The sequence below is a fragment of the Oryctolagus cuniculus genome, chromosome 2 (assembly GCF_051225735.1).
Source record: "Oryctolagus cuniculus isolate XC-2025 breed Fujian yellow rabbit chromosome 2, ASM5122573v1, whole genome shotgun sequence".
In the NCBI taxonomy this organism is placed as follows: domain Eukaryota; kingdom Metazoa; phylum Chordata; class Mammalia; order Lagomorpha; family Leporidae; genus Oryctolagus; species Oryctolagus cuniculus.
The window spans coordinates 181,087,367-181,148,314 of NC_142868.1; the positions used below are offsets into that span (position 1 = coordinate 181,087,367).

Here is a 60,948-nt window from a genome sequence, read left to right on the forward strand (position 1 = left end):
GTGTCACATGCCACGCTCTCCTCTCCGGGCCTCACTATCCTCATCTAAAACCGGGGGCACCGGACTCAGGGCCCCAAAGGGTCCTTGTGGCTCTGCCAGCTGGCCAGTGGCACATTTCTTCATTACGACAGCATCCTGCGCCCCACTCCCGCCCCTGGGACTCGGGGAACAGAGCGCGACCATGGCGGAGGTTGGCCTGATGGTCAGCACCTGGGTGCTGTGGGCACTGAGGGCTGAGTCTCTCATTCACCAGCTTGGTGGGCTTGGGCTAAGGAGTTTGGAGGTAAAAAAGGCCACCTGTGTGACTCCAGGCCGGAATCGCCTGCACTGCCAGGACAAGCCTCTAGGGGCAGCAGAGAGCTGACCCTTCAATCCCACCCACTGGCAGGTGGGGCAGGGTGGGATGACGCTGGGTCTGGCCTACCCTCTGCTGTCTCCACCCTCCTGGCCTGGCTGCCTGGCCTCGCTCCCCCCCTCCCAGCCACTGCAGCAGTGCCCTACTTAGACCCCACAGAGGGGTCTGCCCATCTGTTCACCATGATGGGGCTGGAGGGGGCAGGGTGGCGGTGGATCCCTATTGCATCTGTGGTGCCAGATCTGGAAGGTTAATCCCCAATCATTCAGGTCTCAGGGACACCGAAATGGTTTTCTGAAGCCTGATGTCACCCCCTCAACCCGCTGCTCGCTCCCAGGGAGTGGGAGTCCAAAGAGGTTGGGCTCAACTCACCTGGTCTTGCAATACTCTGGAGCAGTTCCCAGGGTCCCCGGTTGCCCAGCGGGGGGAACCTGGGAAGGTAAGAAAACAACGTGGCCCCAAGCACCAGAGGGTGCGGGGCTGGTTTGGAAGAAGGAGCCAGTGGGTTCGAAGCCAGTTCTGTCGATTACTGATTGGGGTGACCTCTCTGAGCCCCAGGTTCCTCATTTCTGGATGGAGATAACTGTGCCTATTTCCATGGGGCTGCTAGGAGGAGCCAGTAACACAGCTCCTGGCATGTGCTTCATCAATCATTCTTCACACCATCCCTCCCAGCCCCGACTAACCTAGGGGGGCCTTGACCATGCGGCAGGGCTCAGCCCTTGGATGCATTCTGACTGTTTCAGGAACAGCCCTCCCTCAAGGACACAGCAGTCACCTGAGAGAGAGAGGAACCACGTCTGAGCCAGGAAGTGGATGAGCAGGGCTGTGCCCAGCTCAGGGGTGGGGGCTGGGGTGTGGGCTAGACAGAGCAGGGCTGAATGAAGAAGCCCACATAAGGTGAGGGGGGGCAGCGCTGTGGCACAGTGGTTTAAAGCCCTGACCTGAAGCAGCAGCATCCCATATGGGCACTGGTTCAAGACCCGGCTACTCCACTTCCAATCCAGCTCTCTGCTGTGGCCTGGGAAAGCAGTAGAAGATGGCCCAAGTGCTTGGGCCTCTGCACCCATGTGGGAGACCAAGAAGCTCCTGGCTCCTGGCTTCAGATTGATGCAACTCCAATTGGGGAGTGAACCAGCAGATGGAAGACCTCTCTCTGTCTCTACCTCTCTCTGTAATTCTGTCTTTCAAATAAATAAAAATAAATCTTTTTTTTTTTTTTTAAGAAAAGGTGGTGGTGGTGGTTGGTAGGGAAGGTGAGGAAGCACCTGCTGTTCCAGCCCCCAGCCCAGGTCACTGGCATCGTGGGGACCAGGGAGCTGAGCAAACGTGACTGGAGCCCAGCCACCTGCCGGCTCTGATTAAACAATTTTAGAGCTCAGATAAAAGGCAGTAGTGAGGAGTTGCAGCCAGCAGCAGTTCACCAGGAGCACGTGGGGATAAATGTCACTCTGAATTAAGGGGCCTCTATCTGGCCATGTCCTCTTGATATTTTCATCAAAGGCTCGAGCAACGGTGCAGACAGCTCCATTATCAAAGCGGAGGGCGAGGTGGAGGCAGGAGAGGGTGGGGGGAGACCCCATATGGAACCTGTCTTCCACACCTGGAACATCATCAAAAGCGTGGAACCGACCGACCTGCGGCTCTGCCCTGATATTACAACGGGTGGTGGCTCAGCCTTGCTGCAGGAGAGGCCTGGCTCCAAAGATGCAAAGCCAGGCGCTGCCTTCCTCTCTGGCTGTGGAATTTGCCACCAAATGCACAGCCAAGGACAAAGAGCTGTCCTCAGTTCTCCCCAGCCGGAGAACGGAGAGGCAGGAGAGGATCGCTGCACTTGTGGTTGTCAGCTGGGGGGGGAGCCGCCAAGTGGGGGCAGCAGCTCCAGAAGCACTTCACAAAATGGCAAGAGGGGACAGGGCATCCTCTTCCCTGGCTGGACGTCTACTTTTTTTTTTTTTTTAATTCAAAAGTCAGAGAGACAGACATACAGACACAGAGAGATCTTCCATCCATCCACTGGTTCACTCCCCAAATGCCTGCAAACAACCAGAGTTGGGCTGGGCCAAAGCCAGGAGCCGGGGACGCAATCCAGTTCTCCCAGACAGGTGAGAGGATGCGTCACTATTGCCTCTCGGCTCCACATGAGCAGGAAGCTGGAGTCAGGAGCTGGAGTAGGGAGTGGAACTCAGGCTTTCCAGTGTGGGATGTGGGCATCCACCACGCCAAATACACTCCTTGCATGTCTACTTTGTGCCCCCCCCCCATTTAAAAATTATTTATTTGGAAGGCAAAGTGACAGAGAAGGGGAGAAAAAGGAGAGGGCTGGAGGGAGGGAGAGAGAGAGAGAGAGAGAGAGAGAGAGAATCTTCCATGCACCGGTCCACTCCCCAAATGCCTCCAACAGCCAGGTCTGGGCCAGACCAAAGCCAGGAGCCAAGAACTCCATCTGAGTTTCACTTGTAGGCAGCAGGGACCTAAATGCCTGGGCCATCACCTGCTGCCTCCCAGGCACATTAGCAGAAAGCTGGATCAGAAGTGGTGGAGCTGCGACTTGAAGCAGCCCTCCCATGTGGGATCCAGGTGTCCCAGGCGGGGACCCCCATGGGCTGAGCCGTGCAGGAACAGGGTTGCCTCTCTGTGGGACAGGGCTGAGACAGACTGTGAGCTCTGAATCCCAGTGGGTGCCCTGCAGAGCCACACGTGTGCACAGAGGGTTCCGATCCTTTTCTTCCCTTTTCCTCAGACAACTGGGAACAGCCAGAGATGGGTGGGGAGGGCATGCTCCTCCCCTCTGTATGTTGCACACGCCCACTGGGGGCTGGGCCATCACAAGACCGGGCCTCCTCACACCTGGGAGTGACCACAGGGCTTTGGGATTGGCCTTAGTCTCCCCTAAGGTTCAGGAATGAGAGAGTTAACCTAATGTTTGGAAAGGGAGAAAAAATCCATTTCTCTCGGTGGTTTGCAGGTGCAGACTGTGTCATGAGCCTGTCATGGGAGCTTCAGACTGCAGGTCACAGAAAACCCATCCAAGGCTGTCACTGCCTGTCTCCCATGACAGGCGGTCCTGAGGCCAGGGGTTCCGGGGTTTGTTCAGTGCCACGGTGACAATTCAGCTCTCTGTCTCCTCCCTCTGTCATCTTCATTGTGTCTACAACATATCCTCTCATGTTTACAGAAGGAATGCTTGTGGTTCCACGCATCACACAGAGACCTGGAAAAGTTTAATCAAAATTGTGGGGGTGGGGCCAGCTCTGTGGTGTGGATTAAACCACCACCAGCAACGCTGGCATCTCAAATGGGCACTAGTTCGAATCCCAGCTGCTCTACTTTTGATCCAGCTCCCTGCTAATGTGCCTGGGAAAGCAGCAGAAGATGGCCCAAGTGCTTGGGTACCAGAAGAAGCTCCTGACTTCAGTGTGACCCAGGTGGGGGGTGAACTCCAGATGGAAGATCTCTCTCTTTTTCAAATAAAATAAATAACTTTTTTTTAATGCATTCAGCCAGGGGAGGGCTGGCAGGGTTGCTTGCAGTGGTGCTCCACCCCCCACCGCAGCACCCTCTGTGGGGGCAGGTCCAGACCGGAAGGGGTCCTTGTCTCAGTAGAAGAAAGGCTTCGTGGCTGTTGGAGCCACTGCTCAATGCAGGAGGATGCCTCCGAGGGCGGGAGCCCCAGAGGCCAAGGTGCCCCCCCAGCCGGGTTAGGGGAGGTGTTGAGGTGGTCCTAGCTGTGGGAGGGAGCAGGGGAAGAGCCCGGGCATTAGAGCCGCAGGGCCCCTGATGAAGACGCCGTTGGGGAGAAGCTGGCAAGGACCCGGTGTCCTCGGAGCTCTTGCAGCCCCGGAATTAGGGCAGAATGGGAATTTCTTCTGCAGAGGAGAGGAGAGGCCCGGGCCAGCTTCCCTGCCGCAGTGGTGCCCCAGGTCTCCCCAGCTGGCCCCTTGCCATCTGGAGGAGCGATGTCCCTGTCGCCAGATCTGGAGCAAGTGGGGGGAGGGGGCCTTCTTCCTGCCTCTCCATCTCTGCTCAGACCAGGCTGTTCTGCAGTCGGGGAGTGGGGGGAGTGTCGATGTGGGGAGCCAGCCGGGGTCAAAGGTGAGACCTTTCCCCCCAGGAACCTTCACCCCTCCAGCTGGAGGTCGGGGGGTGTTGGCTGCACATTCTGCTGCTCTTGATCCAAAGTCTAGGGCTCTGGGCAGAGTCTGCCCGGGCCCAGGGCAAAGTGGGTGAAGTATTCCCGAGTTCTGTCTTCTCCTGGAATGGCTTCTGCGAACCATAGCCCCCTGGGGCTCCCCGACCCATGGCACCGGCCCAGCGGGCTGTGAGACTGGTGAGCTGTGGGCGCTCACTGGCTCAGAGCTGTCGGGCTCGGGCTGCAGCGCTGGCCCAGGACACCGGCCCCCGAGGAGACGCGTGGTGCTCTCCTCGGATACAGAGGGGCTGTGGGGCACTCCCTGCTCCCAGGGCCTTGGCCTTCTGAGCTGTGGTTTCAACATCTGTAAAACGGGGACTGTCGGTGCTCATGCAAGCCCGAGTGGTCTTGGTGGTCAGGTGGGAGAAGGATGTGAGAGCCCCGTCAAGGTCAAATGCCCTTCTAGTGCGTTCTTGGCCTGAGGGGTTGGGGAGGTCAGTTCCAATCCAGTCTCTGCCCGGGGGGGGGGTGCCTCCTACACTCACCCCCCACCCCCCGGAGTGTCTCCCTGGCTGGGGCGGATGTGGATGTGGTAAATTTCCAGCATCAGAGTGACTCAACCCAAGATTAGCGGCTTTCGTCTGAAATTAGAGGCGGAGAAGTCGGGGAAGGCTGGGCCCCTGCTTGCACGTGTGCATGTGCCTGTGTGTGCGTGTATGTGTGTGTGTGTGTGTGTCGGGAAGCTGGGAGATGCGGGTACTAATCCTGGCTACCCATTATCTGGCTTCATGACCTTGAACAGGTTACTTCCTCTCTAAGAATCTGAATGTTTTCCTCTGCCAAAGAAGAGCTGGGCAAGTGACCTAAAGTGTATGTAAGTGTGTATGCACATGTGTGTGCACACGTGACACTCGACAAAGGTAAAGGCAGTGCTGGGGGCTGTGATTCCAGCACGAGGGTCAGCAGGAAGAGGGAATGGAGTCCACCATCAACAGGGGCTTTGTAGGGGCCACTTGGGAAAGCCTTTGACCTTGAACCCACCTTGAACCCAGCTTTGGGATGGGGAGGAACTCCTGCTTCCAGCTGCTCAGTGGAGGTGGTAGGGGGAGCCCCAGAGTGGGGGACCTTGACACAGCCACTGTGGGTTGCCGCTCTCTCCCTGGCAACACGTCTATCCTGAGGGCACAGGCGATGAGTTGTGGGGAGGCTGTTGGGCTTTGGGGGATGGGTGGGTGCACACTGATCCCCAAGAAGGAGCTAAATGGCCGTGACTGTGGGAACAGAAGGGCCCGCGGGGGACACGTTTCCCAGCTCCATCAGAAGCTGTCATTTTTGCCCCACAGTGGCCAAGGTTCTGCGGGAGAAATGACCACACCCTACCTGCCCAGCCTTTGCTGAAGACACGGTGGCCCCGGGATGGCACACAGCGGGTTGGGGAAGGGCAGGGGCTTCGCAGCTGGAGTCACACCCAGCTTTGCCACTGACTCACTGCCTGCTGGTAGGCTTGGGGCTCCGCGGAGCCTTGGTTTAATCTGGCACGTGACGGAGACCAGCACGCGTGCTTTGTATCATTCCAACCTTCTGGAAACGCCTGTGAGACTTTAGCACAGGGTGAGGGGCTGGAGCAGCCTTCTCCCTTCACCGGATTTCCACAGCGGGCAGTTCCCAAAGCCTGCATTGGGCAACTCAAGGACGCCAGGCAGACGGGTGGGGCGGTGCTGAGAACCAGCCTGCGCAGTGCCGTGTGGAGCACAGGTAAATGGTGTCTTTGTGGTCAGACTTGCCAGAACTTTTGCTCAGCCCAGCCGCCTGTGGAAGCTCCAGGCGTGGGTGACCTGGGCCCTGTCTCCCCACGGGCAGAGCACAGGACTTGTTTTTGGGGGTAGTTGCTTTTGCCCCCCTCTTTTTCCCTTGGCTGCTCGGAAGCTCTGTCTTCCGCCCACGCCGAGTAACCCAGTCAGTGGTTTGGGTGCTGAGGGAAGCGGACAGGTTGGGATGGCATCTCCTGGAGGTCAAAAGCCCCCGCCAGAACCAAGGGCGGTGCCCAGCTCCTGGGGGCTGTGGGCAGGTGCCGGGTGTGGCTCACTGCTGCCTTTCCTGGCGGCCACCAGCCACTCACCCCTAGGGGACAACACTAAACCCAGCTCCTGGGGGATCCCTTCGAAGTCTGCTTGTGACTGTTTTACCCCGGGCAATGGATGAAGCAAGAAGGGTGGGTGTCAGCATGTCATGAGAAAGTAGAAGTAACCTTGAACTGGTCACTGCTGACCTTGCACGTGAACGAGTGTCCGCTGTGGTGGCATCCAGGTGTTGGAAGAAAGACAGAGGCAGTGGGGCCAAGGTCACTAGGGCCTGGATTTTGTTTTGTTGGCCTTCGGCGTGGGTGAGCCCATGGGAGCTAAGGCCCAGCTGTGCTGTGGCCATGCCGAGGGCCGCAGGCCAGCTGTGGCCACGACCTAGAGAGGCAGGGAGTGGCCAGGGCCACTGTCACCGGGAGGGGGGCTGTGTCCTGCCTCTGGAGTGGGGGTGCCAGTGCTACCACTTCTTTCTTTGACCCCTGACCCTCCCATGCATAGCTCCGCCCTTCCATCTGTCCTTCAATTGCCCCACGTGGGTAGGAGGGAGGAGAAATCGCCTGCATCTCCATTCCCTTCATTATAGTCTCTAGGTAGCAAATCATCGGGCTGCAGGGAACTGAATTTGCTCCTGAGCAACCTTTCACAGCAGGAAATAGAGAGGCAGATACCGAGCCCGGGTCCGTGAATGGTAGGTGGGTAGCCACGTGAGGTGCAGGCTCAGATGGAGACAGAGTCGGGTGGAAACTGGGTTACTGTGGGTTGAACGCTATGAAGTGTGGGAGCCTTTGGCTCTCTGATGGGGGGCCGCTAATGCCAACAGACGGCGAGGATGCCCTCCCTGGTTCTGTCTCGGTCCCACAGAGACATCTCTCTGTTAATCAGGCCACTGAGCTAAGCACCCCCTCTCCTGGCTGAAGTGGGGGCCGGGAGGCACTGGATCAAGAATCCCCAGTTCTGGCTCTGGTCCTAGTTCTGCCATTCACAGCATAGCTGTGTGACTCAGGGCAGGTGGCTTGCCCTCTCTGGGCCTCTACACTCACCGGCAGGGGGTAGCAGAGACTCTGAGGGTGTCTGAGGTCTTGCTATCCTGCTCTGCTGCAGGTGGACTTTAAGTCAGTGTTGGCCATCAGGCTTGTCCCGAAGGCCCCAGCTGAAAGATGCGAGTGCTTGGGGTGCCCGTAGACCCCAGGGGCACGGGAGAGTCTGGGTGCTCGCGGGTGGCGCCCAGGGCACGCGATGACAGAAGCAGCTGAAGCCCAAGCCTGGTCTCCAAGGACAGCATTTATTAGGCGCCATTCTCAGTGTGAAGACAGATAGGCAGGGGAGCTGAGGGCAGGCCGTGGCAGCCATAGCCTTGGGGGTCCCGGGGCTGCCCGGGTGTGGGTGTGGGGCGGGTCACCCACACATATTGCATATTCTGTGGCAGTGTGCCCAGGCATAAGGCATCGGGAAAGCAGAAAGGCTGCCTGCAATGGGACAGGGTGAGAAGGGGAGCAAGGTCGGCCTTCCAGGGCCCCGGGGAAGACCCAGCCGCAGACGGGCTGCCAGCCACACCCAGCCTGGGCCGTGCGTCCGCCTTCTCCCCACTCCCTCTCTCTCTCTGCAACTTTGGTCGTGGCTCCCTCGGGACTGACGGGACAGGACCCCTCGAGGGCAGGGTCACACACAGGACAGAGGCAGTCACACTGCCCACACCCCAACATAAACACAGAGGGGACCCCCAGAAGCTCCTGGGCACGTGGACATTCAGCTACTCCACAGTGAGACAAGACTCACACGCAGGCCGGACTGCTTCCCTCCATGGGGTCCCCCGGATGTGGCGGGGGCCGGGTTTGGGGCTGATCACCTGCGCGCCCCTCCCCCATCCTCCCTGACCGACAGGGAACAGCACTCGAAGCCATTCTTGTGGGAGGAGACGCCGTGTATCCCCCCAGGATGTTGTCCTGGTCACTACACCTGTTCCAGCTGCAGGTCCTGGACAGTGAGCACCCATCTGTGGGCTCCCTGGGGCTTCTGGGCTGCAGGGGCTGGGCAGAGGGCACCCAGGTTCAGCGTCAGCTTACCTCTACTCCCTTGGGATGTGGGTACCAGTGACAGCTGCGGGCCAGGGTGCTGTCTCTGTAGGCTGTGGCTGCCAGTGCTCTTGGCTGACCTGCCCAAGTCCCAGACTCAGTGGGCCCCAGCTCCTGGCCTCTGTGAGACCCAGCCCTGCTAACCTTGGTCCCAAGGCCCTCCCCCGCCTCCTCTAAGGGCAGCACAGGCTTGGCCTCAGCAGTGGCCCAGGTCTGGGAGAAACCCCAGCTGTTCTCACGATGCCAGGTACACAGGGTGGGAATTCTGCTTCCCGGAACAGGCCGAGCTGGAGGGAAAAACCGTTCTGGCTGGGAACAGGCAGGCTGGACCCCTGTTCCCCGTTGTCTTTTACTCTGCCCGCATTGCCTTGGGCAGGTCATTTTGCCTTCCTGGGCCTCAGTGTCCTTATCTGCAAAATGGGGTAATAACTCCCCCTCCCCGGAGACTCAGTTGGGTGGCTGTGAGCTCAAATGAGCAGGCAGTATGGGGGTTTCGGAGGCTCAAAGCCACTCCACAGATGTGGTGGTCATTATCAATAGATCGCAAGTTTTCCATTCCAGATTCCAAGGGCAGTGTCTGGAAGGCTGGGGTTCCCCTGCCCCCCAGGAGCGTGTGGCTTGGGGCACCTGCCAATGCCTTCCCCCACTCCCCTCGTGCCCGTGCCCGGCTGCGGTCTGCCTGTCGCGCCTGCCTTCTGGTTGCCCTCTGGGGACCGCCTTCAGGGGCCACTGGGTTCCCACTGTCTCCATCACTGCAAAGCCATGCAAGCCCCACAGAAGGGAGCGGGAGGCTGGGGGCCACAGCTGGGGGCACGGGGGAGTGGGGCTCTGTTGGGGGGGACCTGGACAAAGACACCCTGGCTTTTGGAGCCAAGGAGAGGTGGGAGACCTGGCAGGACAGAGGTATAAATAGAGATGCAAACAAACAGGGGGGCGAGGCCCCTGGGGAGCGGGGGAGGGGGATGTCTGGGTCCCAGGGGGGCCTCTGAGGACCCAGGAGCTTCTTAGATTTCCAAAGGGAGGGGCGGCTCCCAGCTTCTGCTTTTCCTCCCCGACCCCCCACCCCCCTAACCACGTTTCACATTTCTCGGAATTTGCAGGGCTCCGATGGGGGCTCCTGGAGCCCTGAGCGCCCCGGCTTTCTGCTGGCTGGTGCGAGCAGGCACAGTCGGAGCTGAGGGCAGGGGGACAGTGGTGAGGGGGTCCTGGGGGCGCCCCACGGGGCCGAAGGCGGTTTGAGTGTGTGTGTGTGTGTGTCCCGCGGCGCCTGGCCCCCTCCTCCCGCCTGCGCTCCCCGGGGCGCTGCGGGCGCGCCCCCGGCCCCCGCGCGCGCGTTCACACCGAGCTCCTGCGCTTCATGAGGCCGCGGAAGGTGGACAGGCTGTGCAGGCCGGTGGACACGGAGCTGATGGCCGAGCGCTGCGTGCCGCTGCACAGGCAGCGGTGCGAGGGCGTGTCGCTGCAGCGGCCGCCAGCTCCCGGCGACGAGTGGCTCTGCTCCACGCACGTGTCGGACGTGGAGAGGTCCCGCGGGATGATCATGGGGATGGAGTACTGCAGCTTCTCGCGGCTCTTGTACCACAGGCAGGAGCACATGGACTGGAAGTGCAGCACCTCGGCGTACACGTTGCGGAAGCCGCCGCCGCCCGCCGCCGCCGCCGCCGCCACGGGGGATGAGGCGGTGTCAGTGGTGTGCGCGCTGCCGCTGCCGCCCCCGCTGCCCCCGCGGCCGCCCCCGCTGCCCCCACGGCCGCCGCCGCCGCCCAGACAGCCAGCGAGCCCGCCCACCTGCCCGTTGCGCGTGAGCAGCGCGCGGTGCTCGGCGTCGCGCTTCTCGTCCTCGGCGTTCATGGTCATGAAACGCAGCACCACGAGGTTGAGGAAGGCGCCGATGACCGTGAGGCCCGTGAGGATGTAGACGAAGCTGAAGGCCACGTACTGCGGCTGCGTCTGCAGCGCCTGGTCCTTCTGCAGCGCCACGTAGTCGCCGAAGCCGATGGTGGTGAGCGTGATGAAGCAGTAGTAGTAGGCCTGGAAGAAGGTCCAGCGCTCGTAGTAGGAGAAGGCGGCGGCGCCGATGCACAGCGTGCTCATGCACGAGAAGAAGCCGATGAGTACCATGTTGGCCATGGACACGTCGGCGCGCCGCATGCCCAGCCCCTTCTTGGCGCGGTGCAGCAGGTGCCGCACGAAGGTGTTGATGCGCTCGCCCAGGCTCTGGAACATGACGAGCGTGAGCGGGATGCCCAGCAGCGCGTAGAACATGCAGAACACCTTGCCGCCGTCCGTGCTGGGGGCCGCGTGGCCGTAACCTGCGGGGAGCGGGCGCGAGAGAGAAGGGCTCGCGGCGGGGCTGCGACTGCAACACCCGCCCCACCTCCCGCACTGCGCAGGAGCCGCGCTGCTCCGACCAGTGCTGACCCGTGCTTCTGGCACCCTGGGGACGAACTCCTGAAGGTAGGAAGGAGGGTGTAGGGAGGGCTGAGGGCCGGGTTCGGGGCCACACTGTTTACACTTGGCGGGAACCCTGCGTTTGAACTTGACACTGAGGCTTCCTGCTGCGGGGAACTTGGTCCAAGGCAGCAGGGAGCGGGGCAAGAGCCCCGGTCAGCCTGCAGACCCGGTTCCGTGTAGCCTCTGGGCCTCGGTTCCCTTGACTGTAAGGAGAGATGTTTGGACTGAAGGGATTCTGATCTCCTGTGACTCGGGGTGCAGGGAGGGAAACTGAGGCCCGGATACCATCCAGGACTTCTGGGGGTGACTGGAACTGGGGCTTTGCAGACTGCTTGGACTGCTCCTCAGCGGAATGAATGGATGTCCCCAGTCTGGGGTCCCCAGCTCCTGCTGTGGGTTTGGCCCCCAAGCAGGGTCTGTCCTCACGGAGGCGTGGGGTGACGCCTGGCGCAGCAGGAGCCCCTCCGGGTGCATTGCTGTCCCCAGATGTCTCTGCACCCTGCCCTCGTTGAGCCAGGAGCCAGCACAGGCCAACCTCCAGTGACCTTACATCAGGAGTTCTGCCGGCCACCTGGAGGGCAGAGGACCCGAGATGGGAACTGGGAAGCCCCTCGTGGGAGTGCTGCCCCCATCCCTGGTGGCCATGTGACCTCGGGCAAAGTAGTCCCTCGCTCTGGGCATGTTTCTTCATGTGTAAATGACTCTACCAGCCCTGGCTCTGCTTTCTTCACCGATCTGTTGAGATATTTATTACTTTTATTAACAGAATTAAGATAATAAAATAATGCTGGCAGCCTTTCCAATTTTTTCCTCCTTTCTAAGCCTTATCAAATCTTAACCAAATGCTGCTTCTTCCACGCAGTCTCCCTGGATTCCTTATTTGAGTGGCACTAAGGATGTTCAGCTTTGAGCACCGGGGCCAGTTTATCTCCACCCCCAACACTAGCTTGGGGGGGTTGTGTCACATTCCATTCCAGCTTCCCCTCCATGTTGCCAGCCTCTCCCAGGGGGACCCAAAGTATGCTTGATAACTAAATCGCAAGGCAGGCTACTGTGTGCTTTGGTGTCTGATCCGAGTTCAGACCCTGGCTTGCCACGATGGAAGCGTGCACGTGCGTGCACGTGTGTGTGTGTGTGTGTGTGTGACCTGTGTGGTGCCTGCATGGGTGTGTAGACCCTCTCTGAGCCAGTTTCCACAGCTGTCAGATGAGGCTGCTAGAAGGCACCTGCTTCACGGCATTCGTGGGGAGGAATGAGTGAGGTAATGTGCGTGAAGCACTTAGCGTAGGGCCTGCTACATATCAAGTGCTCAATAATGGCTCGCTGTGATTAATAATGGATGGAGTGCCAGGCTACTGTCACGTTTCCAAGAGAGCACCCGGGCTTGGGGGCAGCTCGGTTCCAGTAAAGTTGGCATCTCTGCCGGCCCCGGGGCCATTTGGATCTTGGAGCTTGGGGGACTCTGGGGACAGCTGTTCAGGGCCTGGGAGGCCGTGGGCTGCCCCGAGCCTGGGCTCCCTTGCCCGTTGCCAAGGCATCAAGCCAATGGCCACACCACCCTTTACCAGGGGCCTAACAGCTGAGCTGTTGAGCCCCCGTGCCCGAGCTGTCCGTGCCCCAGCAGGGTGAGAACAGATTGTGCCCGCCAGCTTGGCCCCACCAGCCAGGCCACAACTCACCTCGACAGCTGGGCAGGCCCTGAGCCAGAGCCACTTCTCACCCCGTCCTTCCCTGTCCCCCAGGCTGGCACCATAACGCATGGGTTGGGGGAGGTGTCGCACTGTGGATGGGGCTTGGCAGGGCTTGGTGGGGCAGGTCCCGGCCCCAGCGGTGCCGCGTGCTGACTGTGTGACCTTGGGCAGATCCCTTCCCCTCTCTGGGTCTTTGCCTTGTCTACACTCTGGGGACTGAGCTGTGTTAATCTCCACCCTGGCTGCCCGCCACGGCTGCCCTCCGGGGGAAGAAGACAGACTGGATGGAGAGCACGAGGAACCTGTGGCGTGGGCTGTCCTTGGGGAAGCCAGCCTGGGGGTCCAGGCTGTGGGGTGGGGGGTGCCTGACCTCCGTGGGGTCAGGCAATCAAGTCCACCATCAGGGGATGGGACCGCTCTCTACCACCATCACTACCTTGCCCGGGGTTCCTCACAGGCTGAGACTTCTCCGAGCCCCACCACCTGGTTGGAAAGCCCAGGGCCTGTCTGCCTGGCAGCCCCATGCCCGCCGTGTGCTGCCCACAAAGATCCCAGCTTCTGGGAGCCATGCACAGTGTCTGTGGCACCCCCACCCCTTGACCTGATGGCAGCTCACCTTCCTGACTCTGCCCCGCTGGAACACCCTCAGTAGCCACCCTGCGTCCCACCGCATGCCCAGACGCACCCACCACTTTCTCCGCACTGTGCGTTCCTTGCTGCCCTCGTCCTGCCTCTCCTGCCCCGGTCTAGGCACCCTCAGGTCCCAGCCTCAGCCGCAGTGACAGCTCCCTCCCCTGCCCGCCTCCTGCTGAATTTTCCAAGCAAGTGACATGTCCAGGCCTTACCAGAGGCCCTTAGCAGGGCCACCGGCCTCTTCGCGGCAGCTCCAGGGGAGACACCCCTCCCGAGGTCAGCTGTCCCCCACGACTTGTCCGCTCTTCCCCCACGGGCAGAGGCTTAAGGATGATAAGCCCTTGGCCTTCAGAGACGCGTTGACGTCATCCCAAGGCCATTGTTATGACTATCTCCACTTCATAGTTGGTGCCACGCAGCCTGGGGCGGGGGGAGGGGTGTGTGAGGTGGCCAGGGCCATCAGGCCTGAGTCAGAGCCCATGTGTCCGCTCAGAAGGGGCCAGCCCAGGCCTGGGGCCCTAGCCTCGGGCACTGTGGCAGAAGCAGAAACAGGAAGGCTGTGCCCGGGGAAGCACCTGCTCCTCGGAGAAGCACCCCCGCTCCCTCCCCCCACCCCCTTAGCCTGTATTGTCACTGGGCAAAAAACGGCACAGAGCTGGGAGGACCTGCTGACGTGGGCACCCAGCTTGGAGGGGTGCCCGTCCGGGTGGAGCTGGTCCCAGGAGGCCCAGCAGCTTCTGGGAAGTGATTGGCAATCTGGCAAGAGCTGCCTGCCCGGCCCATGCCTCACCGTGCTGGCGTTTGGAGCAAGAGGACCAGAAGACGGCCGTCTAACCTGTGCCCAGCCCAGGCTGTGCTGGGGGCGGGTTCTCTGGGGAGCCCCTCCCACCGCATCTGCGGATGAATCCGCCAGGGTGCCGGCTCCTAGTGCGATGCTGGCCCCGCCCCTCGGAGCACCCAGCCACCAGGCTACCCTGCCCTCCTCTTCCCCACCTCTGCTCTCTGAATCCGCCACACACTTCCTGGTTCGTGGCCCCAGAAAGGTCCTCAGTGGTCACGTGGTCCCGACAGATGAGGGAACCAGAGGAGGAAGCAACCTGCTGGAGGCCCCAGAGCCGGCGAGTGGCAGAACCAGGGCGGTCGTCCCGGATCCTTGTTTCCAGACCCAGCGTGCTGTCCGGGGCCCAGTGGCTCAGGTGCACCCGGAGCTGCACCTGTTCATTCAGCCAGGGCTGGCGGCTGCTCCTCAGGAGCTACCCAGCCAAGAGACGAACCTGGCTGGAGACACAGAATTCACCTGAGCCGGCCAGGTGGAGGGACATCAATATTAATCATTTCGAATACTTAATTCATAATTATTATGAATATTTCAGGGCAGCAAGAAAATGGAGAGATGGGATGGGGGCCCCTGGACCTTGGTTCTTTTTTCCTCCTGGCCTCGCCAAGGAGCCCTGACACTGCCTGCCAGGGAGACGCAAGGCAGGGAGGCGGAGTGGGCTCCAACCTTTCTGCTTACCTGCTCAAGGCACAACTTAACCATTCTGAGGCTTTGGTAATGGCCTTGGCTGGCCTGGGCTGGACGGTCTTTTCCCCACTGGCCTCCTGTGCCCACTAGCCTTCCTGCCTTGCCCTCCTACCCCTGGCCTAGCTGGCCACAAGGCCAGGCTGCTGGCCACAGGCCTGGGCAGAGGAAAGAGCCTTGTGGGAGGCAGGCGCAGGTGCCCTGGGGAGCTGACCTGATCCTGGCCGTGAGTGGCTGTGCATCTTAGCCAGTCCCTTCCCCTTCCAGGGCTCAGTGGTTTGCCAGACAGGAGGGTCCTACCTCTTCTCACTGCTACCCAGGCCTCCCCCGCCCCCGCACCAGCAGAGTCAGCATGTTCAAAGGTTTTCATTATGAAACACGATGGGTGGATGGGTACAGTGTGGACACTACATCCAGCAGGTACTGAACTGATCGTTGCTGAAACCAGATTCATTGATATCCTTATCAGAATTAAGACCACATCTGCTGATCGGAACTCCTGATTAGCGCAGGACAGCTGATTCGACCAGGGAATGAAGTTACTGTTGTATGTCTGCTACACTGGAAACAGGAAGGGGAACTCTGCAGGTTAGGGGCGTAGGTAAAGACGGCAAGCTCTTAAACGGCTTTTACCCTTGGCAGAGTTCCTTGATCCTCTGTGCCTCAGCTTCCCCATCTGTTGAATGGGAACAATGATACACTCCCCTCATCAAGTCGATGTGGGATTTGAGGAGTTGGTAGACTTAAAAGGCTTTGAGGGGCTGGCGCTGGAGTGCAGTGGGTTAAGCAGCCGACGCAACGCCAGCACTCCACTTCTGATCCAGCTCCCTGCTCCTGGCCTGGGAAAAGTAGCAGAAGATGGCCCAGGTGCTTGGGCCCCTGCACCCACGTGGGACTCGGGATGAAGCTCCTGGCTCCTCGCTTCTGCCTGGTCTAGCTTGCAGTCATTGTAGCCATTTGGGGAATGAACCAGCAGATGGAAGATCTTTCTCTCTCTCCCTCTCCCTCTCTTTATAACTCTGCCTTTCAAAGAAATAAAGTAAATCTTTTTTTTAAAGGATAAGCTTCTGTGTTTAAAAAAAGGCTTCGGGCATTGGGATCAATAAATATTCATTATTAACGTGACTGTTTTGGGGAGCATCCAGTTGAGATATTCTTTGAAGTCCTTTCAGCAGCAACTGTGCCATCAGTGTCTCCCAAACCCAGTGGCCGGGAGTTCCCGCGAGCGAGCTGCGTGGGCCGCGGGTTGCTGGGTTAAACTCCGTGGGAGAACTGCTCCCTTCAGCAGGACCGGCCGTTGGCTCGGGGTGTAGGGTTTCTCCGAGCCGGCCGCGTGCAAGGCCGCTCAAGGCTGGGAGACTGCTGCTTCCCCTGGTTTGTCCATCAGTCCCTTTTCTCAAGAGTGCATGGCCGGGCAGGTGCCCAGGGAGCGCAGCACCCTCCAGGCCCCTCGGGTCTCTCTCTCAGGTGTCAGGTTTGATTCCCCCCTCACCTCCTGCAAACCAAAACCCCCAGCTGCTGGCCCTGCCGCCTGCCTGCCCCGTCTCCCCAGCAGACCAGTTATCTAGTGTAAATACGGCCTGGCCCGGCTGATGTTTCTCCTGGGGGAAGATGGATGAGGCGACCATAGCCTCGGGGTGCTGCCTGGATCTGGGGTACAGCTAGCGAGCCAGCCAGAGCCAGCCAGAGCCAGCCAGAGCCAGAGTGCGGGCTCCAGGGAGAAGGTGCAAGACACAGGCCTGAGGCGCACACAGGAGCCGTGGCCTCAAGAAGTGAGGCCCAAGACTCCAGGGAGCCCACGGGAGTGGAGAAGGCCGAGAGGCAGAGGGCCCCCAGAGTGGGGTGCTGCCAGCCTGGTGGAGGTGGGACAGCACAGGTCCTCCCCTTCTGTCCTGGGAGGGCCACTCAGACCCCACCTGCTCCAAGAACCTTCTGGAACCATCTCTCCCTTAAGCTTGCTCTCTCACACATCTCTCCAGGCCTCCTGCTGGGCCCTGAGCTCCTGCAGGGCCGGGACGACCCCTCCGTGTCCTGCACTGGGCCTGGGGGGAGGTGACTGTGATGGAGATGAGGGAAACGTCCCCTTAGACGTCACCACGGGCAGGGGGGCCTTTGGTGACCGACGGCTCCTGCCCTCCTGGGGGCCCCATGGCTGCTTCAAAATGAGGTCAGCTCCAAGGCCCCAGAAGGAATCCCCCTGCCCCGGGCCTGGCCAAGCCCAGAGCTGGGCCTGGGAAACCATGGGCTGGTGGAGCCGGGTGGGGGTGGGGCTGGTGTGCAGAACCGAGTCTGGAGTTTGTCCCTTGCAGGCCAGAGCTCTGGGAAGGACAGCTCTGAAGCAGGGGGCCCATCCCCCTCCACCGTGCCCCTTTCCAAGCGTCTCTTCCTGCCTCTCCCTCCCCCTATCCCACCAGCCGGCCCTCACCCTAGCCTCCCTGCCCTCTGGGCTGCCCACTCACACCCTCCCCCACCCCTCCGGAGCAGCCTCCCACCCACAGGTGCCCCTGGTGTAGGACAGCCCCCGACACCCCCATCCCCCACCCTCCCCAGGCCCACGTGGGATGGGAGCTGGAGGGAGGGTGCTGGTGTCATGGAAAATCCCTGCGGCAGCCAAGGTCAGTGTTTGCAGACGGGGCCTGGCCTGGAGCCAGGCCTGCCTCCCTGGCCAGCTCCCTCCAGCCCGTCTCAGAGGCCAGCTTTGTGCAGGGGCCCTTGGGGTACCCTGGGGCTGCTCTGGGTGCCTGGGAGCTGGGGCCTTCTGGAATCTGGGGGACTGTAGCATTCACATTCCCATCACTCACTGTACGCATGGGTAGACCAAGGCCCAGAGAGGGGCAGGGACGAGGCCCGGGTCAGGGTACGTCAGTGACGGAGCCAGGGCTGGAATCCGGGGCCTCCTGTCCTCTCATTGCCCCGGCTGTGGATGGGAGCAGCCTGAACTCTGGTCAGATAGGCCAAGGGATAGTGGCGGCTGGGTTAGCGGCTTCCATTCAGTCAAGGGCTAGCCTGAGGCTGGGCTGGGCTTGAACTTGAAGTAGACCCCAGTGATCCACCCAAGGGCCCTGACCTCAAAATCTTTTCTTCTTGGAAGTAAACCAGATGGACCTTATGAGCAGAAGCTTCCTGAGGTTCGGAAACTTCAATGGCCCACCCAAAGAAGAGGTTGTTTTCACCCAGATTATTGAAACGCACGGCAAAGGTGGTAAGTGCGTTAGGGCGAGGGTTGAGAAAGAGGGCTGCGGTATCAGGGAAGACTTCATGGAGGAGGTGACATCTGCCCTGGGCGCCGAAGAATGCACAGGAGTTCAGGGAGCTGCTGCAGCAGGGCCACTACGCGAGGAAGATGCTGGGAGGCCAGGGGCGTCGGAACCAGGCCCGAGTGGGGCTGGCGGGCGTTCTCACACACGGGGCCCGGCAGACGGGCCGGGAGCACCTCAGAACCTCTGAGACGCGTCTACCCCCTGACCCTGCAGTGCCACTTCTAGGAATCTCTGCTGGGAAAATAACCAGGGATCGGAATAAAGATTTATGGACAAGGATGTTTATAGCAGCATTTTCATTGTGAAAAATTGTAAGCGGTCCAAATGGTCGCCAGCAGGGCTCGGCTAAACATATTAAGGTATATTTATGTGGTGGAGTGCCGGGCGGCCATTAGAGCCCTGTTCTAAGGAGCCCCTCAATTGCATGGAAAGCCAACCACGCGGTGTTAAATAAAGGAGCCGGCGCTGCACTCTGTGTTCCGTGGGGTCCCACGCCAGATAGGTGCCTATTACAGACGTGTACACACACACACACACACACATGGACGGAGAAGCCAGAGGGAACGGGCTGCAAAGCGTCCCGAGTTAATTCCTGAACAGCGGGCTCACGAGGGCGTTTAGTTTTCTCTTCATGCAATCCACGCGCTCAACAAAAGAACCTACTGCTAAGAACCTTTCTACTAAGTAGAAAATGATGACTATTACAGACCTCAGAGCCACAAAAACCCCTCGGTGTTCTTGGAGCAGGGAGCTGGCTGAACTGACGCAGGGAGGCTGTTGCAATGGACAAGGGCTGCAGTTTGAGGAGCTTTGAAGGGTGAGTTTAGGAAGTTGGAAGGCAGTGGGGAGCCATCGGCAGCTCAGAGCAGGGCGGGGAGGCAAGCTCAGAGAGGCGCCAAGGTGTGCTGGCGGCCCTGGGCGGCGGGGTGGCGCTGGGCGGTGGAAGGCAGGTTGGGGCGCGGGGGGGGTCCGGGTGTCAACTGCTCAGGCCTGAACCAGGAGGAAGCCGAGCATACAAGAGCTCCAGAGGGAGGGTGGGTGGGTGCGCGATGTATGAAATGCACTCGCCTTTGTGGGTGACGCTGTAGGCTACCTGGGGGGGAGGGCTTTTGTCTCTTCTCTAATACGTCCCCCGGGGCTAGAAGCGCGCTGGGCACACAACAGGTGCTCAGGAAACCTCTGCTGAATGAGTGAATTAAGACGAGGGAGGCATGAACGGAGCCTGAGGTTTGCATGGAGTGGAGGCAGGGAGGTGGCCACCAGCAGGATGGAAGGTGAGACCTGAGTGGGGCAGTGTCTCGCCCAGGGCAGAACCCCGCCCCGGGGAGGGCGCCGACGTGAATCGGGTGCTGTGCCCCAAGCCTGCGGCTCTCAGCATCCTTAGGGCATCTGTGGGGGGGGGGGGTGAGGGCCAGCAGATTGACTTTGGTGGAGTTTTAATTAAGTGAATCCCCCAGGGACAGCCTGGCCTTGAGAAGGAATTCTACCACTCGACTGGAGGTGCACTTGGCCCTTCCGGCAGGCACCTGGGGTGCCAGTCCTCCCCACACACGTCTTAGAGGGCTGTGACAGTAACTCCGGCCTCGGGCTGGTCCCGCTCGCACATGCACACCCCCTGGCTCCTCCCGTGCTGGCCGTGGAGGAAAAGCAGGGCCGTGCTGGCGTCTCCCTGCCAGACTCCCCAGAATGGGACCGACCGCTCTCTGCTGGGCGCTCGGTTGGGTCTCTGTGGCCGGCCCAGGTGTGGCCCGCAGCCTGGCTGCTCAGAATCCCACCTTGCAGGCAATGTTACCGGGACGGGGTGGGGCCCAGGGGGCTGCAGGTGCATAGGAGTGCCCGACCTGGAGTCCAGAGGCCTGGCTCCCGTTCTAGCCACAGAACCAGGGTCAACAAAAATGTATGAAGGGCCAGGGAGTGAATATTTCAGACTTCCCAGGTCCTACAGCTCTGCCACCGAACCAAGAAAGCAGCCACAGACTCCTCGCAAATGAACAAACATGGCTGTGTTCCAATAAAGCTTTATTGACAGAAACAGCTGGGGGGCCGGATGGAGCCCATGGGCTGGCTTGGGGAGCCTGCTCCAGGGCCTTTCTTAAGCCATGTCTGTTTCTTGAGACTCGGCTTTCTTGTCCATCAGGTGGGACATTAGAAGTTCCCTAGATCTGTCCTCTCTGAAAAGTTGTTTTCCTAATAACTCGCCAGCTCCCCCTCCTGTTGCCTGCTCCATGCCCAGGCCTGGGTGAGTTGGGAGCAGGGCCATGTCCTCACCTCCCTGTGGAATTGGAATCCACAGCTCCTGGGAGGGCCCATTTCCATGTTTCTGGACACCGCTCATGCTCTTTCTTTCTTTTTTTTTTTTTCCCCACCCAACAAGCTTCTGCTTCTCCATCAAAGCCCATCTCCAAAGTCACCTCTTCTCTGAAGCCTTCCTGGATTTCACCACCTAGACAAAGCCAGTGTTCCTGGGGCCCTTCGTTCATTTCTCATCAACTTTTAGACCCTCATCTATGCAAGCAGCAGTGGTGTGAGTCCTTCCTGTGTACTTTGCCCTGAGTTCTAGAATAATAATAATAATCCTGGGTATTTTACAGGCTCAGGTCTTCATCATTTAGACAAGGACTCCCATGCGTTCTATTGTTGGAACGTGCACAGCAATCCTATAGAGGAAGGGTCGCTATCATCCCGATTGTACAGATGTGGAAACTGAGGCTCATAAAGTGTTTTATCTCAGGCCGCAGATGCTAGAATCAAACCTGAAACCCAAAGGCAGTTCTCTTTCCACCGTACCCGGCTGCCCCAGGACGCTCACACAGGGGTGGCCGTCAGGGGACCACTGTGTGACCACAGGCGAGAGCGCCCCCTCTGGGAAAGAAGGCAGCAGGAGGAGGTTGTTGGGGGCCATGCATCAGCACCCTAGGTGCCGGGCCTTCAGGGACTAGAGCAGGATTCTCGGTGGGGAGCCCGGAGACGGGGCCACAGGGACTGCTGGCTGCCCAAGACAACGCACTGGGCCTCCCGCTGCTCACGAGGCCTCAGTCCCGGCCCGCACCGAGCAGATTCGGCGCACAGGGTGAGGACCCCCGGGCTGGCCTGGTCAGCCCAGCCCTGAGTAGTAATAAGCTCCCAGCTGAAGCACTGGGGCGCTCAGAGCCGATGCCAGACAGGCAGAATCCCGGCTCTGCCCTCTCTCCCTGGAGGCGGCCCTCCCTGCACCCAGGGCTACGTGGAGTCGGGGAGGAGGAAGCCACCTGTCCCCGGCTGAGTCTCCCATAGCCTCCGGGAGCCTTGTTCGTCCTTGGGATCTCCCTACTGACTGCTGAGTGCCGAGGAGCCCCCAACACCCCTCCTCCACGCAGTCCTGGGGGCCCGGCTTCCTTTTGCGGCCTTGGCTGCTGCTTTTTCATTTCGGCCCCGTTTGTCCACTCCATCTCCCTGTGCACACCGAGGCTCCTGAGGACACGGGTGGCGGCTCAGGGCCTGGCGTGAGGTGGCTAACCGCGAGGCTGTCGCCGCCGCCGCTGGCAGCGAGGGCACAGAGTGTTTGCATGCCAGATGCCATCCTAAAGCCTCTGCACCTGCGATTTTATTTAACCGCCACAAACATTCAGGAGATGAGTCTCATCTCCATTTTAGAGATGGAAAAACTGAGGCATAGCAAGTTCCCGTGACTCATCCAGGCCACACAGTTGGTAATGGCTGAGTCAGGGTTCAAGTTCAGGCCTATCACCTCATAAAGCCCAGTCAATGTGAGAGGAGTGGATGCTGAATTCCGGCGGGCAGGTGCACGGGGAGGCTGAGCCGAGAGGTTGGGGGACTTGGCCCGGGCCACCCCGGCCTGCAGCAGAGCCAGGCCTTCTGAACTCATTTCCTGTTCTCTTTCTTCCTCAACTCAGTGGCTGCCAGGTTCTCTGGACTGGGGACAGGGACTCAGGTCCCTGACCCTTCTGCGTGGGACCTTCGCGAGTTGTTCCTCTGCAGGTTGTTGTGGGCAGTGGGTAGGCAGGTGCTCACCCCCGCCAGAGGTCCCCCTTCTCCCAGCTGGGCCTAACTGCACTGGATCTCCGTGGGGACCCTCCACTTGCCGGAGCCAGAGGCAGGAGATGGCAGCCTGAGTCTGGCCGCAGGTCCCGGTGGAGCTCCTGGAGAGACACCTGCCCCAGCGGAGGGGACCCGCTGCCTGGGGAGGCTGAGTCAGAGACGGGGGCCCCTGGAGACTGTCGCACTTGGCAGTTCTCAAGAATATCAGCTGGAAAATCAGGAGGCGAAGAGGGCTTCGTTCCCTCTTAGCTTGTCTTCATTAATTAATTAACTGAGTCAACATTGCTTAAGCATCTACTCCTCCATGCCAGCTCCGGGGCCAAGCGCTGGGAGCGGATGCAGAGCTGCGGTGGCTGGGCCTTGTCTGCTGGGGACAGAGAGCCACCGGCAGGCAGGTGGACAAGAGCCTCGGTCATGCCAGGGGCCGTCCACTGGAGGGGGGACTGCGGGACCCCCCGAAGCAGGACAGGGAGTTGGAAAGCAGCAAGCACGCCAACCTCCCTGCTGTGAACTGGACATTTGCTGCCCCTGGCAGCCTCCAAAGGGGCCCCTGGACATGGGGACGTGGAGTTCAGGGTTGGTGTGAGCACCCGGCTGGTGTGCAGAGCCACTGGACCCTGCGGCTCACTACGGATGGGATCAAGATCCATGCCCAAGGCCACGCTCTCTTTTCCCCTCCCTCCTTCCTTGCTTTGGCACGTGTTTATTTTGCCCTTTGCTAGTTTAAAAAATCTGCTTCATTTTAGAACGCTTTCATACGTCCAGAATTATTGCAGGGAGCTCCCTTGTTTGAACTCAGTACCTCTTCCACAAGGATGCCGTGCCAGCCACGGTGCTGTCTCCCTGTCCCCCCAACTGCCTTCTCCCACAGAGCCTGCCTCCTGCTCTGGGCCCATGAGCGTGCCCAGCTGCAGCCACTACCTGAGACTACCACAGGCCCCGCAGGGCAGGATCTGACCTTGAGTGGCCATGCCCTGCATGCTGTTGGGACTCAAACTACATGAGGATGGAGGGTTGTCCCAGCCAAAGACCCTCTCTCTCGAGCCGACCATTGCTTCCAGCCAGGGGTTGGCAGGTGGCCCTGCAGGTTCTCAGCTGGGACTCCTGAGCCAGGGAGCATCGGGGGGCTGGGACACAGGGCACAGGGCCCGGGAGGCCATCAGGCTGGAGTGCCCACCCCCTCTCTACCTCTTTGAAACCATCCCCCCTCAAGGCTGGGCCTGGGCCGAGACACTGTGGTTTTCTCTGCTAGGAATTGGGCCGATGAGCTGAGGGTGGGATCAGCTCTGGGGAGCTGAGTAACAAGGTTGCAAAGACTTGGGTCCTGGCTGGGACCCAGGGGAGTCAAAGCCACGTTCACGTCCATGTTCCAAGGAAGAGATGCAGAGGGTGACGGGAGCAACGCAGACATAAGACTAACGGGGAGGGGAGGCCCGGGCTTCTGACCGCTGGCTGCGTGGGGCTGTTCCCTTTCTGAGGTCCAGTCCGAAGGGGCACCATGCCTTGGATAAGCCCCGTGCCTTGCACCCCAGGGGAAGCTGGCCCCTGCTTGGTTGCACAGCACTCTGCAGAGTTAAGGAGATTCCTGCTGCATCCTCGCGGCAGCCCCATGCAGTGCCCGGGACGGGCGGGGGCCTTGGGAGCTGGGGTTGATGACACCTGCCAAGGCCGGGCTACACCTGGGTCCCAGGCCTGCTGCTTCTCCCACCTCCATACTGCCCCTCTGGTCCCCTCTCTTATGAGGTAGCGGGGTGACCGTGTGGTCAGAATAGTGGCAAAGTATCTCCTATAGGCCTGGTACATGGAGGCCCTCAGGAAGCAGGAGCTGTTATATTGTAATATCGTCTCTCTCTCTCTCTCTCTCTCTCTTTCTCTCTCTCTGTCTCTCTCCCCCCCACACCCCTCAACACACACACACACAATGCAAAAGCAGCTTTGAAATCCATGCATAGTATTTTTTCATAATACACATTTTCCATAAACGTTTTGAAGACCTCTTGTAGGCGTGGATTTCAACATTTTTTTTGTTTTTGGTAACAAAATAAACTCAGTTTTAAATTCCATTTTCCATGAACTTTTTGCCGCACTCTCCTATTTTAAGCACGGCTCTGAGCTGCTGCTCACCACCCAGGACCCTCCTTATTTCCCTGAGCCCAGCTGTAGTCTGCGGACTTCCTGGCCCAGCACTCGGACTGCTCATCCACAATCCGACACCCGCTCCCTGGCCTGCTGTCTCCTCGCTCCCCCACTCCGGGCCCCCCGTGTGCCGAGGCTCCTCTGCACCTGCACTGTGCACCCCTGTGAGCACCTCCTCTGGGGCGGTGGCTGTCTGCAGTTCCCTCCCTCGTCTTTGCTTCCCCGGGAAAGTTTCCCCAGCCCTGGCTGGGAGGCTGTCCCTTCTTCTGGGCCTGGCATCTCCCCTTCCCATTGGCCACTCTGCCCACTGCCCGCCCAGCAGACACCGAAGCCGGCCTCGAGGGGTGGCGCGGCCCGGTGGCGCTGGCTCATCACCTGCTCCCTGCACTCCTTCCCGGTCACAGCTAGTGGCCCAGCCAGCTCCGGGCTGCAGGGAATTCGGAGGCAGCTGCCAGGAGGTGTGACAGGAAGCTTTTCTTAGGCACAGCAGCCTCCCCAGGGCACGGGGGCTCAGATGGTGGTGCTTGGCCCAGTGCCCAGGAGAAAAAGGACTCGAGGGAACAGGGACCTCATCCTGGGGACAGCTGTCGGGACCTCCCCTCCCTCTGAACCAGCCTGGGGACGTGGTGTCCTTCCCCCCAACACCCACACAGGTGCGCAGGCTCATGCACGCACACACACTCGGACCAGCACCTGGCCTGTCCCCCACAGCGGCCTTTTGGCAGGACCCCATCACACAAGACTGACAATACCAGGTCAGACGGGCTGCAGGTGGACAGACCAGGGAAGCTGGGGGGTCGGTGCCTCAGTGAAGGAGGTGGTCCCCCGTTGTTCCCACACGTCCTGGCCCTTAGGGATTTAAAGAAGCCACAGCCCCTGCATCCTCTCTCCCTCCGGCAGGATGGACACAGACTCCTGCTAGAAGCTGAGATTCCAGTGCTCTCCATGGAAACCCACTTCGCTGGACCCACACTCTGCTGGAAACAACCTTGTGCAGGGGGAAGCGACTCACACCTCTGCCTTCTCCCAGCCTGTCCTCGGGGAGGGCAGCACACAGCTGCTCCCACCCTCAGGGACACTGCCCTTCCCATGAGCAGGGAGGCTGGCGCCTCGCCCCAGCCTGACCTCTGACCTCTGCCAGCCGCCCGCCATCCCAGCCTTCCATCCGCATTGCTGTGACACTGGCCAGGCCGGGGTCTAGTCGGAGTGACTTGTTGGCTCCCGTGGCCTACACAGGGCGCCTCGTTATGCATTGGTGTCCAGAACTTGCTTTTTATGGTGCCAAGAGCTGCAGGCTGGGCGGCGTCCCCAGGACCCAGGCGGTCTCCCGGGGCCCAGCTCTCTCCAGCTGCTGCCTGGAGTGCTGTTGTACCCCCTCTCCCCATCCCCACGCGGCTCTGGGCAAGCTGGCTTTCTCTGCACTTGACTTTATTCAAGTGATTGAATGCCCCTGTCACCCTCCTCCTCCCCAGTTCCAAACAATACTGGCTAACATTTATACAGCGCTTACTACGTGCCAGGCACTGCTCCGAGCAAGCTAATATATATACCACGTTTAATCCTCAAACAGCCCTATTCAGGGCTGACTATTATTATCCCCATTTGAAGATGCAGGAACCAAGCCACAGAGAGGTCAAGTACTTGCTCAAGGTCACACAGCCAAGTACGTGCAGGGCTGGGCTCTTCCCTGCTCCGTCCCCAGCTGTCTCTGGGCAAGCAGGGAGCAGCGCGGGAGCTGACCACACAGCTCTCCATATGTGTGTGTGCTGCTTTCCTTTCTTGGTCACCCTGAGTGCCCTGACAGCAGGAGGGGCAGGTCACCATGGCTCACCCCAGTGAGAAATGAGGGGGCCCAGCTCGGAGCAGGTGAGGTGACACAGGGAAGGTCACGTGGTCATGCATGCGAGGCCAGGCAGAGAAGTGGGGATTTCCTGGAGGTCTTCCTGGCCCACCTGCTAGCTCCAGGCTGGACCCCGGCTTCCAGTGCAGCAGGGTCCCCCACCTTCAGCCGTCCAGTGAGGGGGCTGGTGAACTTGGGCTCTCAATGGGGGACCCTGGGGCAGGGGCCTCGCTTGCTCCACTCCGTTCCCGGTCCACGTTGGCACGGGCACCTGGACAGGGCAGCCAGCCAGCCACGTGCCAGTGTTACTTTAAAAATAAACCAGGGAAGAAGGAGGCATAAAAACATCCCCGGGGATGTGTGAGGAGCTAATTACTACCGGCCCCTATCAGGGGCCTCGGAGGTGTCTGGGTGTTGGGTCTCCTTTGCTCCATGCTGCCTGTTGGGAGCTGAGTACCAGATCTTGCCTCTGGGGGCAGAGAGGCCTTCGGAACCCCAGGGGCCAGGGATGGAGGTAGCTGTGGGCGCGCTGGGCCCCAGGATGGGCAGGCCGGACAGGAAGGGAGCACCCAGGCTGGGCAACCCAGGGGTCAGCCCCGGCAGTGAGCTCAGGTCTCTGGGCTCCTGCTGTGGCCGCTCTCTTGACCCTGCCTCGTCTCTGCACCCTGCTTGTGACTTCCCACTGGGATCATCCTGGCTCCCGAAGGGTCTTTGAGATCCTGAGCCCCTCCCTTTCCTCCCAAGTGTGCGAGGTGGCGGCGGCAGCCAGGTGGCTGCTTTTGCCACTTACAACTCCCTGTCCATCACGTCTTCTCCACGTCCCTCTCTTGAGAAGAAAGAACTTGGAGGCGCTTCTCAACCCATCAGGGGTCCTCCTGGCCACCACTCCCGGCTGCCTCCGGGGCCTCCCTGGTGCTGAGCTGGGCAGCTGGGGGGGCGGGGCCACACCCTCGCCAGCACGTGCCCCAGGGCTCTTGGCAACTCTTGTACCCCCCACCTCAGGCAGGAGGTGTGGGAATATCCTGGGGTGACCGGGAGGGAGGGACATGGGCCCAGCCAAGGACAGAGCTGAGGACGGAGGAGCAGGGATCAAAGAGAAAAAGCAGAGCTTTCCAGAGCTTTCCCAGAGGAAGGAGGCAGAGGCCAAGAGTGCTAGGAGCTGACAGAGATGAGATCAAAGGACAAGGGTGGACGGGAGGTGGGGGGCGGGCAACAGAGCGCAGGAGCTGGTGGCCCAGGGTTGGGGAGCTGCTGTAGGAAGGGCAGGGGCTTGGGACTCTGGCTCCTGGCGGGGTGCCCTGGCCGTGGGCCTTGTGTGTGTGGAGTCGGTATAGGGAACACTACCCCCCGGGCTTTGCAGGTGGCCGTGGAAAGACCTAGAAACAGGGGGCCAGTGCTGTGGCGTAGTGGGTAAAGCCGCCACCTGCAGTGCTGGCATCCCATATGGGCACTGGTTCGAGTCCCAGCTGCTCTACTTCCAATCCAGCTTTCTGCTGTGGCCTGGGAAAGCAGTGGAGGATGGCCCGAGTCCTTGGGCCCCTGCACCCGCGTGAGAGACCTGGAAGAAGCTCCTGGCTCCTGGCTTCAGATGGGCACAGCTCTGGCCATTGCAGCCAACTGGGGAGTGAACCAGTGGATGGAAGTCCTCTCTCTCTCTCTCTCTCTCTCTCTCTCTCTCTCTGCCTTTCCTTCTCTCTCTGTGTAACTCTTTCAAATAAATAAATAAATCTTTTTTTTTTTTTTTAAGAGACCTAGAGAGAGGAGGAGCTGTGGTATTGCTGTCCCATCCCCTGCTTCCCCTGGAATCTGATCCTCCTGTCCCCTTGCAGGCCCAACAAGTACAAAAGATGCCCCCAACCCCCCTCCTGGCATGAGCTGCTGACTGGGGCGGTGCTCAGGGTAACACCTCCAATGGCCACCGTGTTGCCAGATGCAGAGGTGGTTTCCCTGTGGTCGGTGGACTTGACCCCCTGGCCGCTGCGGGTACACTGACTACAGCTGCTCCTGGCCCCGGCTTCCTTCCCAGCTCCTTCCTTGCTGGGCACCCCCGTGTCAGGGTAGTGTCCTCCACACCAGCGCCCTCTTGTCCAGCACATGACTCGGCATCATTTCTATCCGGTGACTCCTGAGCTTAAACCCCGGCCTTGACTTCTGCCCCCCGCCACAGGCTTGTCTGTCTAGCCGCCTTCAGGGGTGCGTAATGAGCACCTCGCATTTCACCTGGATGTCTACTACACAAGTCTTGGATCCCTTCACCAAACCCACTCCTGGGCAGGTTCCCCTTTCCACGCGCTGAGTCTTCACTGTCCACGCACTGCTCAGCGCAAAGCCCCGGGACCTCCTTGACTATTCTGTTCCCCTGATTTCTGCAGGTCTCTCCCTCCTCTCCCCGGCACACACATCCACCACCTGCAAGCCCGCCCACTCCACCTCTCCAACACAGCCTCACTCCACTGGCCCCCTCCACCTCCCTGGCCCCCACCTGGCCCAATTCCCTGCCATTCTCTCTGTGAGTTACTAACTTGGCCTGGCTGGTCTCCCCGCTTTCCCGCTTCTGCTATAACCATCTGGCCTCCACAGAGCAGCCAGAGCGATCGGGTACAAATTTAAGGCATAGCAAGTCACAGTCCTGCGAAACCCTCCAGTGATACCATGGTCTGAATGCGTCCCCCCAAGATTCCCAATCATCAGTGCAATGGTGTTTGGAGGTCGAGGCTTCGGGGGCATGGAGAGCGCTCATGGTGGGGGATGAGTGCCCTTTTCCAAGGGGCTCCAGGGAGCTGCTTCGCCCCTTCCGCTGTCTGGAGACACAGCCAGAGGCACCACCCCTGCTCCAGGAAGTGGGCCCTCCGGGAGACACCTTGATCTTGAACTTGTCTGTTTTGCTGCAGAAGCCTGAGCAGACTAACACGAGTGACAGAACCAGCAAGGGCCCTGCAGGCACCAGCCCTCCCATGTCCCAGACTCTCGCCACCTCTGCCCCCGCTCCTCACGCGGGCCGGAAACTCTGCACTTGCGGCTCCCCTGCCTGGAAGTCTCCCATCTCCCGCCCCCCCGTCTCTGCACCGCAGGCCCCGTCCTGGCCCTGTGGCCCTGGCTGCTGCCTCTCCTCCCCACCGCTCCCCGCCGCTTCCCCTCGCTGCCCTGTCTTTCAGGCATTCATTCCATTGAGATGGCACTGCTTATTTGTGATCACAGAATTTAATTTACTGCCCGTCTACTTCCTCTGAAGTGTAGCCCCCAGGGAGAGCAGTGGCTGCCTTTCTTCCCTGCTAAGTCCCTGGGGCCCAGCCCAGTGCTTGACACACAGAGACGCTTAGAACCACGGAGCCGGCCGAGGGAGGAGTGTGAGAGCGAGTCGGGGGCTCCGAGGCCTGGCCTTGTCAGTGAGCTGCTCTGTGGCTGCACCCCCAGCCCCTGCGGCTCATCTCTCGTGGAGGAGAAAAGGGTCTCCCTGCCTCAGTGGCTCTCACAGGACCCAAAGGACCCCAGGGATCACCATGAAGCTGTTCACTGCCCCCTGAGCCCTAGTCCTGTAGCAGGGGCCGACGTCAGCCCCTGAACACGCTCTGATGCAGCCACAGACAGATCAGAGGCACTAGAGGCAACAGGCACCTGCTCCGTGTCCCATAGACACGCTCAGACGCCACACCCCGCTAACCCCCTGGGGGAGGGCGAGCGGGGCCCAGGCTGGTCCGTGAGCAGGGTGTCAGCTGCTGGAGCCCTGGCAGAATGGCTCAGGTCCAAGATGGCTCCCTCTGCAGCTTCGCCCCCCCCCCCCCCCCCCCCCGTTGGAAGACGCCAGCTGGGGTCAGCCTGCTCTGGGCACTGCTGTGGGAGCTGCCGCGGGAGCAGGCTGCGTTTCCGGCTGGGCGGCTCCTGCATTCCGGCCGTCCCAGGGGCTGGGGCATTGGACTCGCTCTGCTGATAAGCCAGACCTCGGCCACAGGCAGAAATGCTGTCTTTCCAGAAAGGGGTGACTGGGAGGTCCTGGACGAGCTCTATTCTTGGGAATGGTCACAGAGGAAGTCCTTCCAGGGCTTGGCCAGCGTGGGGTGAAGTGGGGACAGGAGCAGAATTGCGGACAGTGTGTGTCTCGGAGGGGAAGGCCAGGGGAGGTCGGGCAGGCAAGTTCTGAACTCTACGGGGCTTTGGCACCCCCAGCGCGATCCCTCACAGATAAGGCCAGGGGTGCCCGGGCCCAGGGCCTGCTGTCAGGTGGGAGCAGAGGACCAGTGGAGTGGCCCGGACACCCCATGTGTCTTAGCTCAGCTGCACTAAGCCAGATCATCCATCAGCCACAGCAAGGACCCTGGGGACCTGCGGCCACAGGCCGGGGACAACAGGAAGACGAGCACTCAGGACTGGGGGCACCGAGCTGGACACAGCAGCCCCGAGGACTAGGCCACTACTGGGCCTGGGTCTAAGTTTCCTCTCTCTCTCTCTCTCTCTCTCTCTCTCTGGCTTTGCCTGGAGGTGAACCAAGGACAAGAAGGGCTCCCGCACCAGAGACCCAGGGCCCCTGAAAGGCTTACTCTGATCCCCTCCACGGAAAATCGGGACCCAGAGCCAGGCTGGAGCGGGGCTGTGCTGGCTCAGCCTGGCCAAGGTCCTCGTGTTGGTTCCTGGCTGAAGGGGTCTCCTCCTCCTCTGAGCCCCTCCTGAGGACGCGCGGGAGAGCAGGCTGAGAGCTGGACCCACGTTGGGGGGGCAGCCTGAGCCCATTCAGCCCCCTTCTCCGGGGGCTGCCTACTCTCTGCCTCTGCTTTCTCCGCCACCTGGCTCACCCCAAGAGCACTGGCTTGGGGGTTAGCAAAAGCGTTTTCCCCAGCCTCCCTTTCCGTGTTTCTGAGACGCCAAAGAAACCCAGAAAGAACATGCTAGCAGCTGGCGAGTGGCCCAGGCTCCCCAGTGCAGACTGCTGATCCTAACAGGCTCTCTTCTCCCCTGTGGGGCCCAAACCTGGCTGCAGAGCCCCACCACCTGAGGAGTCTCTAAGCCGCAAAGCCTCCTGGGCTTGCCCCAGCCCTCATGAATGAACTCCTGGAGGCGGGGCCCTAACACCCACTGCTCTCCCACTCCACACAACTGCTGCTGCTCTGACTTGGCCAGCACAGCAGGGCCACCACTGGGGAGCAGGTGAGTCGCCCAAGTCACCCCCAAAAGGCCCCTCTTAGGAACTGTCCTGCTGTTCCCATTTCTTTTTCTTTTCTTTTATTTTTTTGATAGGCAGAGTGGACAGTGAGAGAGAGAGAGAGAGAGAGAGAGAGAAAGGTCTTCCTTTGCCGTTGGTTCACCCTCCAATGGCCGCTGCAGCCGGCGCACCGCACTGATCCGAAGGCAGGAGCCAGGTGCTTCTCCTGGTCTCCCATGTGGGTGCAGGGCCCAAGCACCTGGGCCATCCTCCACTGCCTTCCCGGGCCACAGCAGAGAGCTGGACAGTTCCCATTTCTAGCTCAGGTTCCCACCCTGTGCAGTGGGATGGTGCTGGCAAATGCGTGGAACCAAGGCCAATCCCAAGACAACCACCGTCCCCTCCTTATGGCCAACACTGCCCTTTCTGCCGTGCCCCTATCATCCGCACTGTGGGGAAGACCCAGCTTCAGCCATGTTCAAGGGTGAGGGCAGTTGGGTTGCTGGGAGAGGAGCTGGGTTCAAGGCTGGAAGGTATGGATTTGACTCTAGCCCCCACCCTTGCTCTGGGTTGCAGGAAGTGACCTCATTGTCCAAGTTCACTTCCTTCTTTGGCGCAGTAGGAATAATGACAACACCTACACCTTGGGGTCAATGTGAGGGTCAGAAGAGATACCAGATGACTTTGGGCACAGTCCCTGATCCCCTGGGGCCTCAGGGTGCTCATCTGTAGAATGGAATTATTATAGCACCTCACCTCTCGCCCAGAGTACAAGGGCTGAATGAGGAAATGCATACCAAGAGCTCAGTCCAGAGTCACCTCCCAGTGGATGGCAGCCTTGGTTTAAGACCGTGGGAGCTGAGGGAGGCCCTGGAAGGAGTGGCAGCTTCACACCGGGTCTCAGATCTGCAAGGAACAACCGTGGCAGAGCCACTTGTCCCACTGATCCACCTGCACTCTGTGGGCCCAGGTCCCAGGGAGCTCACTTGCCTGGGCAGGGCTAGGCCTGTTCTGGAGGGGAGGGTCGGCCCTGAGAAGCCCCCCGAGATGGCCCTGAGATGGTTATTTCTGAGTCAGAACCGGGGTCAGGAGAGAATGTTCCTGAAGAGGGTCACCGCGTTCCCACTGAGCTCTGGAGCCTCGAGTGGAGATCAGGCAAACGGGCCACTCGTGATCCTGAATGTGCACCGGGGTGGGTGTGGGGGTGAGAGCAGAAGCGGGAGGCTGCCCCCGCAGGAAACATCACATCCCTGCCCCCACCCTGTGTTGGTTGAGGACAAGTCACCTCCCACAGCTCTGCACCTCCCCAGGGGCTCCTGTGCACCCCCAGAAGGCTTTGCTGCTACATCGAACTCCGGCAGGGACCTTTGGCCCCAAGACGGAAATGGGCAGGGGAGGGAGTGGAACCACTCTCTGGGGACCAGCTGTGGGCTCCGGGTGACCAGGGTAAGGGTGAACTGAGGCAACCAGGGCTCAGGTGGCCACTGCCCTTGGCGTCAGCTCAGGTCACGAGGCACCCATGGTTCAACTGGGGTCACCAGGCACCCACTGGCTCAACCGGGGCTGGGGACACCCCCTGGTCAGGATCCGGAGAGGCTGGGTCTGTCACTTCCCTCCTCCCGTGCTCATCAACTCAAGGCCACCCTGAATAGTCCAGACCCCTCTAGGGTCTGCTCCCGGCCACCTCTTCTCCAGCACACTCACGCCCCTCAGCCTGCCGTGCTGACCCTTGCCCCGGAAGCTCTTTTGGCCAACTACCGCCTCCTGAAGTCCTCACTCACCCCTGCAGCCTGCCTCAAGTGCTACCTGCCCAGCGCCCTTGGACTTGGCATGGATACCACTCAGCCAACGCTTCTCAGGAGCACCAGACCCACGGCTGCTTGGGAAGGGCCCGGGCTCCATTTCCCGTTCTCCTGGTGCCTCGGGCAGTGCCTGGCCCACGGGCGATCCAGACAGCTCTGTGATTTTTGGTAAACTGAACTGAAACGAAGGCGCAGCAGGTAAAGCCCCCACCTGCAGTGCCGGTATCCCATATGGGCGCCAGTTCAAGTCCCAGCTGCTCCACTTCCCATCCAGCTCTCTGTTATGGCCTGGGAAAGCAGTAGAAGATTGCCCAAGTCCTTGAGCCCCTGCACCCACATGGGAGACCCAGAAGAAGCTCCTGGCTCCTGGCTCCAGGTTGGCTCAGCTCTGGCTATTGTTGCCAATTGGGGAGTGAACCAGCAGATGGAAGACCTCTCTCTCTTGCTCTCTCTGCCTCTCTTCTCTGTGAAACTCTGACCTTCAAATAAATAAATAAATCTTTTAAAAAAATGGCTAAACCCAGTTCTCTTTGGAAGATGTCCCAGAGGAGGGGGTGGGGGGACCCCAGGACACTCCTGAGTTCCACACTGAGTACTGCTGCCTCCTTAAAGATCAAGAAATCAAAGCACCCTAAAGCTGAGAAGAATCTAAAAAGCCGTTCACTGCACCGCCGCCGGCTACCCGGTCAGAGCAGGGGTCTTTTCGATGTGTCCACCTGGCTAGGCCAGACCCCCAGGTAGTCAATGAAACACTAATCTAGGGATCGTGATTAAAGTCCACGATCAGTTGGCTGTCAGTAAGGGAGCACAGCCTGGGAGAATCTGCGACATTCGACTGGGATCGTCCTAGGGAACCTGGCTGAGCTTGGTTCAATCAGTGGAGCCACCTTCAGAGCCGAGCTGGAGAAATTCTGTCTGCAGGCAGCGGCTCTGCCAGGCCGCGGAGGGAGCTCCAGGCTGCCCTGCCTGACGGCCAGCCCTGTGGATTCCAGATTTGCCGCCCCAGCCTGTGCCATCCTATCAGCCAGTTCCCTGTGATGTATTTCCTGATACAGGTCTCCTCCTGGTTTTGCTTCTCTAGTTGAACCCAGATTGCTACAGGTGGCTTCTGCAGCATGCCTGTCCAGTGTCTGCTTGTATGCCTCCTGTGACGGGGAGCTCACCACCTTCTGAGCCAGCACGGTACATCTTTGGTCGGTGTCAACTAGAACAATTCTGCCTTCTATTGGACTGAATCTTTCCGTGGATCCTATTGGCTCAACCGTGCGGGCTGAGAACAAGGCTGTCCTCTCACCTCCCAGTAGCCCAGTGGACCTCTGCTATGGCGTTCGGGCTCTCTGTGCTCGCCAAGTGTCCCGCCTTTGACACGCGGCTTCTCACCCTGACTGTCTTCCTCTTAACATTTGCAAACACACACGGCCTGACGGGTCCAAAGGAAAACAGGCCCCTGCTGCTCCCTGCGCCCCCACTGCCAGCTGTCACGGGAGAGTCTTTCTGGCAGCCATGGGGCCCCACAGGGGCCTGTGCTGTCTGCATCCTTGCCCGTGGGAAGCCACGCTCTCGTTCTGAGAGAAGAAATGAGCCTGAGCTGTTGCTTCTAGTGGGAGCTGGAAACTCCTGCCCTTGGGCCCCCGGGCAGTGCTGGGGACTGCATGACGGGGGGTCCCCAAGATTCACAGGCTGGAGTGGAACTAGGTCCCCGTGCGGAGTGCTCGGAATGGGATCAGTGCCCTCGGGAAGAGGAGACAGGAGCTCGTTCCCCTGTCCCTGCCCACTCTCCGAGGCCACAGCAGGAAGATGGCGCCCTGGAAACCAGGGAGTCCCCACCGGGCCCTGGGCTGCTGCACCCTGATCTGGTCTTCTTAGCCTTGAGGACCATGGGGAAGAAATGCGTGCTGCCTAAGCCGCCCTTTGCGGTCACTCGTGCAGTTAGGGCAGCCCGAGGCCACTGAGCCAGGCAGGGGCCCGGGGCCCCGCTCCGGGCACCCGTTCTCCACAGATGGAGGAGCTTTGCTGGCAGACGGGGAGGTGGGGTGTGTGGGGGGGGAGGACAGCGTCTGAGGACCAGTGGCCTCCTGCTCACCAGCTTCCCCAGGGGCCAGCCCATCCCTGCCCCTCTCCTTTCCCCCACCCCACTGCCGGCTCCACAGCTCCCAGGGCAAGGCAGCCTCCGCGAAGGGTGCGCAGCTCTGATGTCTCCACCACCACATCTCTGAGGCTGTGCCCGGCGCCGAGTGGTCTTTGCCGCACATCTCTTGGCTACTCCAGGTTCTTTGAAATGCTTGCCACCTGATGTGCAGCATCAACAGCCTCAGCGTCCCTAGGGCTATGGGTGGGGGCTTGTGTGGGGATGCAGATTCCCAGGCCCGGCCCCAGACCTAGGAGTCAGAATTTGTATGCAAATGCGATCACATCGCAGACTGAGACGCTTTCCTTTGGAGAATTCCATGCTACCGAGCAGGCTTCGTCAGCTTCCGCTCCTGGAACGCTTCCTCTGTGTGGGTGGGGAGGTGACCACTCTCTGCCTCTGCCAGGGCCACAGGGCTGAGAGGTGGGGTGGAGAGTGCGCCACTCAGGCAGACAAAGAGCCCAGCCCCAGCACAAGGACAGACTCCCCCGACCCCCACGTGCCCCCTCCCCAAAGGGGAACCAGCCTTTGTGAAGGGTGAGGGTGGGAGGGAAACCCCAGCCTGGCAGGGGCCTCAGGGTCCCAGCCACCCAGAGGCCATCTTTCTCTCAGGGACCTCTCCTGCCTCCGGCCACAGCTCTAGCACGTGGCAAAGTGGAGGTGTGAGTTGGGGCAGTAGCTTGGGGCGGGGCATCTCCAGGTGAAAGACAGGTCCCCGGGAGCCATCTGGGGGCCGCAGGAGCTGGGCGTTTCTGCACAGCAAGGGAGCGGGCAGGGACCAGGAGGTGGCCACAGGAGCTGGGCAGTTGACCACTCTCTGTGCTGCCATAAGAGGCGTCCATCACGGGGCTCTCGGAGGACCAGAGGATAGTGAGGGAGGCGGGGGGTGGAGGGAGGGAGCGCAGGGAACAGGGCTCAGCCGCTGCAGCCATCAGCCATTGAAGCGCCCACACGGAAAACACAAGGACGGGGGCTACAGTTCCTCCTGGGCCCCATGCTCCACCCATCATTCTGTGCGTGAGACCCTGAAGTCCGGCCTCAGCGGAGCGCCCTACGGACACCCTGCTACCTACACCCTGCACCATTTGCTGCATCGGCACAGAAAGAAATGCGGGGCTCTATGGGAACACGCACCCTCCACACCTGCGTGGATGTCCTGGGCTGACTCCCAGCCCTGCTGAGTTTCCCTTCCCTTGACTTCCGGGTGACGGCGCTGGCCCCCAGGGCAGCGAGGACAGGCTGATGGCCGAGAGCGCCCCGCCTGGGCGACAGCTGAGATCGGTCTCCGTTCGAGCTCGGCCTGGTCCCTGGCTGCTGCCTGGTTGCAGGGAAATGTTTTTACATTTTGTAGAATTACAAAATCCACTCACAGGCTCACCGTTTGCGCTGCCAGCTGAAAGCTGTTTTTAGTGGTGATTTGCGCTACATGCATCTGTGATTGTTTATGTTTTCTTTGGAAATACTTATTGTGTTTGTCCTGTCCCCCTGCGGCCAGGCGTGTGTCTTCTATTTCTGTCCTGTTCTGGCTCCCACTCCCTCCGGGCCTCCGGCCCTGGCCCCCGCCGGTGCTGCCTGGGACCTGGACATGAAGGCGGGAGGATGCAGTGAGGAGGACTTTGGGCGGGCCACACCCACTCAGCAGAGGAGGCGCCCGAGGGGTGGTCTTGGAAGTTACTGCCTCCACTTCCTGGACAGGAGCTGGGCTCACTGTGGTCACAGCAATGCTTGGGGACACAGCAGCTCCCTTCCAGCACGCGAGAGCAACACGTACAGGGTTACGACTGCAAGCCCCTTTTGGCATCATGGTCCCATTTAACCCTGGGTGGGAGGGAGCAGATACTACTCTCCCCATTTTGTAGATGACAACGCAAGCTCATGGAGGCGCCCTAACTCGTTCAAGGTCACAGGGCGGGTGTCAGCAGGGTGCGGGGTGTGACCAGTGGGCTCTGACGTGCGTGTCAGTGCCCGCATCCTACACCACCCTTGAGGAAAGGCTGTGGGGTCGGTGCTGAGGGGCTTGCCACTGGGGACTGGGGAGGGAGGCATTGCTGGCTGAGGGTGGGCGCTGGGACCCTGCAAGTTAACCTTCCCAGGAGACAGCCGGAGGAGACTCGGACCAGCAGAGTGAGAAGCTGCCAGAGGTCTCAGTGCACGGTGGGGGGGGGGGGGGAGCAGGCTGGCGTGGTGCAGGGAATGCCAGTGCGGGGGGCCAGAGGCCTGGCTTCTGCCGCGGCCGTGTGCGCCCCTTGCTGTGTGACCCTGTGTAAGCTCCTCATCTCTCTGGGCATCGGATGACGATTGATGTCACCTGTCACTTTTTTATTTGAGGGCTCTGGGATTTTGGGGGTGCACCTCCCCCTTCTTGAAAAGATGGCAAAGTGACAGCTTGGACCCCTAGTCTAAGGGTTTCCATGCCGCGTGGGGAGGGAGCCCTGCAGGCTGTGCTCGGCGGGGGCAGGGCAGCTGGCGAGGGAAGAGCAGAACAGGGGGCCCCCTGCCCCGGCTGCGGCAGCTCTCCTGTTGCCTCAGAGCCGCAGGACTCACAGGACCTGCACCTGCCATGGGAGAGGAACCGGCAGCTGAAGCCTGCGGCTGGCCCGGGGAGCACGTGGTCTGGACAGGCCAGGAGAGCGGCAGGTGGCTGTCACGGGTGGGAGCCAGGGGTCCCCTCCTTTGCGGGAGGGGAGGCTTTGCCAGGGCAAAGCCTTGGCTCCTTGGTGCCCTGAGGTGCAAGCCGAGCCCTGGGCTGGAGTCTTGCAGTGGAGGAAGAACTGGCGAGGAGTGCAGGGTGGGGGCAGGTACCACACCCGCTAGGTGAGAGACTTCACCTCAGAGCCCAGGTCTGTCCGCTGAGGAACCGGGGTAAGGAGGCCCCTCCTGAAGGGTGGTCAGGGCAGCAAACGAGGGGCAACGATGCAGCCTGCCAAAGAGTAGACGGTAGGGGCCGGTGGGCTTAACCCTGCTGTGATTCCAGCATCCTCTATGGGTGCTGACTTGAGTCCCGGCTGCTCCACTTCATACCCAGCCCCCTGCTAATTCAAAAGCAGCAGAAGATGGAGTTTCAGGCTCCTGGCTTTGGCCCAGCCCAGCTCTGGCCGTTGAATGGCCACTTGGGAAGTGTTTCTCTCTCTCTCTCTCTCTCTCTCTCTCTCTCTCTCTGTGCTTCCGCCTTTCAAATAAATAAATAAATCTTAAAAAGAGTAGACAATAGATGGTACCTGCTGCCATTATCACTGTTGCTGCTGCTGTTAATAAAAATGATAAATAAGGAGGCACCTGGAAGAAGGGGGTGGTGGTGAGGTTTTGCTGCCGTCCAACCGTGTGGCTCCGGTCTCCGTGAGAGGAGGAGGTTGTGCCAGCTCATCTCCAAGCCCCTCCCGCTCGACAGCCCCTGAGCTATGAATAGGTGGGGCCCCGGGCCCTGGAGGAGTCTGGTGACTCAACAGCTAGAGGGGTTAGGTTTCCCTGAGAAAGAGTTTGTGTTTGGGGACTTGGTGCACAACAAAGGGAAGCCAGGGACAGGGCTGGAGGAAGCCGCACAGCCAGCGGAGAGGAGACCGTGACTAACAGGTGAATGACTAAGTCCGACCCCCTGACCTTCAACCAATCAGGGCTGCCCGTGTGCACCCCGCAAGCTGGCATCCCCAGCACATCTCGGCTCTGCCAGGCCCGGCTGAGCCTGGACTTAACGACATATGGAAGCAAAGGAAGCGGCCAAGAGACCAGCGGGGAGCGAGCCCCGGGGCTTGGAGTCAGAGGACCCAGCTCTCCGCTCTGACCCTGCTGCCTCCCAGCTGGGAGATGCTGGGGCAGTCTCTGGCCCCGCCCCAAGCCTCCCCACCTTCATCTGGATAACGGCGCTAACATTGCCTGCCTGGCAGCTTCCCTGAGACTTGGGACAGGGGACGAGAGCACTGGGGCCACTCACTAGGTGCTGAACCAACGGGACGTTCGGTCATTATTCCATCCCAAAAGGACTCCAGGGTCTCAGAAGGAGGCTCCCAAAGGGGTCAAGTGGGCAGGAGCTGTGGCTGTTGGCTTTGGGGTCAGGATCAACATAACATCAGTGGAACACAAGGCCCCTTCCAACCATCTGATCACAGCCCTGACCAATTTTTCTTAGAGCAGAGCCCTTGTGGACAGCTTCCAGCTAGGTGGTATGGCTGGACTGGGAGGTGACGAAAGGCCAGGGCTGGTTGGGTGTCCAGTCCTGCCTTTTACCCTCTTGATGCCTGTTGACTCCCAGGGCATGGGCAGTGCCAGCCAGGTGCAAACCTTCCCCCCCCAACAAGGGGTGAGCTGCTGCTGGTTTTCCTTCTGCTCTGCGCTTTGAGAAGGAGTAGCTACCAGAAGGGTGCTCTGCTGCCTCCAGCCCCAGCTCTTAGCATCACGTTTGCTGGGAACCCCAGCACTTCAGGAAACAGCAGGGGTGGAGGGAAAGGGCAATGCCCTCGCATTTCTGGCCCCCTTCAACCCATCGGTAGCATTCTCTGAGTGCTCATGGCCAGCCAGTGGGTACTGCGCCAAAGAAGGCAGCCCCGGGGCCCTGCCCACATGGAGGTTAATTATCGGGTGATTAAAGAGACAGAACACACCCCTGCTAATGTAAATAATCATTCAAAAGTGCTTGAACTGTTCCACCCAGGTTGTCCTGACACTGAGGCTTCTACAACTGCCTGGAGCAGTGGCCTAGGAGGTTCTGAGCCGAGGGAGGATTTGCCAGGCACCTAGAAGGTTAGTTTGAATGAGATAAATAGCAGACAGAGGACAAGGTGCGCCCGACAGGCACATGTGAGGTGCGCTCAGGGGACAGTCTGGCTGCAGAAGAGAGGGCGTGTGAGGAAGAACAGAGAACTGAAGTCAAGAGACAGAGCTTGGAGCCAGGGAGGCAGGTGCTTACAATCTGGGATGTGTGTGGACCAGATTCCACAGGCAACCAGGAGCCACTGGGGGCTTCTGAGAAGAGGACCGGTCTGGTGGGACCCATGCTTTGGGAGAGTCTTTCCAGCAGCATTGTCAGGGAAGCCGGCCTTGCTGGGGGGAATGAGGCAGGTGGTGAAGAGGTTACTATGGAGCTGGGGACAATGGGATGGAGAAGGAAAGGGCAAGAAGCGAGAGGGAGATGGAAGGTATACCGATGCTCGCTCTGATTCTCCAAACAGTTGGGCAGCTACCGAAACCTTGGCCGGTGGCAGTGGGGTGCCAGACGGGAGGAGACCCAGGGACAAATGGGGCCTGGTCCTTCTCAAGGAAGCAGCTACCTCTCTGGGAAGACCTGGGTCTGAGCATCCTCCCCTAACTCTCAGGGTCAGCAGGACCCAGAGGTGCCCCATCCCCACTGCAAGGCCCCTTCCCTCTCTCTTCCAAGAGGTGATCCAGACACCACACAGCATAGCTTCCCGTGTTCCCCAGAGAGCAGCGGAGCCTTGGAACAGAGCCTTGCGGTGGACAGACTACAGGGACAGTGTCCAGTCCTGCCTTTTACCCTCTTGATGCCTGTTGACTCCCAGGAAAACACTGCCATCTTGTCATGGGCCATGCCAAATGGCAAGGAGCCCCTGGCAGCTCAGCCAAGACAGGAAGGGGAGAAGGAACGGGAAAGAGGGCGGACAGAGCTCCTGGAGGCGTCCCAAAGGGCTTTGGGGGAAGGTGGGTTTCCAATCTCGGAATCCAAGCACGTCAGGGCTGGGAGGTGCCCTTGAGACCATGTTGGCCAACCTCCCCTGTCTGAGACCCAGGCAGGGGAAGGGACCTGCCCAAGGTCACAAAGCAGCACAGTAATGGACCTGGGAGGGGAGCGTGGGGTCTTTGGAGCAGGTGCAGTGTCTACTCATCTCTAGACATGCTGGGTGGCACCCTCAAGAGTCTGGCTGGGGACCCCCTTGTGGGACACCCATTTGTGCGCTGTGCCTGTGGCTATGTTGTCATAGGATCTGGGTGAGTATGTGGCCTCTTGCACGGTGATCTGCCTTGGTTTGGAACAGAGAACCAGGGCCATTCCTGTGAGGTGACTGTTTTGCAGACAAGGGAGAAGGCTGGCAAGGCTGGATCTGGCTTCCGGCACCAGCTCAGCTGCTCTCAGAAATTACAGGCACTGCCTGCTGGTGACTAAAGTCCTCCCGGACCTGGGCACACGCGCACACACAACCCGGGCAACACGCACAGGCAGAGACACACAGCACACACACCCCGAGCAGCTCTCACGGCTGGGGATAGAGGGTGTTCCCAGCACCCAGAGCGCCGCGGAGAGCCGCGTAGGGCGTCCTCCTGCCTCCCTGGGGCCCGCAGGTGTGGACGCGCCAGGGTGCGGAGCCCACGCCGAGGGACGCGGAGCAGAGGCGCGCGCCCCGCCGCTCACGCCCAGCGCCAGGCTCCAGGGCCGGCGCGGCCACACCCCTCCTCCCCGAGCCTCGGTCGGCCGGGCCTGCCGGTCTCACACACTCCGGAGTCCCCTGGGGACCTCGAGCCGCCTGGCAGGGCCAAGTTAGGGCTGGCCCGGCCGGAGGGGCCGGTCCCGAGCCAGGCATCGCCGCCTCCTCCTCAGATCTCCAGCCCGCGGAGAAGACCCGCCGGGCTGAGCCCCGGATCCTAAGGGCGCGGGGATGGGCGCCCAGCCCCTCTCCGGGGATCCTAGCCCCCCTCGGCGCCCAGCAGGGGTCCGCGCCCCCCGCCCCCACCCAGCGAGTAGTTACCGATGGTAGTGATGACGGTGATGGCGAAGTAGAAGGAGCCGGCGAAGCGCCACTGCACGCCGGCCTTGTGCGGCTTGAGGCGCAGCACGACGCGCTCGAGCTCCTCGTAGCCGCCCAGGCTGAGGTTGTAGCGCGCCCGCAGCTCCTGCTGCCGCCGCTCCAGCCGCCGCCGCTCCACCATCTCGGGCTCGGACTCCAGCGCGTCGAAGACCGCGGCGCCCACCAGCAGGTAGGTGAAGGTGCACACGATGAGCGCCAGCGTGCGCACGTTCTGCCGCTTCATCGTCGCGCCCGGGCCGCCGCCGGCCCCCCGGCGCCCCCGGCCCGCGCCCCGGCCGCCGCTGCTGCTGCCCCGCAGGCGGCCTGGGGCATGGCTGCGCTCCGCTCCCGGCGCCCGGCACCCGCTCCGCGCCCGCGGCCGCCGCAGCCGCCGCTGCCGCCGCGGAGCTGTCCCTTCAGCACCACCCACCGCCCTCCTCCGCCGGCCCCGCGCCCGCCCCCGCCCCGCGCCCGCAGGCTGCCTCCTCCCGCCAGCCCTCCCGCCCAGCCAAATAAGGACTGGGGAGACGGCCGGCCGAGGGAGTGAGGGCGGGGCGGCGAGCGGGAGAACCCAGGCAGGACAGCGGAGGTGGGGGGGGGGGGGGAAGGAGAGGGAGGGAAGGAGAAAGAGACGGAGAGAGAGGGAGGGAGGGATAGACAGGGGGAGAGAAGTGGAGGGAGAGACAGGGAGAGAGGGAGGGAGGAGAGAGAGAGAGAGAGAGAGAGAGAGAGAGAGAGAGAGAGAGAGAGAGAGAGAGAGAGAGAGAACCCGAGGCACAGAAAACTAGCCAGAGACAGGCAGATCTAGGGGGAGGGAGGCGTGATTCAGGAGAGAGCCCCCGAGGTAGATGGGCAGACACAGAAGTGGAAGAGAGAGGCAGGCAGAAATCTACAGAGGGGAAGTTGAAGCACAAAGAATAGAGAGAGAGAGAGAGAGAGAGAGAGAGAGAGAGAGACTCCGAGAGCTGGAGATAAGCGGATGCCACAGAAAAAGATGCAAAAGCAAAGAAGGGAAAGGAGCAGAGGGGTCCCCCCCCCCGCACCAAACCACAGCTGTTAGGGCTGGAAGGGACCATGGCCTGGCTGTCCTCCACCTCACTATACAGATGGGAAACCAAGGCACAGAGAGGCCAAGCCACAGGCAAGGGCAGGCAGCATGTCAGTGACAGCCCTGGGACTCTGCCAAGCTTTCCTAGGCCATACTCCCTGCACTGTGCCAGGCCCCGGCTGTCTTAGGAACAGGCAGGCCCAGCTGTGGCCCTGGGCACACATGAGCGACAGCCCGGGGGAGAACCCGGCTCTGGGGAATTGTGTGCCTCCCAAGTCAGCACAGCTTTTGGACTGGGCTGCGGAAGCACAGCCTAGGAGCCGGGGCCGCCTGTGCTGCCCCCACCAAGGCCCTCCAGGCTGTCCCGACATCCACAGCTCCTGTGCTGCTCTAGTGTGCCGGATTGGGCTGGGACTGGGCTGCCAGAGACAGCCCTGGACGCTGGCTTGGAGGTGTCCCCACAGAACTGGGATCTGACTGAGATGATCCAGAGCCTGTGTCTCTGTTTCTCCACGTGCCAATGTGGCGGCTGTGGTGATGATGTGAGAAGGGCAGTGGGACCTCGGACAAGGTGTGGCTGCCCCCACCCCCAGAGCCTCCCGCCCTTACCCTAACTTCGAGGAGGCCATGCAGATGCTCCTTCAGGCTTTGCTCAGCTCCAGGCAGCTCCAGGCTTGGATGTGCTGGGTGAGCAGAATGTTTGGAATGTGAGTCCCAGTGCCAAGGAGGACCAAAAAGTCCTGCACGGGCCCCTAGCAAGGGCCACACAGAGAGACATGGAAGAGGCCCCAAAGTCCCCGACCGAGGAGGCGGTCAGCCAGAAGGGGGAGCACCACCTGCCCACATCCTGGGCTGACCTGTCACCGCCGGTGGCTTCACTCCCTCAGCCTGCTCATGCCTTCAACCATTCACTCAGCGCAAGTACTTATCAAGCATCTGCTGTGTGTCCGGTTAGGCACATGAATCATTTCTGGTCCTTACCACAATCCTGAAAGGTAGGCATGGCTGTGCCCGTTTTGCAGATGGGGAAACTGAGGCTGAGGGTACTGCAGAATATCCCCCCAGGTACTCAGCTGGGAAGAAGCTTCTGTTCGTCTGTCTCAAGCCTGTGCTCATCTCTGTGACTCCTCAAGACTCAGTTTTTGGTCAACTGTGAAGTGGGAGTGAACGTGAGCTCTACAGCCCCTCCTGAGCTGTCTCGCAGGAGACTGCATGTGTGCAGACCTGATGCGGTGGGGCTCTCCAGTGGCTTCCATTCCCCTCGGGCTCCGATCTCTGGACCAGAGCCTGATGGAAGAGCCATGACCTCCTAGCACCTTGTTCCTCCTCCTCCTTTGCGCCTTTGCAGACACAGCTTCCTGGTCTTGCCCTCTGACCATGAACTTGGCCTATTGCAAGCTATTCCCCTTGGTATCCCCTGGCTCCCTGGAAGAAAATCAGTGCCTTTTGCAGCTTAGATAATGTGGACTTTTGATGTAGTGGCTCCTGGCCCCAGTGTCCCCAAGACTCAGTTTCCCCAAAGCTTGTGTAGATGAACAAGTGGCTTGCCCGAGCTGATCTTCAGCATGAAAAGGCATGAGGACAAGGCCTGCTTGCTTCTGTGCACACTCGGGGCTACTGCATGTGGTGGAGCTTTGGAAAAGAGGAAGCAAAGCTCTCTTTAGGGGCAGGTCATTAATTATGGATGGTGATGAAGCTTGTCCTCCCAGCACTTGGGACCTGCAAGGACCTTCAGACGTCACCAGCCTGCCTGTCTCATGTTACAGATGAGAAAACCAAGGCTCAGTGGGTAGGGGCAGGGTTGCCCCAGGGTCCCACAGGGAGTGAGAGGAGACCAGGACTCATTCTCTTGGCTGGGGGCCTTCCTGTAGCACCATTATGTGTGGGACAAGAGCACCTGGCAGTGGGGGGCCCGTGACACATCCACAGTAGCCTTGGTGCCCAGGGGGCGGCCTGGGTCTCCTGCCCTCCTTTCTCAGGTGGAGGGAAATGGGGTGGTGGAGCCGTGCTGGTGCCCGTGGAGGTTTCTGAGAAGTACCTGGGACTTGCAGGTGGTGCCACAGACCCAGCGCCACCCTACTTCCATCCAGGACCCCCTGGCTGTGCCTGCACCTGCCCGAGGTCACACAGTCTGCTTTGCTTGCTGTACCACTCACACTAGGCCCTCCTCCCTGGGCCTTGTTTTGCACAGCCGCAGGTAGAGGGGTTTGGACCAGGAACTGTCCGTGCTCCCATCGCCTTCCTGGCCTGCTTATGCCTCTGTTTTCCCAGTTCTCCCAGGAATCAGGCAAAAAGAGGGACTAGGCACTGCTTTTATGACTCTAGTTTGCAAGGAAGGGGACACATACAGAATTAGGACCAATCATACAGAATGTCTATCATTAGTTCCTATGTTTTATTATAACCTAGATGTCACATAATTCTTTTCCAGCTTTGTCTTCCACTTCCTTCTCCCCCTAAGCTCCAAACACTTCCAAGCACTTTCTTGCTTTACATGGTTATGTGGCTCCCATAGCCCAGCGACGCCAGCATCCCTTATGAGATCCAGTTGCTCTGCTTCCAATCCAGCTATCTTCCTGGGAAAGTAGCAAAAGATAGCCTAATGCTTTGGTCCCCGCCACCCACATGGAAGACCCAGATGGAGTTCCAGGCTCCTGGCTTTGGCCTGGTGCAGCTGCGGCTGGTGCAGCCATTTGGGGAATATACTAGTGGCTGGAAGATCTCCTTCTCCCCCACCCCCCAACACCTCTGTAACTCTGCCTTTCAAATAAATAAAGAAGTCATTAAAAAAGTAGTTGTGAGTGTCTGAAAGGCTGAGACAGCGTGTAGTGCAGCAGAGAGAGAGCAGAACTGGGAACCCAGAGGCCTGGAATTTGGTGCCAGCGCTGCCCCCAGCTGTCAACTAGCAGGGTGGACTTGGGAGAGCCACGTGGCCACTCTATGCCTGTTTCCTTTTCTGCAGGCTGACAGCCTGAGTTCCTTCCCTTCTGGCCTTCTGGGATGTTCTTGGGAGGTTGGCCCTCTGACCAGCTGTGCTCATTCTAGCTCGTTCTACAATGGCCAAGAAGGTTGTCTGAGGATGAGGGGCCCAGGGACCTGTCTGCTCATGGATCCAAGTCCCCCTGCATGGGCAATTAGGCTGGAAGGTAAGGGGCAGGCCGCTGTGGTGGGGATGAAGGAGCTGCCGCCAAGCTGGGCCAGAGCAGCTGTGAAATTCTGGTCCGCTCTGCCTTGGCCCGACCATGAGCTCCTGCAGGTAGGGCTGAGGTCTTACTCGTCTCGGTCCCCTGTAGCCCCTGGCACAGTAGCTGGCACAGAGGAAGGGCCCTAAAGACTGTGTGTCCATGCCAGTCGGCCTGGCTACGCGGGAGGGAGGCTGGGCCGGGGCCCTGATTCCAGAGCCGTCTCAACGCCAGACAAAGAGGCCTGAGGAGGGGGAGCAGGGCCCAGGAACTACTGCAGGAAGATGGGCCACGGCTGGCACCCAGCCCTGTGCCGGGGGCCGCAGCCTCGGGCTGCTGCGTGCTGAGATTGTGGGTGCCCCTGGCTGCGCTGTGGCGTGTCCTGGTGTGTGTCCGTGGGGAGAGAAGCTAGGATCAGCCGGCTTCACAGAGCATCGTGGGCCCCAGGGCAGCTAGCTTGTGTTTGTCAAGAAAGGCTATTTGTTGAACGTCTCAAGCCCACATCAAACATGGAAGGCAACTGTTAACAAGGAGAAGCTGTGTGGGCTGCCAGGGGCTGGGAGGCCAGACGCCTGGCCCCAGACTGGGTCCTGCCCTACTTGAGCTGTGTGACCTGGGAACAAACTGCCTCTCTCTGGGCCACATGAGGGGCAAACTCAAATCTATGGAAGGACTTGTGTTTGGTTCTCCTATACGTACGGCGAGGGAGAAAGTGGGCTCCACGGGGCGTGGGCTCAGACTGACTCTGTGCACGGCTCCATCACAGCAGGAAGTCCCACCCCCACGCCTGCCCCTGATGTCCAACTCCTGCCACGATGCCTCCCTCTTGCTGAGGCTGATGGTGACCCTGGATGAGCACCTCGTCCATGCGTGCATAGGGACCGTGCCCGCTGCGGGTCACCAAGTGCAGCCGCCGCTTGTCCTCAGCGGGGGGGGGGGGTGTCTCAGTTTTCATTCTCCTAGTGGCACGTGAGACACCCGCTCCATCCTCAGGTTTTCCTGGGCCCTGGTACCACTCACGATGCTGATGTGCTGCGCGCTTGTCTGGCTCCCACCCGCCCCTCCTTCCCTGTCCTCCCCCCTCAATACCCCCCCACACACAAGGAGGCAGGAGATGAGAGAGGGAGGCCTGGGACCAGAGCAGCTTCTGATCTCCAGCCTGGCATGTGTGCCCTCACACGTGTATGTGTGTGCATGCGTGTGTGTGTGTGCGTGGTAGGCTGTGAGCCTGATACTTCTGCTTCAGTCCTGGTCTCCTCTGTCCCCTTCCCAAAGATCATTGGATAACTAAAGCTAAGGACATCTTCGACCACCCAATGATGGTGAGGAAAGAGAGGCTGGCGAGGGCGGAGAGCACCTGCAGGGTCCCCACCGTGCAGGGCTGCGCTGGGGCTGGAGCCTGTCTCCCCTGACTGCCCAGCCCATGACTACAAGGTAAGCTCCTTAAAGTCAGCCCGTGCCCATTGCGAGAGCTGAGCCCCCGTAGGCTCGGCCTCTGCAGACTGTGGAGTGGCCGCAGCCTGGGTTTCCTGATGCGCATGTTGCTGCTCAGGGGAAAAGTGAGCGTGAAGATCCAGTGCACAGTCTCACACATCTCGCCATCCTTCTCTGCAGGTTTGCGGCCCCTGAGAAGCAAGCAGAGGCAGCCTGCACTTAGCACCGAGCACAATAATTACAATCGCACTTGCAGTGATTAATCAGCTGGCGAGAATTGAGTGGTGCCCGCGGGCGTGCGCAGCAGTGTGTGTGTGTGTGTGTGTGTGTGAGAGAGAGAGAGAGAGAGAGAGAGAGAGAGAGAGGAGGCAGAGGAGTGGGCAAGAGCGGCGACTCTGCTCCTGGGGAGTGGGTTGTGGTGTCTTTCCCTTGACGGACGGGCTCGGTGGTCTCTGCGGTGTCCCTCGGCTCATGTCATGTTCTGCCCAGGACTGGGCTGGTTTCTGTGATCTCGGCCCAGAAGCGGGTCCCTGGCCTGTCACCCTGATTACCAAACACCCCCGCTGGCCCGATGTATGTGGGACAACTTAGAGAACCTGGGAGGCTTGGCCTGGAGAAAAGACGTGGTGGACACGCAATGCCAGCCGTCACGTGAGGGTGGATTAGCTCTGCTCCGTGAGCCGACGAGGGCACCAGGAAAGGCGCTCAGCTTAACCCGCGGCGGGGCATTCCCCTTGGCCGTGGAGAAGGACAGCTACCCAGGGTGGCACTGAGCCCCTACTCAGTGATGGTAGGCAAGCAACGCCTGCTTGATCCTTTGGGTTGAGGCCACTTTCAAAGGCTCCTAGGAGCGCGTGCAGTGCCGGGCACATAGTAGGTCTGCAAGCACCGTCTTCTGGCTTGACTGCTGAGTGTCCTGCACCAGGGGCGGGTCCAAATGCCCTCTGTGGCTCTCCTGGGCTCGGTCCAGCACTTATGGAGCAGGCTGTCTTTGCCAGGCTCTTTGTCCCTCCAACCTGGGAATGCTGCCATTGGCTGGCCCCGGGCCACAGAGAGGGCTGCATCTGGAGCTGAAGCCCCACAGCGCTGCTTTCTCCCGGCTCCCCTCACCCATGCCAGGTCCAGAGCCCACTCTCCACCGCCTGCCCCCTGCTGTCTGCAGCAGCCCGGCAGGCACAGGTGTCGGGCAAAGGCCTGGCGGTCCCGGGACTCCAGCAGGGGGAAATGCGGCTCTGGCAGGCTAATTACTGGGAGCTGATTCTATTAAGCAGATAGCTCGCTCCCGGCAAAGCAATTACATCTAATCAGCCCCTTGCAGCCGTCCAAGGGGACAGCCGTTTGAGCCAGACACATGCGTGAGTAGGAGCATCAAAGCGGCCTGGGGTCCAGGCCTGCGGGCTGGTCTGGGGCCAGGCGCTGCTCAGAAAGTGGTCCCCTGGGCCATCTGCAGGCTGCCCAGGTGCCAGGCCCAGCCTTGAGAGGGACTGCCAAGCCCTGGTGGGGACTCGGCTCTGCCACTGAGGAGCCGAACTTCACCAGGAGAGTACTTCAAAGATCCGTGCCTCAGTTTCCCCGCCTGTCAAACAAATGGGGTGGACTAGAGGGCCCATTCCAAGTATGAGTCTCCCTGGTTTGCATTCTCATCCGGGTTAAAGGGAGCTGAGCAGCCAATGGGAAAGCCGTCTGAAGTCTAAACACAGAGATGCAGCGCATGTGATCTGATTATTCAGATTATGGTTTAAAAAAATGTGAAATCATACATTGAAGATACAGATGCCCCATTGCTATTCTTTTTCTCTTTCTCTAGAAATTTTATGAAACTTACGTTCCTTGCCCCCCACCCCACCCCAAACCAGTCATGGTGACCGCCATTCAGGGCCTTCTGAGTCTCACTGAGAAAGCTGGGGCGCATTGGAGTTTTAACGCATGGGGAGGGGGTGGTCCCTGGGCCAGAGGGCGTGATGGGCAAGACGAGACGAGGGCAATGCCGGGCCACGGCCGCATCCGTGTCTTCCACGCTGCTTCCCAGGGCAGCTTCCCTTTCCAGAGGAAGAAGTCCCTGAAAAATGGCTTTGACATGGTCTGGACACGGAGGAGATGCTCTAAACGTCAGTGCCTCCCGGCGCTGAAGTCTGAGACTGGGCCGGGGCCAAGGAGCTGGTGGGACCCGAAGTCAGCAGGGGAAGGCTCCGCAGGAGAGGAGACCTGTGCAGCGCGCAGCTGTGAGGCCTCGGGAAGGCCCCGGCCCTCCTGGAGCCCCCGTTCCCTTCTCCGTGAGCCGGCGGGAAGCTAGGAGAGCAGCCCCAGGGCCTCGGTCGCACAGTACCGGGCAGACGCCGAGGGCAGCGGTGCATGTCAAAGGAAGACCCTCTCCTGTCTCAAGGTGAGCGCTCCTGGCAGCCGGGCCCAGGCCCCTCTCCAGTCCAACCCTTCTCTCCATTTCCGTGTTCACGGTGGACACTTTGAGAGCAGACGGCGGGGGCTCGTGCTGCCCTCGTTGCTCTCGGAGGGCTGCTGCCCATGGGCCCGGCCCCCAAGGGGAGCCCTGATTGCCAACCAGTGGCCTTGCTACGCCATGCACTGCATTTGGGCATCCATGGAGGGGGCGAGAAGCAACCTGGACTCCGAGACGGGGTGAGGGGAACTGGTTCTCCTGGATGAGGCTCAGTGGGGAGGAGAAGGGGGCGGCAGCACGTGGGCACCGGAGCACCGAGGCGGGCCAGCATCCTCCTGCTCCTGGGCACCCGGCACTAACAGCTTGCCAAGAGAGGGGTTGGGAAGAAGCCGCTTTGTTCCCCCTTCTCTTCCAGGAGGGAGGACAGAGCAGGCACACTTGGAAAGCCGCCGTGCAGCGGTAGAAACCTGTGCTGCTACTCGGAGGCAAGAGGCACACAGGTGCTGAGCTTGGGTGGGGACACAGTCAGATGGTGGCCTCGCCGGCCCTGCCCTCGTCGCCGCTCTCCCTAGGGCTGCTGCACCTGCTGTTCTGTGCTTTTTGCAGTTCCTCCCGATGCTTTTCCTTGTCCTTGTGCCAGAACACACACTATGCCAGGTCCATCGGCGAATGTGCTCAGTGCTCCCAATAACTCTAGCGGTGGCCTCGTTCTGAGTTTGCAGATGAGGAAACGGAGGTTCATAGCAAAGCAGTTTGTGGGTTCTCGTTAGGTCTAAGCGCCGGCAGATCCGAGATTCAAACCCGGGCCGTCTGCTATGCTTTCCCTGCTCTGTCACAATGATTGAGGGCAGAGCTGGGTAACAACAGGGAAGCAAAACAGAAGATGCTATCAACACGGGGCCTGGCACAGGGCTAGAGCCGAGAAAAACACCAGTGTCATGAATGGCCGAGGAGCTCAGAGAGGGAAACAAAGCCTGGAAAGGGCCTGGACCCATCACCCGGGTAAACCCTGCAGGCACAGGAGCTCGACTCAGAGACAGGCAAGGGCAGAGCTGTGGGTGACACCTGCTGCCTGCGGCTGGCAGAGGCCGGGCAAGAGGGCTGTCAGTGAGCACGCTGGGCACCCATCCACAGAGGAGATGGGGTGGGAGGAGGCCGAGCTCACCCTGGCCTGGCCCCTGCTCGGTGCTTAGGCACCCGGTGCAGGCAGCAACTCACAAAGGCCTCCACACCTGCACACAAAGGGAAGAGGCCTTTGGAGCTTGGAGCTGGGAGCCTGGGAGAACGGAACAGCAGGGTCTCCAGCGGCCCCAGGGATCTGAAGGTAGCAGGTGGTGCACGGACCAACCACAAGGACAAGGGCTGGTCATGGCTCTGGGCTGCTGTGGAGGGGCCCAGGGGCACCATGGCTCCGGGCAGCGCAGGTCTCGGATGCTCCAGAGGTGGTGCAGGCAGTGGTGCGTGCAACCCGCAGCTTGTCAGGGAGCGGGGGCCTGCGGGGAGACAGAAGGGCCCGGGGCCGCGGAGAGGCAGAGAAAGGGACGTGGCTCAGGACCAGTGTGAGCAGCAGGAACGAGCTGCAGCCTGCCGGACCCGAAGGACAGAAGAGCAAACAGCTCCCAGGGGCTCGGGGCTGTCTGCTGACGGCCTGGCGCTGCCCTGGGCAGGGAAAGGATCGCCCCGCTGGCTCGCTGCTCTTTTCCTGTCGCCTAATGCCACGCCACACAAACCTGGTCTATTAATAAACGCTTGATGAATCGAGTCGCCACAGGCCTCCTGGCCAGAGAAGTGGTCCTCCAGACCAGGCCTAGGAGGCGGCAGGAGGCTGGCCCTGCCCCTCCCCCACGTGCCAGCATCTTCTAGGACAGATCCTGGCCCCGCTGAGCTAGCTAGGGGGGTTTGGGAGGACCAATGAGGCAAGTGCCGCGAGAGTCCTGAGTAGGGATTCCTGGATCAGGAATGCGTTATGGGCATTACGGCCCTGGGAGGAAGGCAGCCTGGGGCTGAGGTGGTCTGGCTGGGGAAGGGGCTCCCTGGGCCTGGCCTGGGGGGATGGGCTGCGAAAGGATTCAGCTGATCAGAGGCAGGCGAGAGGCTCAGCGGTGACTCAGAGGTTGAGTTGCAATGGGTGCCCAAGGAGCGGACACCTGGTCCACTTAGGTAATGACAAAGACCCAGAGAAGGGGAAGGGCCCGGGGCTGACTGAGGACGGCATTCAGCTGGGTTGAGCTCACACCCATTGCTGAGTTTCCTGGACTATCCTAGAGTTGTCTGAGTTTCCAGAAACTTCTCTGCCTAGGAAAGTGTTGCTGGGGTCTCAGGCAAGGTGAGGGCAGCAGACTGGAGCAGGTACAGGTTGGTGTCGGCCCTGGGAATCTGGAGGCATGCTGGGAACCCGACTGCCCCTCCCGTGGGAGCCCCAGTTCCCGCGTGCAGCCCAGTGGGGGCCCTAGTTCCCGTGGGCAGCCCAGTGGGGGCCCAAGTTCCCACGGGCAGCCCAGTAGGGGCCCCAGTTCCCGCGTACAGCCCAGTAGGGGCCCTAGTTCCCACATGCAGCCCAGTGGGGGCCCGAGTTCCCTTGGGCAGCCTGTGGGGGCCCCAGTTCCCTTGGGCAGCCCTGTGGGGGCCCTCAGTTTCTGTGGGCAGCCCTGTGGGAGCAGCCTTCTGTGCTGCAGGTTCTCCCCTGGGGATGTCGGGCCAGGAGCTGCTGGTTCTAATGCGGGACCTTGGGAGGGGGCTGATTCACAGTGGCTGGACTGGGGGATAGGAAGGCCCCACCATCTGCCTCTGGTAACCCCAGAAATACGCTCTCATGTTTGCCCCAAACTCGGGTTTGAGAGCACATTCGGGACGTATGCAGTCCCGTGGTTCCCCCCATTTTCCCAAGGAGGCAAGGAGGCTCCCCGTTTCACCAAACAGTCGGTGCGGGGGGCGAGACCCAGGCTGACTCGCCACCACACAGGACGGGCTGTGCATCTTCTCCGCTCTGCGCTCGCCCCTGGAACCCGCTCCCAGTCTCAGCTGCCTGGAGGCTCCCTGAGCGACTTCCGCCGGAAGTCCTGCTTCACCATCTAACTCTCCGGCTGTTGGGCTGGAGCAGCCCAGTCCCCGAGAGTGGGGAGAGGGACAGAGAGGGAAGGTCCGGGTCTGCGGCGCAGAGCCGCCTGGAGCTGAGGCTGGGTTCTGGCATCCCTGACCGCAGGTGTGGCGGGCGAGACCCGGCACTGCGAGGAAGGGCAGCAGGCCGAGAGCTCTGTTCCCTTCGCCTAAGCTCCCAGCTGGGACCGAGAACACCAAATCCTCTTTGAATAAAACAGAAAAGGGCTTAAAAAAAAAATCAAGACATTAACCTTCTGAAATGGGACACCCCCGCGCAGAGATTAACTTCTTCCCTAAGCACTTTTTTTTTCATTTCTATAAACATCTTAATTCTTGCTGACATCATGGCCAGCCTGGATTAGAGATGAGTGGAAAGATCGATGGCTCCGTCTCAGCTGTACACGCACATGTGCGCTGGGCACACACACACGGGGGCACACACACACACACACACACACCGCCGCTGGGGCATACACACACACACCGCCGCTGGGGCACACACACACACTGCCACTGGGGCACACACACACACACACACACACACACCTGGAGCTGCAGCAAGCAAAATGTAGAGCTGGATTTTATTTCCAGCTCTGCCGCTGAACCCTGGCCTCGGCTTCCTCATCTGTCAAGTGGGCGGTGGTCAGCTGATTCCCCGCCCACTCTTGGGGGCTGCCGGGGTTGCATGGGGCCATTGCCCATTTGCTGATTTCCCTCTTGCCCACCCCTTGGCTTCTCAAACACCCCACCTGCTCCTTCCAGAACCCCTCTGACAGCCTCCAGGCCGGGAAAGGAAGCAGGCACGTGGCCACAGCTGCTCTGACGGTCCTGGCCACTCTGCCGTGGGGGCACCTGCCCGCTGCTGGGCACACTGGAGCTGCTTCCCCAGGTCTATTCTGTTCCTTTCGCCTCCCACTGTCCAGCTCAGCTGGACCCCAAGCCATGTCTGAGGCCAGGCTCGCTTTGCTGCTGGGCCACTGAGGAAGCCACGAAGAGTTTCTGGGTTTCGGGGTCCTCTGAAATGGCTCCCTGGGCTTTTAGGATGAAGATCCGGGTCCTCCGGGGTGGGGCAGGGGGTGGTGGTGCCTGAGGACTGGCCCCGCCCACTTCTCCAGGCTGACCGGCCGGGAGGTGCACCTGCCCTGCTCACGTCCCCAAGCCTGCCACCATGCTTCTGGCACAGCTCCGCCCCACGTGAACCTGACTTGCCGCTCCCTTGCCAGTCTCTTTCCCAAGAAGCCTTTCGTGTCCCCAGAGAGGGAAGCCCCCACAGTGCTCCTCCAGCTCCTTCCCGCCTGCCCTGACAGCAGTGAGCATGGTTCCAGCTGAGACCAGTTCCATCCTGGTGCTCCGTGTCTGTCGCCACCCCTGCTGTTCTGTTCTCCCAGGCTCCTAGCTCCGGGCTCAGGCTCCAGGAGGGCAGGGACACGTGGGGAGGGCTGTTTATGTTTGTTGTTCAATAAAGATTTATTTATTTGAAAGGCAGAGCAACAGAGAGGGAGGGGTGGGATGCTGGTTCATTCCCCAAACGGCTGCAACAGCCAGGTTTGTGCCAAACTGAAGTCAGGAACCCCATCCGGGGCTCCCACACGGGTGGCAGGGGCCCAAGCACTTGGGCCACCTTCTGCTGCCTTTCAGGTGCATTAGCAGGAAGCTGGATGGGAAGTGGAGCAGCCGAGACTCCAAGTGGCACTCCAGTATGGGACGCCCACACTGCAAGCTGCAGTTTAACCAACTGTGCCACAGCACCAGCCCTGGGAGGTGTGTTTCCTTCCAGTCCCTCCACCCACCCCCAGCACCTGCTAATGTCTGATGCTCCATAAGCAGTTGCTGAGTAAATGAATGAGTGATGTTGAAATCTGCTCTCTTCAAGCACACATGAGACCAGGCTCAGCACCTTCTGTGAAATCTGGACACAGAATTCCCCAGCATAGCTTTTTCCTTCTCTGGGTGGGTCCCTGACCTTCCCCAAAAGCCGCCCCCTTCCCTTTCCTTCTGACCCCATAAAATCGCAAAACCTCGGCTTCTTTTTAAACCTGCACTTGACCGGCTGGCAGCACCAGTCCGGTCAGCAGCAGCAACAGCCGTGCCTGCCGCCAATCATTTCACACCGTGACTGCCACCAGCTATGGTCTTGTAGCTCCTACAGGCACTGGAGGGGAGGGCTGTTGTGGGGTGGTCCTGGCTCAGCGACAATCAGGAGAGGGGTGCTAGGTACCCTCAGTGGGTCTGGTCCTTGGGTAGAGTCTGGTTCCAGAGTCTGCTTCCAGCTGGAGCAGGGGTTATGGAAATCTTTCTTGGTTCTCGTTTTGGTCTTCTCTCTCTAGGCGCTCAAAGAACCACGACAGCTCGACATGTTCTGCAGAAGACAGGATCCCATGCTCGAATGCACTGGGCAATTCAACACCCTTCAGAGTTAGTTATTGCTTTCAAGCAAGAGAATAATTCTTATCATTTAAACTTGAAAGGGGACAATTCTAAGGACCTTGGGGAGTTCACAAAATCTGCCGTGGGATCGTGGGGTCGGAGGCAGAGAAGTGAGGGACAACACCCAAAGCCACAGGAAGATCCCTCTGTTGCATAAACTCTGGCTTAGGCCACCAGCTCTACCACCCTGGATGCTGGCCCTGGAACCACGGCTCCCATCACAGCCTCTGGGAACAGATTGTTGTCCCCACTGCTGCCGCCGCCCTCACTGGCATGCAAGGGGCCCCGCCCAGTCCCTGCTTCTTCACCTCACTGATTTGGGATTCAAGGCCTGGGAAAACGCATCAGATTGGGGGAGGGAGGTCACGCACCTATGCCCTAGCGGCAAGAGGCTGGAGCGATGTGGAGGGGCCACTTTCACCTTCTGTCCTGGGAGGCAGCCTCTGCCTCCAAACACAAGGGACATCTTCAGACACCGAAAGGGACAGCAGATGCTGAGTGGCCCAACAGAACGGCAAGTGTTCTGTCCACTGTGGGCCCTGGACACCTCCCCTGGGAGCCCACAGTGCAGTAGGACAGGGCCTTCTGACTCAGTTCTGCTGACGTCTTTGTTGTGGGGGTGTCCGGTGCGTTGCAGGATGAGGGGGCAGCATCTGGGTCTCTGCCCTCTAGATGCCCCCAGCATCTTCCCCGCAGTGACAACTAAGAATTTCTGACGTCCTCTGGGCGACAAATTTCACTCCGGATTGAGAACTGTCTAGGGGCTCCGCAGGACATCTGGAACATGTTTGAGGGACGGGATTGATCCTACTTCCTTTTCCAAGCCTATTTGACCATTTCTCCTCTCTAACATCCTTTGACTTTTTTAAACAAAACTTTGGGAAACGCTGGGCTGCTGCCTGGAGACCCGGCTCTAGGGGGAGGTTTCTATGGGAGGAGGCTGCACAGGTGGAATGGCACCCAGGGCTTCCTGTCAGCACCCTCGCCACCTGCCTACCTTCCTGGCTGGGCTGGAGTCTCCCTGGGGCCTGGCTTTGTGAAACCTCAAGCTCTGAGGGGTTGGACCTGACCCTGGGAACAGGGTCCAGGGAGGAGCCTGCAGAATTCCATTCAGTGTGAAGAGCTGGGCTTTTCCTCTTGGCTGTGAACTTGCTCTGCAGGCCTCAGGCTGTGAACTTGCCCTCACCACCAGGAACACAGGCTTGGGAGCAAGCCTCACGCAGGTGGCTGCCCACAGCTGGTCTCTCACGTACTGGCACAGGCTCCCTGTCCATACCCGACACATGTTCACCAGGTCGAGATCTTGATAACCGCTCCAGGAATGCTTTGAACGCAGAGTCAATGCATCGGTCCAAACCCAGCAAACGTCCCCACCGCTGTGGCCAGGATGAGGGGTCATAGGTCGCTGAAGGTCGGGCCCTCCCCACTGGCCTTCCCCAAAGAGGGAGCTGCTGGAGCCGCTGCTGTTAGGCCAGAACTGGAGCAGGGGGAGCTCCGTTCGGGGACTCGTCCTGCAGCCCAGCAGTGTCCCCACATGCAGGGCTCGGCTCTCACTTGCTTCTTCCTTAGACCTCCCTCCTGCGGCTTGGGGTGTGACCGAGTGACCTTGACTGTTAAACTCGAGAAAGCAGCACAGGGAAACTAGAACAAGGCCAAGGTTAGACAAGCCTGTGTTTGATCCACCTTGGGCTCGTCACCCTTCTCTCGGAATTTCAAGTTTATTGCCTCCGTCGATTTTTTTTAAATGCTTTTCCTCCCCTGCTTTCTAGGGTTCTGTATTCTAGGTACTGACAGATGGCTCCTGGGTGGTAGAAGGGGGGGCTCCCTGAGGCCTCTGTGAAGATTTGGGGACCCCCAGGTTCTGGACCTCAGGGTGCATTTCCACAGGGCAGGGGAGACAATAGGAATGGGGGAAAAAGGCTCGAAAATGCCTTGGATCCCGACCAGCCAGAGGATGCGCCAGTGGAAAATTCCTGCTGTGTGTCAGAGGCCCACCTGGCGCGGGTGACGCCAGCCAGACACGCAGGCCTCACGGCGTGTTTAGACAGCACTTTCCTGCCCCGTCAGAATTCCCCGCGGCCCTCGCCACTGCTCCTTCTGGAAAAGTGGGGTGGGGTCCTCGCCTGGGCTCCGGAAGCTGCAGCAAGGATTGGGAGTGGCGCAGTGGGCTTTGATGGGGAGAGCGGGCGGCAGGAGGCCCTGACCTGGCTCTAGGTCTTCCCCGAGCCCAGATCTGGGGCCCAGGGGTGGTTACGTCCCCGCTCTGGGCCCTAGGCTCCCCATCTGTGCCCCACTAAAGGTGGGCCCGGACATCGGCCTGCTGGGGCACGTTGGCAGCGTCTGGAGACACCAAGGCCACTTCATGTACAGAAGCCGGGGGCAGCCGTGAGCAGCTGCGCTCCTGGGCTCCCCACCAACAAAGGCGGCTAAGAGACCCTGAAACCTGACCCTGGAACCAAGGACTTTACAGCGTCTTGGTGCCTGTGGAGGTTTGCAGGGGTGGAGCTGATGGAGCTGATGGACCTGGGAGTAGCTGAGGGGAGCCCCAGGCCTCACACTACTGGGGATCATCCTTGCATCCAGAACTCTCTCAGGACCAGGCTGCGTGCTTCCTGGGGGCAGCATATGTCGCTGAGGCTGGCATGGCCAGGGAGGAGTGGCCCTCAGACTTTGCACAGATCCCAGACTCAGCTGCCTGGGAGTCCAGGGCATGGGCCTTGGGAGGCCTGCTTAGGGCTGAGCACGCTGGCCAAGACAGACCTGTGGGTGCCCATGGGTTGGACATTGGATGGGTGCTCACAGCGCCTGGGCTGGGATAGAGGCCATTGCCTGGGCGGTCCTTGGTTCCATGCTCCCTGCCTGGCTGGACCCCTCACCCTGTCCTGCTGACCGCCTCATCTAAGATCTCAGGGTCCCACAGACAGCATCTCACCCAGTTCCCCTTACCTCCCCACTTGATGCCAGGAGGACACGCCCAGTCTCCCAGGGTCGCCCTGTGCCCTGCCCGCCTAGGGTCTGGGCTCCCATCCCCAGCCCGTGTCTCTGCAGACCCCTCTGCAGGTGCACACTTCCAGGAGGGCTCTGAGTGACCTGAGGACCAGGGTCACTGTCATCCATGCATGACCGGCAGACAGCAGCACCTGCAGGTGTGTGTGTATGTGCACACGTGTGAGTGTGTGTGTGCACTCGTGTGAACTCACAGGATCCCACCCTGGCCATGGTCAGGCCCAGTGCCCCCCCCTTATTTTTTCTTAAGATTTATTTATTTTGCTTGAAAGTCAGAGTTACACAGAGAGAGGAGAGGCAGAGAGAGAGAGAGAGAGAGAGAGAGAGAGAGAGGTTTTCCACCCACTGGTTCACTCCCCAGATGGCCACAACGGCCGGAGCTGCGCTGATCCGAAGCCAGGAGCTTCTTCCGGGTCTCCCACGTGGGTACAGGGGCCCAAGGACTTGGGCCATCTTCTACTGCTTTCTCAGGCCACAGCAGAGAGCTGGCTTGGAAGTTGAGCAGCTGGGTCTCAAACCGGTACCCATATGGGATGCCAGCACCGCAGGCGGTAGCTTTACCCGCTACACCACAGCACTGGCCCCTCCCTTTTTCTTTTTTCAAAATTTATTTTATTTATTTGAAAGACAGAGTTACACAGAGAGAGGTATAGACAGAGAGAGAGAGAGAGACAGGTCTTCTATCTGCTGATTCACTCCCCGAATGTCTGCAACTGCTGGAGCTGAGCCTATTTGAAGCCAGGAGCCAGGAGCTACTTCCAGATCTCCATGTAGGCACAGGGGCCCAAGAACCTGGGCCATCTTCTGCTGCTTTCTCAGGCGCATCAACAGGGAGTTGGATCAGAAGCGGAGCAACCAAGACTTGAACCATATGGGATGCCGGTGCTGCAGGGCGGGGCCTTAACCTGCTGTGCCACATCACCGGCCCCCAATATGCCTCCCTCTTTCAAAGACCCTCAAGGACCCTCTGTCTCTTGGTCAAAGTGATCCCCAGGCCAGGTGAGCGCAGGTTCTAAGAGGGTAGCTGAGTGCCTCTGGGTCCTGCCGTGGAGTGGGGCACGGTTTCCAGGAGCCCTGGGCCCCGCTGCAGGGTCCCTCCCACCCCAAGCTGCTTGGGTGTCAGGACAGGGAGGCTGAGTTCTAAAAACATCCTCACTGGGGCAGTGGAGGGGGGAGCTTGATCTCTTGGACAGGTCTGAGCCCAGTGGAATGACATTGGAAAACAATCAGCAGGTGACCTGACTTAGTTTTCCAGAGTGTTCCTTTGGTCTCAGAGCTCAGGACACATCCTGATTAATAGGGCACAGGCTTCCAGCAGTTCTGGGAAGCCTTCTGCTTTCTGCTGGCCTTGGGGAGAGGTGGGGGGGGGGCCTCGGTCTGGGATATTAGCAGTGCAGAGGCTGAGGCAGAGGCCAGCGGCTGGACTGCACAGGGGCCTGGAGATACTGCCACCTGCTTCTGCCTGCAGACCCCTGAGATTCTATTTGAATCTCAAGTTCAAGTCCTAAGGGCCCGGCTGCTGCCTTTCCTCTCTGTTGCCTGGCAGCCACCCGGTTCAAGTGCCCTGTGTCTCCCAGGCTGCTCCTCCTTGAACGAGCTTCCTGCCTAAGGAATCGCCGTGCCTCTCCTCTCTAGGGTCGAATCAGCCTTGTGGTGCCGCACACGAGGCTCCTGCTGACTGCGTAGTGAGGAGAAGACAGGTGGCCCTTGGGGCCCGATTCCCTGGGCTTGAGTCCTCCGCCCACTACTGTCTAGCCACATGGCTTTCAGATGATTGCTTTGCCTCTCTTCAACTGCATCATCTCACCTGTAGAGCAGATAGTTACCTGATTGGGGTGTCGTAAAGGTTCCGTGAGCTACTGCTTAGGAGAGTGCGTGGCACACATGTTGGCTGTCGATCAGCCTGCACCTCGTGGTCTCCCCCTGCACCTGTACGCAGGGGGATCCAGGCCAACCTGGAGCACCCCAGATGCTCCCCCGTCTTCTCATGCCCGGGTACCTTCGCCCAAGCCACCCCTCCTGCGAATCTACTCTCCCCACCGTTCTTCCTGGGAAAATCTTAGTCATCCGTTAAGTCTCAGCTCAGATGCTGCCTCTGTGTCTGCGAAGAACTTGAACTCTCCCAGGACCTGCGGGGGGCTCCCCCGGAGCCTCTCACTCGGGTCCTGAGGCCAGAGTCTCGTGTTGCGGGAATCGCCTGTCCCTGGGCCTTCGTGCCTCCAGGGCCTGCGCCTGCTCCCAAGCAGTTTGAACAACGCCCACCACCACCAGTGGGTCCTGGGGAACAACCAGCATGTACAGACGTAAGTTCTCCCCAAATTACTCTGTAACTTCAGTGAAATCCCAGTAAA

The 60,948-nt window shown here is 60.2% G+C and overlaps 1 protein-coding gene across 2 annotated transcripts; it reads right to left on the bottom strand.

Moving 5' to 3' along the window:
* Positions 1 to 7,826: 7,826 nt before the first annotated feature.
* Positions 7,827 to 42,444, bottom strand: KCNK3 (potassium two pore domain channel subfamily K member 3). 2 transcript variants are annotated; one of them, XM_051843127.3, is made up of 2 exons: positions 41,968 to 42,444; positions 7,827 to 10,949 (listed from the first exon to the last, which is right to left on the bottom strand). In XM_051843127.3, the coding sequence occupies exons 1-2, from the start codon at positions 42,248 to 42,250 to the stop codon at positions 9,973 to 9,975; spliced, it is 1,260 nt and encodes a 419-aa protein (XP_051699087.2). In that variant the 5' UTR covers positions 42,251 to 42,444; the 3' UTR covers positions 7,827 to 9,972. The 2 variants fall into 2 exon arrangements, with proteins under 2 accessions (XP_051699087.2, XP_089183907.1); XM_089327781.1 differs by lacking the exon at positions 41,968 to 42,444 and adding an exon at positions 13,628 to 13,750.
* Positions 42,445 to 60,948: the final 18,504 nt, after the last annotated feature.

What these genes read in the sequence shown, in the direction of transcription:
- KCNK3 (XM_051843127.3), bottom strand. Translation starts at nt 42,250, where the DNA reads ATGAAGCGGCAGAACGTGCGCACGCTGGCGCTCATCGTGTGCACCTTC. An exon ending in CACCGTCATCACTACCATCG is followed by an intron (nt 10,950 to 41,967) that starts GTAACTACTCGC and finishes CGCTCCCCGCAG; the next exon opens with GTTACGGCCACGCGGCCCCC.